Below are 72,089 nucleotides of genomic sequence, written 5' to 3'. Positions count from 1 at the left end.
GAATGCAATGCGGGGTTTACCATCCCAGCAAAAAGACGGAGTGTCACATATCACAAGTCCGTCTTGGAAACTCCGAGATGTGAGTTTACCGCTGCCGAGTCCCTCCGGCGCTTCTGACGTCTCACGTCTCACGCGTCGGAAACGCCGGAGGGACTCGGCAGCTGTAAACTCACATCTCGGAGTTTCCAAGACGGACTCGTGATCTGTGAAACTCTGTCTTTTTGATGCTCGAGGGTACGATTACCACATTCGAGCATAAGGTCCTCATATGAAAGGTGGAGGATTGTGAATAGAGACCCAACTATTTGCCCTGACGAAGTTGCCAATGACAAAGCAATGAAACATGTCGGTCCAGTTGTAAAAACTTATGGTATCAGTTGAACCATTTTTAAATGTCTAGTTTGGCAGCACCACAATAAAATCGACTCAGCCAGCCAAACTACACATTCTTAATTTTTTTGTTTGTTGGGTGTGGGCACTTCTTTTCTCAATAACTTTGTCTGTCCCACTAGGAAGTGTAACTGTACACTCCTTGTCTGTCTCCATCTCTATTCTTTCTGGTGCACATCTCTTTTGCACTTGTTTTATCCTCCTCGACAGGAAAGTAGCCGATGATGAGAAGCGGGTATACCGGTGATTAACAAACCGGGAACCCCCTCGGGTGTTGCGTCCGTGAGGTACTTTCCTGGCGTTCTCACATATTTTTCTATGTGGGTGAGCCTGTACACATTCATGTTCATATTTTAAGGCATGTCCGGACCTGTAACACAGTAATATATATTAAATTTCTTTGGTGAGCCAATATGACGTGTGGCCCGATTAGTTACAGAGTCTGAGAATTATATCAAGCAGGCAAATAGGGCTTCTTGTTTCATATGCGTTGAGTGGGGGGCTGCCCTATATAGCCTTTCTCCCCCTGACATCCCTTTTTGAGTAACAGGGACTTCCCCCCTGGAAGTCAGCAGTTATTTACAACTACTCATGCTATCAGATCAGAATAAAGAAGGCGTACCTGGCCTATGAATTCCGGGCCAAAGCCCAGTTTATCCAGCACAGTAAAGAGATAGAGCCACTCGACTCTGTCGAATGCCATAGTGGCGTCCAACAAAACCAACACTGCTGGTTTATGAATTGTCGGGGTCCTACCCAGGAACCCATGCAGCTGACGTAAATTGAGAGCCATATTCCGATGCGGCATAAAGCCAGACTGATCCGGATGTATCATGGTGGTAATAACTTTGGCCAATCTCATTGCCAGCAGCTTTTCCAGGACCTTAGGCTCCACATTCAGCACCAAGATGAGCCGATAAGACGAGCAGCTCGTCTTGGGCTTTCCCTCCTTTTAGATGACCACTATATTGGCCACTCACTGGTCATATGGGAGTTGCCCCTGTCCTTGCTTTCCTTGAACATAGAGCGGTGAAATGGAGCTAGACTATTGGACCTGAATTTGTAAAGTTCTATGGGAATGCTATTTGGCCCTGAGGACTTCCCGGAGTGCACTCCTCTGATGGCTTGCGCCACCTCGTCATCTGCGAGGGGGGAATCCAGATAGTCCCATTTTTCTCCAGATAGTGTGGGCAATTGAATATCCCTGACCATCTCTCTATTCTCTGCCTCTGTGTACACACCTGCCGAACTATACACCCCACAATAGTAGTCTGCGAGCTTATCAGTAATAGCCTGCGGGTCCACAATAATACTAGAGTTTTCCCCCTGTAATTCTGGCACCAGCCGCGACGCCCATTCCCTCCTTTCGAGCCACGCAATCCACTTACCCGCTTTGTCCCATGTTCGCAGACCCTGCTCTGAATCTCACCAACCTGCGCCCTAGCCCTGTCCCTTGCAAGGCTACCAAACTCATCTTGCCTTAATTTTAGTCGGTGGAGACCTTCAGGTGTCATTGCCTGGGATACCTCCCTCTCAAGTTTCATCACTTCCTCTTCTACTTTTTCCAATTCAGCCTGCTGTTCCTTCTTTTTCTTAGCGATCAGAGATACAGCCTCTCCCCGAGTGACAGTTGTATACGCCTCCCATAGGGTCTGCGCTAAATCCACTGTGCCCTGGTTATCCTGAAAGTACCTGTCCTCGACCTGGACTATAGTTTTGTTCGTGATCGGGTCCATCAGATGCCACAGATTGATAGGGGATATCCTGCCCGCATTTACCTGGTCAGTGTCCATCTGGAGCCAAACCGGAGAATGATCCGAGATAACCCTACCCAGATTTTGCACCTCGCAAAGGGAGTACGCCTGAGTGGCCGGGAGCAGAACATAATCTATATTGGACAGGCTGTGGTGTGCGGAGGATACATATGTATACTGCACGCTGCCTGGGTTCCGCACCCGCCAGCCATCTACAAGCCCCATTGTATCCAAGTAGTCAGGGAGCCACCCATGTACCGGTCTCAGTGTTCGGGCGGGATACCAGTCCAGTTCACCATCTACTACTGCGTTGAAATCACCCCCCCCAACACCAGGAGACCCAAGGGCAATGTTAGGAAAATGGACCCAAGGTTGTGAAATGTATCAGACTGAAGGCCAGATGGGACCTGCACAGAAACAAAAGTAGCTGTTTTCCCCTCCCACAGACCCGATATACCAATATATCTACCCCGCTGATCAGACCATGTGGCCTGAATGGTCAGGGGAAATGTGTTTTTAACCAATATGCTTACCCCCCTCGACTCCGTAGTGAATCCTGCGTGCCCCACCAGCTTGTAACCCCCTTCATGAAGGGCCATGCACCTATTCCCAATGATATGTGTCTCCTGCAAAAGCACAACATCCGGAGAGAGTCTTCTAACAAACTGGTTGACCATCCCCCTCTTTATTTTGTCACCTAGTCCGTTTACATTCCAGCTAAGCACATTTATCCCTGATCCCCATCTACTGTTCGACATTAAACTGGTATAGAAGCGTCACTAGCACAGCACTGTCTCCTGATGTTAGAAAAGAACACAAACTACGAACATTCCCACAAACAATGTGGCCCCGGGAACCAGGAGCCCCACTAACCTCAAATCCCTCCTCCCCTGCCTGCACCCCTGCTCATGGCTTCCGCCCATCCCCAACTGGCAGTGTGCCTGTCGTCCCACAATCTAAATCTACTGGTTAACTAAAAGTAGTAATGAGGAGGAAGGCCGGTGCCCTGTCTCCCCCCCCAGCCCAGTGATTAATAGACTCCTCGAATCCTAAACAGCCCACAAATAGAAGCCAGTCTACAGGTTTAAACAGGTTAATTAGCTGTGGGTCTAACCCCACTACCTGGCAGTACTTAATAGTCCCTTGGATCTTGCGGCCTCCTTCATTCCTGCTCCTGCAGTGCGTCTCCTCCATCGCAATCTCGCCCCTCCGGCAGTCCAGGGGGACGGTTGTCAATCCAATCCGATGCCACCTCCGGATTATCAAAAAACCATACCCTCCCCTAAACTTCAGCTCTCAATTGAGCTGGAAACATCATTGCATACTTCAATCCTTTGTCCCTGAGTTTTTTCTTCACCGCAAGAAAGTTCCGGCGTTGTTTCTGGACAGTTTGCGTGAAGTCAGGGAAGAAAGAGAGGGTGGCATTTTCAAACCGCAGGGGGGGGCCCAAGTTTGCCGCCTGCAGGATCACATCCCTGTCTCTGAAGTTCAGCACCCTTGCAATAATCGTGCGTGGAAGTGCCGCAGGCCTGGATCACCCTCCCGGTACCCTGTGGGCATGCTCAATTGTGATGAAGTTGCAGAGTCCCTTAGGCTTGAGGTGATTTAGGATGATGTCTTCGACAAACCGGCCTGGGCCGGGCCTTTGGATTTTTCAGGCACCCCAAGAATACGTATGTTGTTGCGTCGGGATCTTCCATCATAATCATCCAGCTTTCAGTCGGTCAGGTCACAAGAGGTTTTTTTAGGTCTTGCACTTCTTGTTGGAGCAGTGCCACGTCATCAATTAGGCTGGCAGTCTTTATATTATTATTATTATTATTATATTTCTTATATAGCCCCTGAATCGACCCCCAAAGGGGTATCTCCGCGCTTGCCTTGGGAACCTGTCCTGGCTTTTCCCTGTGAGATAGCCCCTACAGGGCATCCCCAAGGTGAAAGCCAGGCTTCCCGCCGCGGGGGGGGGGTGTTGTGGAGATTAAGCAAGCTTAATGCCCAGAGTTGCAGAGTGTGAACCCATGATTAGGTCAGGCACCAAAGCGAGAATTATCGAGTCCATGGACATTTGAGCTCAAGACCCTGCCGCGTCGGGAATTGAACCCTGGTCCCGGGTCTGACCTCTGCTTCAGGGTCTGCCTGCTCTAACCAGTGAGCCACACTTCTCCACATATATATCCAGCGATTTGACTTTTTCGCTTGCTTTCGTGAGATCTCCCAGGATGAGATTGACCTCTATGGTGACAGTGTCCAATTTGTTGTCTAGAGACTCCATTTTCTGTCCCAGCGATGACTGAACTCCGTCGATAGCTGCCATTACGTCAAGCAGTGTCGGCTCAACCAGTGGGCCCGAAGAGTCTCCCCTGCCGATTGAACCCGCTTCGAGTCAATAGGGGAGTCCTTAGGCACTGTTTAGCGGTCCAGTTTGTGTGTCTGGACCTGTTTTGTCCCTTTAGAGGACCTGGACTGGTGCCTGTCAACGTCTGGTTTGAACGCCATGTGGAAGCACCACCCCTCCAGTGCGCCCGCACCTCAGCCCTTGTGGGGGTATGGAAGGTCTCAATCGGGGCTGACCTCGCCCACCATTTATGCTGATTCCCTTATGCCACAGTATCTCCAGGCTTGTCAGGAGGCACAGTGCGCTTCAAAGCAACATGACGATATGCCAGCTCCAGCCCCCGAGGCGCGATCCAGGCTGTGTCAGAGTTGGGGCCCTATGCAGTCTGCAGTCCGCTCCCTGGTGCAGGCCCTAGTAGGTGGATGGGGAGCAAATCACTATAGGGCACTCCGATCCAGGGCCCCCAACCACCGTCAACGGGCCCCCACTTCACTGCAGGCCATGCTGCCTCTGTCCTCCGTCGGGTGCCCGAAAAGCTTCAAGGGGCTCAGCGGGGCCACTGGCCCCCTCTGCCTCTGATCTCTTCAAAGGCTGAGGTAGCGGTCCACTCTATGGGGCATTGCAGCGCCAGCATGGGACTTAGCCCCTCAGGGCACACAATATGTTTCTCCTTGGCGTAGGTGGGGAAACCAGACAAATTCAGGTCCACCAAGCACCCCTGCGCCCCCGATCCCCCCATCCGCCGCAGCCACAGCCTCACTGCACTCCAAAGTCCTCGCGCCCTCCCAGGCGTCTCCGGTCCTCCAAATCACCGCCGCGGATCAAACTCGCTGCGACGGTGGGCCTTCCCGATGCGCCCGCTATTGTCCACCTCTTCTCTGACTACCTTCTAATGGCCACTAGCCACCTGTGTATTGATTCCGGGGCCGGACTGGTGATTTCCGGTCCGTGGCCCCGGTGTTGTGAGCTTTAAGCCCAGCCGCAGGACACACGCAAGCCCAAGGTTCTGGAAACAGAGCAGGCCGCAAGTGACGGAAGGAGAATCTCGGTCCCTGGTGTCACAGATGGGCCGGAATTGCTGCATGCACCGCCGCTAACATTCAACTACCAGGCGGTAGGCTCCAGACGCAGGATTTAGGTCAGGATGTTAGGGCTGTGGGACGGGTTTGGCGGGGCTGAGCTCCTACGAGGCCATCTTGGACCGGCGCGTGGCTCCTCCAGTTGAAGGCTTTTCGATGCTTCATCCAGAGTTCTATATTGGGTGTGTGGTTAGGAGGTGTGATGAGAAGGAATTCCGTTTGGTAGTGTTGAGCTTGAGGTGGTTGCCAGTTTTGAGTGCTCTGTAGAGTAGAGGTGAGGGAAATTATGACTTCTGGGGAGGAGAATTTCAGATACAATTGAGTGTCATCTGCATAAATGTGATAAAGAATGTTGGCAGAACTCAGGGCATCTGCAAGATGTCCCAGGAATAAATTGAAAAAAATGGGTGAAAGGGTGGAACTTAGTGGTACCCGAGAGTGACCACGGAGGGATGAGTAAGGGATTGATTCACCTTGACTCTTTGGGTTCTGTTGTGGAGGAACAAAGTAAAGCATTGCAGCACAAGCCCTGATAAGCCCATCCTCTGTTCCAGCGGGACAGTAAACTGTGGTGTTTAACAGTGTTGAAAGCAGAGGATAAGTCAAGTAGTATCAGAACACATGATTCATTTTGGTCTAGCAGTTTTAATATGTCATCCACAATGTGAGTGAGTACAACCATAGTTAGATATATAAACCATTTACTGAGAAGAAAATTCAAACCTCTAGCACAATAAGCCAAATGTTTGTTGTTTAAAGATTGCTTTTTGTTCAAGTGGAATGACTTCTGGGAAATCTGAACACAGTTGTGAAATGTGCCCCAAATTATCTCTTTGAATGTAGCAACTGCCAACCACACTACTCCATCTGCAAAATATATACATTTTGTAAATGGGATTACTTGGCAATAGATTTGTTTGCTTTCTATTTAAAGTCTCGCCTTCCTAATGTGCTCAGTTGGAAAGCTATAACCTTGTTCACCACAGGCATTTTAAAGTCACTTTTTCAATGCTCTTTGTTACCCTCACCCTCATCAACATCAAACAGCTCACATAGACATATTCTCACTAATATTATCTAAGTGATTTGGGAGAAATGTAGCACACACAACTAAAACTTTGTTAAGCGTGTGAGGAGGAACCCAATGATGAAGCATGCCATCTTTAGGGTGTGTGAGGGTTTCCAAATCTTAAAATAAAGATTGTTTCCCAATTCTGAGAAACGTCTGGAATGATAACATGACCCACTAGATGGTTGCCATAATTAGACCTCCTTTGTCTTTTGTGTGTTTGTAAATCGATTCTTACCAGTCATCCCTCCTTTTCCTTCCCTTTCCCCCTCTCTTCAATGTCCATCTCTCTCTCAATGTTATTATTCCTTGTTGCCTGCCACTGTGGAGCTGCCCTAATTCATGGGTTATAACCTTCTGTGGTATACTCTGCTTAGAGGAAATACACATCACCAATGCGTAATTGTGATAGACTTGCTCTTTTTTATTTATCCACAAAACTTACTTAAAAATAGAGAATCAATGGACCTCCCATTTTTACATTCAATAAACAGGCATATTGGAACAGAACTTAACAGCCCATATACATGCTACTCTCTTCATTACGTTAGTAAAAAGGGGAGAAAATAAAAACGACTCATTTTTCTTTTTTCTTAAAATATATCTTTAAACAAGGAATAGAAACATATTTTTTATTCATGCATCAGATGACCTGATAAAATAAACAAGCTTATATTGAGGCAAGAAAGGTGGACTTATGGTTTATTGTTTTTGAACACAAAAGAAGAGACAGCTATATTGGAAGGTGTTTCCACTGATGGCACATGCATCAGTAGACATTTTGGGACCAGGCACATATTTGCTTATATGAAAATAGAGCTAGCATGCTAGGGAACCTCTCCGCTTCCATATTAGAGGTTTGAAGATGTGTGCGTCTGGCAACTGCCAATGCAGTTTGATCCTTTACATTCACTGTAATATCAATGGTTAAAGCTACTTTCTCCCTTGTGGTCACCAATACATTGTTCTAGTGGGGCTCTTGTGCCTTTCTGCCAAAACATAAACAAATGAAAATCACTACATCTTGATGGTGCTGATTGCTGCCAAGGAGTCGATATCTGGTTACAGGACGTTGTCCAAAGAGTGCTCTGCCAAATGCAAATAAATACAAAGGGCTTTCATGTTTATGTTACATTGCAAATTCGTTCTCGTAATGCTGTGGGTTTTGTGGCTTATGTAAGTTTTTTTGATGGTTTTTCTTGGATAGTCTTTAAAAAAAGGTGCATTGTATGTCCTGTTTTTGTCTTTCCTTTAGTAATATCAAACGCATGGTTCGGGACACATTCAATTATACGTTCTTTCGGATTTTTCTCACATTAATAAGCATTATCACATTTTAAGCATTCATTTTTTGAAAATGAAACAACAATGCACGACAATGGTTCTACGATAGTGCAGTTTCACCTTTTGTGCTACATTCATGTGCTGTAGCAGTACATCATCTATATCTATACTACTATTATAAAGAGAGAACTGTGTCCTTTGAGCCAGGTAAACTCGAAAAGTACACCACCAATCCAAACATCCAATACATCTTTGAAAACGTCAGGGCAAGCAGAAGGACATAGGCTATATAAAAACAAAATATATATGTTAGAAGGGAAACGTAATTTTTAAGGGAAAGTAGCCCCTTAGAAGTAGAGCCAGCTAACGAGGTGCGTGCTGATGCATGCTGACATCACGGGGAGTGCGGAAGCCGGAAGCAACACCTTGCGAGGAGCAGACAGGAGAAAGGAAGCGACACCCTCCAAGTTCTGGAGCGCGTAGAGGAGCGTCGACATGCCCAGGGGAGCGCAGAGTATGAGCGGACAGGAGAGTCGGCAGAAGCGCCCAGGACCAAGAAAATGAGCACGTAGAAACAGCGGAAGCGACACCCTCCAAGGTCCGGAGCGAGTAGAGGAGCGTCGACATACCCAGGGGAGCGCAGAGTAAGAGCAGACAGGAGAGTCGGCAGAAGCGGCCAGGACCAAGAAAACGAGCGCAGATGGCAAAAGATAGCATAAAGAGATCTATGTGAAGATGTTATACAAAGCTCTTAATCGAAGGACAAAAAATACTAAGCTAGCGAAAAGACAGAAGGATGGATATGGATCGCAAAAACACAACAAATAATAAAATACAGTAAACAGTCATAGAGTTCACGTAAATTTTGCCATGAGGATTGCTTTCACTTCTTTTTTGAACGAGGCAGAGGAAGGGTTCATTCTGGTTTCACTAGGCAAAGCTTTTCAGAGGAGCCATACCAGAGAAGGACCGGTTATAGGTTTTTTTCTTGGCAAATCGTTATGATTGTAGAAGAAGAGCCTTGGCACTCCTGGAGGCTCTGCTGCCCACAGAGAGCCCGAGTTTCTGCACTAGGTAGCGTGGGGTGTTGTGGTAGAGGGCCTTGTGCGTCATACAAGCGATTTTCAGGTGAATTCTGGCATCGGTAGCCAATTGAGGGCTCTCAGGTCTGGGGATATGTGAGAGTTTCTCTTTGAACCTGTGATGAGTCTCGCAGCAGAATTTATCGTGGCTCTTAGTGGGGCTGTCGATGACCTTAGGAGGCCGCATAAGGTTACTGCTCCATATTTCAAGCGGGGGATAAATAGGGCTTGAACCGCTTGTTTAAAATCATAGGTGGGCATAGAGGGTTTCAATTTTCGCAGGGTATTTAGGTGGAAGCTAGCTCATTTTGTTGAGGTGCAGATGTGTTTCTGCATCTTTAGGTTAATCAGCTCCTTTTCCTTGTATTCTACACTCCCTGTTCCCGTCTCAAGAGACTTTGGCTTTGTTGCATATTTAGACAATGCATATTCAGGTCATAATACATCTTCCTCATAATATGTATTAATTAATCAACCATGCACCAACACTACATGTGGGGCAAACACAGCCATGTTGCTATGAGTATGTATTAACTGTTTGTGCTTTGAATATTTGTACTGATGCATGTTTATGCTATGTTATACATTGCCCATTTTTGCATGTTTTGCACACATTATAGAAAAGTTGCTTTAAACTAATAGCTTTTGCTAAGTGATAACTAATACAAGCTACTAGTATGCGTTAAGTAAACATAGTGGGTTTTATTTCATACATTTATATTATTTTGTGTTTGTTTTGTTTTTGGTCCCAAAATAAAATGGATGCCGAAGAATCCAGCATGGCTGAGAATTGTTAGCAGTGTGCTGAATGAGAGACACATGCACAGACAGAAGGTTGTGCCAGCTGCATGAACTGCTAAGTGCTTCAAGTGAGGACATATGAGTCAAGGCCACAGTGAACTGTACACTCCTGTCATCATGCCAATGTACCAGTGTTTGTGGGAGAGTGTCATTCCTGCGTGCGATGTGAAAGTGAGAAGGAAATGGACTGATACATTTTTCAATCTAAATGTTTCAACATTTGTATAATTATTGATGGTGAAACATATTACTGTATTAAGCCTTAACACTTCCTTTGTTAGAACTGGTATGGGTTGGCTATGCAATGAGAACAAGATGGTGAGACCCTCATGTCATCTATGCTAACCAATCACAATGCAAGTTTCTACTGAAACTGCAACATTATTAGTATAGTCAGCCAAGAATTAGAGTATAAAATCTGACCCCATAGGGGGTGTGTCAGCCTTAAGCCTTTGGTCTTAGAAGAGAGAAGGGGAGAGGAGAAGATCTGACCTGACATCATATGAGTTAGGTACGTGAACGTCATGGGGGCAGCCTGGGAGGATATTGCAACCAAGGACAGGCAGAGGGAGGAGGGGGCAGAGAGGCATAGGCCAGCCTTGCATGTCATATTTTTTGCATGGCAGATCACATTCCTCTGTGGACTTGTGAAGGCTGGACTTTTTTTTTAATGAGCAGCCTTTCTGTCAGACAATGGAGAGGGAGAGAGACAGATTGAACCCCGACTAGGGCAGAGAGCGGGCAACTCATGGAACAGGTTTAGATTTTAGATGATTTTACTAATTAGTTTTGAAAAGATGTATTTGTCTTATGCATTTATTTCTCTTTATGGGTGATTTTTGCCAATTATTAATTATTGATTAGCCCTGAAAAACTCATTCTTTAATTGTATTTTCCTGAACTCTTTAACAAATTCTGACTGACATTTCATGCTTCAGGCCCTTCCTTCATGGCGTGCTTTGTGTGCAACCTATATTCTGTTCTGTATTATTTATATTTTTCCTATTTTCAATTCTGTAACCTGATTGATATTTAACTAATGAATAAGGGGTCAGAAAACCTTAACTTTTAACTAGAAAATAAAACCCTTCAAAATACTCAAAATTCTCTTTATTGGCTTAAGTATTAATTACATTTTGATTTTTTATGTTTATGTAAAGTCTCCTGGAAGTGATACACAGTGGCAAAGGTCCATCACCTTTAAAGCGGTAAATTAGAGGTCAATGAGGTTTTGCTTTGAGAAATTACCGTGAAATTACAGCTGGATCAGTTTCTGGTAGCAGAGGTATGGTTAACATCATCAGTTTCTGGTAGTAGAGGTAAGGTTAACACCATCACTAAAAGGAGAAAAGTTTAGTCTAATGCCTAAATAGCGCTAGAAAATAATTGCCCAAGTTAGATAAATGCCTAGAATCTCAAAAGTCCTGATTCCTGATTTCCAATGCTCAGAACCTGAAGAATGGCAAAGCAGTACTGGAAGGTGATGCAAGAAGGCGATTGCTGGAGAGGTGTGAGAATCAAGAAGGTTGTGAAATGTTGTTAATGTGCTAGAATGTATTTTTGGAGTGTTGAAAATACTGAGGGGTTTTGACTGTGACAGTGAAATTTTGCTCATTTTGAATTGATGGTTGTATTGATTATATTGGTAATTTCATATAACAGATTTTTTTGATTACTGATTTTATGTTCTTACCATGAATAGTTAGTGTCTTGTTTTCTGTTGTCTGGAAATCCCAGGTAAGGAATAGTGGGTGGTAAATGGAAGTCACACTGCAGTGAGGTTACTCGTCTGTTGGAATAACACTCAGAAGCTAGGTAGGGCTGGCAGTATTAAATTAGGGACTATTTTCTGTATAAAAATGAGAGTGATTGGTAGCAAAGAGTTCGCTGGTGAAACTTTGGTCTTACATAACCTAAAAAGGATAACGCCAAAAAAGTAGCAGGTTCTTCTGAGCTTGAGCGAAGGGTAAGTGGAAGAGATTTACTCGCAGATTTTGAAGACTAAACTGAAGTTCTTACTTTGTGAAGAGTACGCGGAATGTGTTACTCAGGGTGAAAATAAATCTATCCTTTATTTAGTATAACAGCCAGAGTAGCGAATGTTTTTATGTTGTTACTAACTGAATTTTGATTAAGAAAACTTTTGTTTTGTTTGAGAGGGTACATTGTAGGAAATTGAAACTGACAGCATTGGAGAAAAGAAATGAAATGAAAAATTGCATTTGTATAGCGCATAACCGCCCTGGGGCCTCGCAGCGCTTGAAGATAAAATGGTTTTAGCGCAGGCTCGGGGCAGATCAGAGAGATTTAGCAAACAAATGCGTTTTTAGGGCCTTTCTGAACGAGAGGAGGTTGCTGTTACCCCGGATGGCAAAGGGGAGGGCATTCCAGAGTCTGGTCGCCGAATGGGAAAAAGAGCGGCCACCCCAACGGGCTTTGTTAATTTTAGAGGAGGTGGCCAGCTGCAGGGTACCAGACCGAAGGGGGCGTGTTGGAACATAAGGCGTAACCAGAGGGTGCAGAATCGCTGGGCCTACATGGTGGAAGGATTTGGTCCTTCAGAGCCTTCTTCGCTGACTGCCGACGGGACAGATTGAACAATAGGTGGGCCGCACTGTTTTGTGTGACCTGGAGCCTCTGAAGGACCGAAGCCGGTGCTCCCAGGTAGAGAGCGTTCCCGTAATCCAGGCGAGAGAGAATGAGGGCCTGGACCATGATCCTCCTCGCCTGGAAAGGGAGCAAAGGGAGCACCCGCCGGAGCATCCTCTTTAGTCCGAAGCAAGTGGCAGCAGTCTTAGTAGCCTGGACAGAGAAATCAAGGGCAGTGTCAAGCCAGATCCCGAGGCTCTTTATCTGAGACTTGGGCGCAGGAGGAGCGCCAAGACATGGTGGCCAGACGGTTGCAAGAGCAGATGGGGAGGGATTTCCAAGGAGAATGATGTCTGTCTTCTCCCCGTTAAGCTTGAGACAGGAAGCTTGCATCCAGCTGGCAACAGCCTCTAGACAGGGGCCTAAGGTGTTGGATGATCCATCTGCGTGGTCTTACGAGACCACCAGCTGCGTATCATCCGCGTAGGTGACTACACGCACACCAAAGGGATGGACTATCCTGTCCAGAGGTTCCATGTAGGCGTTGAAATTGAATTGAAATGAGATTTGTAATGCGCAAGACAATAACCCGCAGGTATCAAGGCGCCTAGCAAAATGACCAGAGAATGATCAGGAAAATACAGAAACCTTACATATATGCTTGCCGAAAAAGAAGGGTTTTTAAAGCAGTGCGGAAGTTCAGTAAGGTCGGGAGAGATCTCAGGTCCAGAGGAAGTTCATTCCACCACTTAGGAGCAAGAGTGGAAAAGGCTCTGCCTCCCCATTTGGCTCTTCGTACGCGGGGGGCTGTCAGACGCAATTTCCCAGAGGAACGCAGGTTCCTTCGGGGGACATAGTGGGAGATAACGGACCCTATTCCAGTGTTGCTCTTTTTGGCGATGGCTCTGTAGGTCATACATAGAACTTTGAACCGGATTCTGTATTCTACCGGTAGCCAATGCAGCGTTTTCCTGGCTGCAGTGGCAGAGGAGCGTCTAGGAATATCCAGGACAAATCTGGCTATGGCGTTTTGGACTACCTGTAAGCGCTGCAGCTGGCCTTTGTTAAGTCCAGCATACAGCGCATTACAGTAGTCCAGACGCGAGCCAATGAGAGCGACGGGTATTTGTTTTCTTGCCTGGAAGGAGAGATATTTCCTGATCCTTCGTAAGGTGTGGATCAGGCCCCAACAGGTGGAAACGGTTCTGCTCACCTGGCTGCCTAAGTCAAGGGCAGGGTCTATCAGCACCCCGAGATTCTTAGCAGAAGATGTAGGGGAAGGGCATGTACCCAGGTAGTCGGGCCACCAATTGGCTGACCAGATGTTTTCTTTCCCCCCAAACACCATCACCTCAGTCTTCTCCCCATTCAATTTAAGAGAGTTCTGGATCATCCATTGACCAACCGCCTCCATGCAAGATCTAAACTTGGAGGCGATTAGTACATCTGAATGGGGAAGAGAGACGAGGATTTGAGTGTCGTCTGCGTACAAGACTACCTCCATCCCGAATTATCTTATTAATTTGGCCAGTGGGGTAACATAGATATTGAAAAGGGTCGGGCTGAGTGCTGACCCTTGAGGAACCCCACATAGCACAGGTCGGGATGGAGATAGGAACTCCCCCAGCTTGACTCTTTGTTCCCTCCCCGTGAGGAAAGAAGTCAACAGATCCAGAGCTGCGTTCTTCACCCCCACCTCCCTCAGCCGAGATGTAAGTACTGAGGGGGAGAGGGTATCGAAAGCCGCAGTTAGATCTAGCAGGACTAGGAGAGAGGTCTGGCCCTCATCTACTGTCGTGCGGATCTTATCGAGCACGATGGTGAGGGCTGACTCAGTGCTGAATTCTCTCCTAAATCCATGCTGGGAGGAGTCTAGGCATCCCGAGTTTTCCACAAAGACGGCGAGATGCTTGTTAAGATGTGTCTCAAGCATCTTCGCTGGGGCAGGGAGCAGGGAGATAGGCCGAAGTTTTTTAGGACCCCCGGATCCAAAGAGGCCTTTTTCAACAGGGGTTTTACTACCGCCTTCTTCCATTCTACAGGGAAAATACCATCTCTGATGGCGTTAAAGAGGGTCGGGCTCAGGGAGGAGCCCTGAGGGACCCCAGACCTGAGAGGATGTTTAGGAGAGACTGTCTCACTCTCAAAGACCCGGAAAAAGCGCTCACTCAAAAAGGAGGTGAGCCAGTCCAGAGCTGCGCCCGACACGCCCATGCCCGCCAGTCGGTATACTAGCGTGGCATGGTTCACCGTGTCGAACGCGGCACTAAGGTCTAACAGGATAATGGCCACCTTTCCTCCCCGATCCAAAGTCGTTCTTGCTTCCTCTGTGACCGCCAACACGGCAGTTTCTGTGCCATGTTGAGGGCGAAAACCTGTCTGGGAGGGACGCAACAGACAGTTGGATTCCAGATAGTCTGTTAAGATATTGTTGGTGTGCCTCTCCAGCAGTTTACTCAACCAGGGAAGCAACGAAATAGGGCGGTAGTTAGACAGGTTGTTCTGGTCCAGGGAGGGTTTCTTGAGAAGCGCCCTCACCATGGCACACTTCCAAGCGAGTGGGACCGACCTGGACACAATGGAGGTGTTTAAAGCTTCCAGGATCACAGGACGAATAATGTCCAGTGCCTTGACAAGGATCCGGGGGGTCCTGGGTCATTGGGGGAGCCAGAAGAAACTTTGGAGATTAATCTATCCAGGCTGGTGGCATCAAGAAGCGGAATTGTGTCCAGTTTGCAGGGAACCGAGGAGTCAGCTGGCCTAGGAGGGACGGAGGGGGTATTGACTGTAGGATTACTAAAAGATGAATATATGGTCGAGATTTTCTTGGAAAAAAAGGCAGCTAGCTCATTACAGCGGTCTTGTGCCCCTTCAACAGAAGGACGCTCAGCCGGAGCTGAAATGAGGGACTTAGCTATCCTAAAGATTTCTCTAGGCGCATTTGCTGCAGCACTAATTTTACCTTCATAGAAGGAGGTTTGCGCCATTTTAATCTCTGATTTATAGAGCCTCATTGCGGACCTGTATTCGTCTTTCCTAGACTGAGAATGGTCCTTCCTCCACGCTCTCTCTAGTTTGCGGCAGTTAAGCTTTAATAACCTCAGAGCAGGAGTGCACCAGGGTGCAACTTTAGGTCTTCTGATGAGATTACAAGGGCGTTTGGAAAGAACTTGGTCTAAAGTGCTGGAGATCCAGTGATCAAAGTTACTAGAAGCTGAGGCAGGGTTCAAGGCCTTTCTTGGGGGGTCTTGAGTAAGGGCCGTTGTCCAATCGGTGTGGGGAAGTGAGGACCATTTCCTGCCCATGTACTTTATAGAGGCTTCAGGAGGGGGACAAGAGTTAGAAAGCCAGGTGAACGGTATCAAAAAATGATCGGTCCAAGGCAGAGGAACAGGGGACTCTACATTAAGGTTGATATTACTGTATATGTGATCGAGAAGATGTCCCTTCTTATGGGTCGCCTGATAGCCTCTCTGGTAGAGGTCTAACAATTGCATGTTGGCCCGCAAGTTATTAGCTGCCGTATCCTGGGGGTCATCTGAATGGATATTAAAATCCCGAAGCAGAGTGAGGTTAGATGAGGTCACGGCTGCGTTAGCGGTGAGATCAGTATTCTGAGTGATAAAATTGTTGAGGGAGCCTGGTGGTCGATAGAGAAGAATACCAGAAAAAGTGGTGGTAGGGGAGAGATCAAGTGCAATGCAAAAGGAATTGCATTGAACTATTGCAGAAATGAAAATGATAGAAGGTTTAAAGAAACTGTTGGAAGGTAAAGAGAAAATTCATTTTTAATTGGCGATGTTCCTGTAGGAACACTTGTGCATTTTTTGTCTACCAATTTGGGACAAATTCATGTATGTGGGTTCACCAATGGTGCAAGATCACTGAAAAAGATGAGGTTTCCAAAAGATGATACTTTTGAATTGCAAATTATTGCCAAATTAGGGAAAGTGTTATGTGAAATAAAGACACTATCTAGAGCTGCACAATCTGAGGCTTTAAGCATGTGGGAAAAGACAGCAAGAGACAAAGCAAGTGAGGATAAAAAGGTAAAGCACCAGATATAGGAGAAGAGAATTAATGAAGATAAAAAGCTTCAAATAAATAACGATTCAGGGGATGAAATAATGGATGCATTGGTAACTGAATGTCCGCCACTTTATGTGGTTACCATCAAAAATACTGATAACATTGTACCAGTAAGTACTACAGTGGCTACTACTTCTGTTTAACAGAGAGAATCACAAAATGAGAGAATTATGCAGCCATTCCAGATTGACCCACTATCTGTTGATTCAGCGCTGACAGTGATATTTCCAGTGTTACTGCTTCAAATGTGACTGATTTAGTTCAAATAATACAAACTGCAGATGAACAGGCAATGCCTAGAAAAATTAAAATAATATGGTCCCTACTCAAAAGGTTAAAAGAGCTGCAGAAGGAGTGATTATGACAGGGTTTATTTCAGAATCTCAGAATTCACAGATTATTGAACAGAAACTACCCCAGACAGTCCAAACACTGAAAGGTGGGGAAGAAATGGTCTTTAAAACACCATTAGCCCAGGGTAAAAGGAATATATTTGAAGATGGGATTTTTCAAACCTGCTTTGAAGAAGCAGCAGGGATTAAAACTATAGAGAGCATGGGGGAACCAAGCAACTCAGATCCTGAAAAAGAGAAATAGCTTAGTATTTTAAATTCAGCATTTTAACATGAAGACATTAACAGTTCCTGCTGTTTAAATCATGAAAATGTGAACCAGTGTCAGGAGAAAGAATTAATTTCCCGGGGTAAGGAAACAGCTCCATGTGCAGTAACTACACATTATAGACTGACTGATTTGGCTCAAATTAGGAAAGTGAGTGTTTCAGAAAGTTTTCCATTTCAGAAAAATGTCAGGGTACATATGGATGATGAGACAAATTACACCATGCATTCTTCAGGAATGAAATTGCACATTGCATAAATAATGACAAATATTTTCAACTGCAATGGGTTGAAAAATTAGGAGACTAGTGGGCAAAAACATTTGATAAGAAAAAGAAACCACCAGACCTAGCAAGAAACTTGGATAAGGAAAAGAAACCACAAGACCTTGTTGAGGAAAATAATAACCAGGATGAGGGAGAAGCTTTTGCTTACTTATTGAGCAAAAAGGTGGGAGAAGTGCATGTTCGTGTGCCATGGACCAAAAGTGAACTTGCAGCATTTCTGAACACATTCCCACAATTGAGAGACACACTTATGCTGTGGTACCCACAAATTGATGGATTTGTTGACATTTTAAAAGAGTTGTGTATTAATTTGGAAATGTTCTTTGACATTTCCATGCAAACTGAATTGTGGTTTGAATCTAAAGTTGTTGTGCAAAATCCATATGGTCCGGGATGCCCGCCACCCCTTCCACCACCAATCTCAATGGTAGGAGACGGACACAGTTTGAACTTTTGGAAGGCAGGGGGGACTTGCGACCCCCCCAGCCGTATTAATTAAAATATGAAACAAATTGTAAAACTTTAAATTAAAAACGTTTCATTTATCATGCACAAAATTCAACTTTCATTACACTTGATGAAGACAGGTATTCAGGCTAACCTTAACAAATCTCTAATACAAAGATTTTCCTAACCGAGTCTAACATCATGACATCATGCATTGCATACGAATTTTGTACATCCTATCGTTAGGGGCCAACGGCAAGGTCTTAACCGGTGTCAGATCCCTATCACCAAATTTCCGCCCTCACGTGTTAGTGGCGCGTGCGCAGAGGGCTTTACCCTCGTAGCCAACCGTATCATCCCTTGTCATGGGGGCCCCCTTCCACTCTGCGCCATCTTAAGGTCGTCCGAGTTCCCATACGGGGTAACCATAAGAAGGACAGCGTGGACTCTCCCCCTTTCCCCGCACTCTCTTCCGCCGCAGCGGATATCCGGCCCCCGGGAAATTCGGGGGAGGGGCATATAGCCGTCTCCCCCCTGGGAGGGGCCTATGGCCGTCTCCCCCTGGGCGATCCCATCCGTAATGGGTGCCGCCCCCCATGGGAGGGGCCAATGGCCGCCTCCCCCGCTAGGGACCTTGAAATCACTGCTCACCGATCATGACCTTACCGCCCGACCGAAGACTAACTAAATACGACAGTTAATGACCTACTATTGAGGAAAAATGTTATGCAAAATTTATATCACAGCTAGATCTATCCCTCACTGCTCACCCCGTCCTTGTAGAGCGGAAGTCCCAGAATAGTACCCAACATACTATAAACAGTGCTACAAAGGAGAAAAAGGTCCTATCACAGAGAAACCATTTTATTGCATACAGTTTATTACACTTCTCCAAAAGAAAAAAGGCCTACAGACAAGTATTAAGTTGCATACACAATCTTGGAATCAATCTACAATGGGAGAAAAGGCCTAGACAAAACGTTCATGCATCACAATCAATTGCATATCACAACTTCGTTTCCTCCCAAACTTCTGCAACAGGGGCCGGTGGGTGGGTCAAAAAACTGCTGCTTGTTCCCTTGAGGGCTCACGAGCGACGAGTGGTGCAGCCTTCAGAGTGCGGGAACAAGAGGACCCCTGCCTGGACCCCCGCGCTTTTTAACTTGCTGTGGGGAGGCGGGGCGGCATTCCCCTCCCGCCCAAAAGTGCCCGGACTTCCGGGCAGGTGTTAGGACAACCCTCTTAGGCGGCGGGGCGTGCTCCAACCACGTCACTTTAGGCATTACGGCCGGGGACACGCCCCCTGCCTGCAAAGGTTTCCCGGGCGGACGGGGCACCCAGCCTTACGTTCGGGGTGACCGAGAGGTCTCCCCTTTCCATATGGTCCGGGATGCCCGCCACCCCTTCCACCACCAATCCCAATGGTAGGAGACAGACACAGTTTGAACTTTTGGAAGGCAGGGGGCCTCGCGACCCCCGACCGTATTTATTAAAATATGAAACAAAATTTAAAACTTTAAATTAAAAACGTTTCATTTATCATGTACAAAATTCAACTTTCATTACACTTGATGAAGACAGGAATTCAGGCTAACCTTAACAAATCTCTAATACAAAGATTTTCCTAACCGAGTCTAACATCATGACATCATGCATTGCATACGAATTTTGTACATCCTATCGTTAGGGGCCAACAGCAAGGTCTTAACCGGTGTCAGATCCCTATCACCAAATTTCCGCCCTCACGTGTGAGTGGTGCATGCGCAGAGGGCTTTACCCTTGTAGCCAACCGTAACTTCCCTTGTCATGGGGGCCCCCTTCCACTCAGCGCCATCTTAAGTTCGTCCGAGTTCCCGTGCGGGGTAACCATAAGAAGGACAGCGTGGACTCCCCCCCCTTTCCCCGCACTCTCTTCCGCCGCAGTGGATATCCGCCCCCCACGAAATTCGTGGGAGGGGCATATAGCCGTCTCTCCCCTGGGAGAGGCCTATGGCCATCTCCCCCTGGGCGATCCCATCTGTAATGGGTGCCGCCCCCCCCCGTGGGAGGGGCCAATGGGCGCCTTCCCCTGCAAGGGATCTTGAAATCACTGCTCACCGATCATGACCTTTCCGCCACAGGCCAGGTAGTTGACCGACTATCTGGCCTCCCACACAACTCCTATAGGTCATGTCTCCTCAATCCCGCTAGCCAAACTATCATGTCTCCTATCAAAATGTCATTTCCCACCATGGACTGGTGTACCCCATCGTCTGAATAACAGTGGTACCCCCAGATGCACCAGTGAGGTATACTTTGAAGGTGGTTAGATCGAAACAATTTCTCCATTTTATTGTTGACCCTCTTTACCCAATGGTTCAACGCTGTCGTGGACCACCCACCCCTCCATACCCTCCTCGGAATCATGTGTGACCAAGCTATTGTGCACCCCGGGAGTGTCTTTGCTAGCCAACTAACTGCTGAAAGTATGTGTTCGATTAAAGCCCGTCTGCCCAACCTCACCAAGTCATTGCCCCCAATGTGCACTATGACTACTGATGGCGGTGACCTGTGCCGCCCTAACAATTCCTCGACAAAACTTTGCAGTTGGTCAATACACAAACCGGCCTTCCCATGGAAGGACACCCTGAAACCACATTCCTCAGATCTGTGAATCGCATCACCTGCCTTGAATATGTCCGCGGCCCGTCTCACGTATGAGTGGCCCACGACCCAGACCATTCGTCTTCCATTCCTTACTCCTGAAGTGGTGGTTAGCTGATACTGGGCCGGTCCCAATTTCCACCCTGCGTCACAGGCTCGTAAAACTGTAATCCAAACAAAAGACAACAAGCGTGAGTGCCCTTCTTCAATAACTTACAACATGTGCAACCGCATGTAACATTTGAAACAGTTTGAAGACCATCGCCCCAACTGTTTAACATTGTCTGCCTGCAGACCCCCGGCCGTCGCTTCTGTAGCGGCCCCTATCCTGAATGAATGAGTTCCAAAATCACTCGGGTTCAAGCCCGCTGCTGCAATCGTGATCGCAGCACCCGTTGGAACTGAAACTTTGTTAACGGGGTGCCATCAGCATGCTGCAGCAAGGCCCCCCCCCCCCACGTCGTCACCCTTTGTTTTAGGTAGGCCTCAACGCGCATCACTGGACAACAGGGACTACCCGGAGCGCGCTGCAACACAATGCTAATCCCCTGGGCCTCCTGGTCTGACTTTGACCTGGCAATCATGATCAGCAGGGAATCCCCCCTCACTTGCGTGTGGTCCCTGCACAGACCCCCCTCAGTATCCCTTTTATTGGCAGCCACTAGTTTGCCTACCCTCAGGGCCCCGTAGAATGCCAGTGCAAATGCTGCCCGGAATAGAACAACCTCACTAGGTGAGGAGCATGTCTCCTCTAGTTTAGCCAGTAAGGCGGTCAACCTGTCAAATCCTATCGGATGCCTGGTATCCTTCTTGCGCCCTTCTGGGCGCCGCCAGCCGCGGAGCACCTTTCTGACTACAAAGGAGCCTGTCGGGTACCTGATCCCTTGGAGCTGAGCCATAAATGATATGGCGGCCTTATACCGACTGGCGGTTGCCGCCGACCGGCCCTCCTCATGAAGTGCCACTAAAAATTGGGTAAAGTACCCCTCCTGACCCCATCTATGCTTCCATGCAGGGCCCAAATAGGTGCAGTACGAGCGGAATGCCCCTTCATAAGCTTTCCTCGTCCTGGGCACTAAACTGGCTGCCACAAGGTCTTATAGTCCGGAGCGCCGATTTGCCATAGTGCTTCGGGAAATGGCGCTGCCATTAGCTCCGCTGAGGGTAAACAATCCCTGAATGCCTGCATTTTGAAACGAGAGAGTGCATCAGCTGCATTATTCAGTACTCCCGGCACATGTTTTGCCCTGAACTGTACATTTAACAGCAAGCATTTCAACACAATTTCTTTCAATAATCGCAATATCCACTTGCAGCGTGCTGCCTGTTGGTTAATGCATTCCACCACGGTCATGTTATCAGACCAGAATATCACCGAGTGGTTTCGGAACTCTTCTGGCCAGGCCGACAACGCTACGCAGATCGGGAATAACTCCAGGAAAGCAATGTTGTTCATCAAGCCACTTGCCACCCACCATGCCGGCCACTTCTGGGCCGACCATCGGTTACCAAGTATCGCACCAAACCCCACACTGCCCGCAGAGTCCGTCCATAGACCTAACTCTGCTGACGAGGCCGGGGCTCTGCTCCAGACTACCTGGCCATTGAAATCCGCCAGGAATGCCAGCCAAATGAGCATGTCCTGGCGGACCTCTGCCGACAGTCTCGTGCGATGATTCCCTTCCTTGAGGCCAACCATGGCCTAGGCTATGGATAGTGAGAAAAGGCGAGCCATCGGTATAACCCTCAGCACAAAATTCAGCTGTCCCACTGTCTTCTGTAGTTGATGCAGTGTGACCTTGACCTAAGACACTGCAGCAAGGAGGCCCTGAATTTGGTGATTTTTTCCGCTGGCAGACGGAAGCAACCCTCTACAGAGTCTAGTTCAATACCCAGAAACTCCAGGGATCCGGGAAGGTAGTTGGCCCCACTGTCTCACCTGGCGCCAACGGAACCCCAAAACCCTGCATGAGCACGCAAAATTCCTGCAATGCACGTGCACAGTCCTGAGAGCCCACCAAGCCGAGAAACAGGAAATCATCGACATAATGCATCACATGTTGGTGCCCTGAGGCCCTCGAGAATGCCCACTCCAGAAATTAGCTAAACATTTCAAAGTATGCACAAGCATGCACCTATCCATATAGTACTTTCCCTGGAATGCGAAACCCAGTAAATGCTGATCCTTGGGATGAAACGGCAGTAATCTAAATGCGGATTCAAAATCCGATTTTTCCAACAGTGCCCCGGGGCCTAGGCGATTCAACATGACCATTGCGTCATCGAACGATGCATACCTCACACTGCAAATGCCTGCATCGATTGCCTCATTCACGGAAGTCCCCCTTGGCGCAGACAGATTATGTATGAGTCTGAACTCGCCCGGCTCCTTCTTGGGAACTACCCCTAATGGGAACACACAAAATTGGCAACTGGTATTTCATCAAACGGTCCCGCAACCCGCCCCAAGCGAACCTCTTTTGCAATTTTTGTGGCGACCACAGTCGGGTTGTGCGTAACGGACAGTTGGTTCCTGCATAAGTGGGCCCCCCGAAAATCACCCGCCGGGATCCTGAAGCCATACGAGAAGCCATCCCGCAGGATCCCGGAGGACACATGATCAGGGTATTTGCTCAGCCAGGGGGTCATAGCCAAAATATCCACGGGCGATTGCTTAGTCATCCGAGCCATCGTGTCAATCCTGCTAGGTACCCCCTTTTCCCCCAGTAACATTGCCTCTGGATCGGCAGCTAGTTTCGGGGTGGGAGGTGTTACCACAACCTGCGCAGGCATGCCTGAGCCTGCATGTTCCCTGCGGCCTACTACACGTCCCTTTGTTAAAACCCCAACATACCCCTCGCTCGTTCCCATTCCCACACGATCTCGACTGATTTTCTCCCCCGTGGGCTGGTCGAAAGGGCTGCGGATGTTTCTGCTGAAAAGCCCTGAAACCATTCGCACTCGACCCTGTCTCTGCAGCCGAGCCTGGCATAAACTGCGCATGCCATGATACAGTGTCCAAACAATCCCAAGTCAATGATTCATTAAACTCTTTCGCTTTTCTAAACGACACATCGTACCCTTTCAATGCGTCCCCCCCATATTTCTCATGGAAGCCAGTGATCCTGCTCTGGTAGCAAGCGAGGTCCCCCAACAATTCTAGTGATCGCTCACCCATAATTGCCACAAACACAAAAAAAGCCCTAATCCAATTCATCATGGACTCCTCCACCCTGAATTCTGCCATTTTGTCCCTCCATTCACTTGGGTGCAACCCCTCCTTCTGGGTTTTGGCATACTCTAATTCTCGATTGTCCGTCAACAATGAAAACATATTAATATATTTGTTGGCCCACACCATCTCTTTCGTGGCCATTGGAACATTTTGTGCCAGGCATTCCCGCCTTGAAGGCACAGCGCCCTCCCCCATTATTGGGAGCGACCTCTTACCATTTTCCGTCATGCCTCCGGTCGTGTCCGACGCCGTATTTGGATTCTCAACCGCGGCCGTTTTCGCCACTTGCAGAGGAATAGAAGGCATGTTCCCTGCCCCAGAGCCCTTGCCTGCCTGAGCTGGTCGATAATTTGCCTGGCCTCCTCAGCTGGATCTTCCGCAGATGCGGATCCCCCCGCTCCCTTCTTCAACCAAGGTAATACCGCCGCTAGATGCATTGCCAGTTCGGGGGGTACCTGTTCCTTATCCAGTGGTGTGATAATCACAGGGATTGGCAATCCCCCATCCGGTGCGGGCACCGGGCTGGCCGCTGGGGTTACTGGGACCAGCGGGACTTCCATCGGGACCGGGACCTCGCTAGGACCCCCTTTCTCTTTCTTCTTTTTCCCCTTGTCCCCCCCTGGAGTAACGTTTGGCAAAGCAGGCCCCACAATCCGCTTAGGTCTCCCTGAGGGCCCCGCCTGAGCTTCCACTTTCTTCTGGAGCGCCGCTAAGCTACGACCCAATCGGTCCACTTTACCAAATTTCCTGTCAATCGCCGACACTTGGTTTACCAGTGTGCGAAGCATCGGTTCCATCTCGGAGCTCTTCCCATTCTTCTTTCCAGGCATATCCGACGTTCTGCTTTTCTCTCCGTCTGTTTTCCAGCAGCTCCTTGGATCCCAGCTACGCCTCGACGACTGAAACAGAAAAAACAATGATTACCACGTTCAAAAAACTGCTGCTTGTTCCCTTGAGGGCTCACGAGCGATGAGTGGTGCAGCCTTCAGAGCGCAGGAACAAGAGGACGCCTGCCTGGACCCCTGTGTCTTTTAACTTGCAGCAGGGAGGCGGGGGGCATCCCCCTCCCACCCAAAAGTGCCCGGACTTCCGGGCGGGTGTAAGGACAACCCTCTTAGGCGGCGGGGTTGTGCTCCCGCCACGCCACTTTGGGCATACCGGCCGGGGACACGCCCCCGCCTGCAAAGTTTTCCCGGGTGGACGGGGCACCCAGCCATACATTCGGGGTGACCGAGAGGTCTCCCCTTTCCGGGTGAGGAGACAATGAAAACGGTTTACATGACTGCACCATCATTTTCTGTTGTTATGGAGAAAACCGTAGCAGTGATTACTTTCCTGAAGGGCAGAGTGCAAGCAAAGGATGTTAATTGGGTTCAGATTATAAGAACGCAGGATGAAAGTGAAGGTGTTTTGGTTTGTGCAAAAGCAGGTATGAATGTTGCACCCGCTGGAAAAAGTATTATTTTGCCATCTTTATAACAGATTTATGCAATGGAAGTAGAAATGTGAATTTAAACATGATGCAGCAAGTGGAAATACACACACAGAGAAATGCATGTGCAAAATGTCAGTTAAGAAACAGGTACCAATAGCAGGAGTGTTTCAAGCCCACATTAATTTAAATCAGAAATTCAGAGCAAGTGTGAATTCATTCTAGAAACAAAATCAGAACCTATATTAACAGGTTACTGTATATATAGGCCAAGCAGGAATACAATTGTTTTGCTAATTAAACAGCACAGATTACTGTACACCAGATAATGTTAATTTTCAGATTCCTGATAAGGATGTACATTTTAAAATGGCCCAACAAGAGACAGGAAAGACCGTTGAAAATGTACCTTGTGGTTTGAAAGAAATCATTAAAACCGAAATAAGAGAGGTCACAGAGAAGGATGTCAGATTAATAAAATGTGGAGAACATGTCTTATTCAAATTAGAACCAGATGACATGTTTTCAAGAACACCATCAGTTGCAGAAATGTTTCCCATAATTGGAGATAAACTGAGTAAGGGATAAATGATTGGAATTGATTGGACGTTTGTGTAACTTTCTGATCAGAGGTTCACAGAAACTAAATGAAAAGAACAGATTAGTGCAGGAGATTAACAGCATAACTTTTCCATGTTATCCTGTGGTACCGAATCCAGCCAATATATTTTTTCACATTCCATGAGCTGAAGAATGGCTTACTGGTATTGATTTTTGCGAAATTCATGTCACAGTGCCATTGCATGAGACTAGTCAGGAGAACTGTCAAAAAGAAGATGAATACCGGGGATACAAAAATGAAAAGGGAAGAAGAAAGGTGTCACCAGAGAGAGTGGAAATAATTCACCAGATGAATCAACCTCAAATTCAGAAAGAAGTTAGGAAGTTGGTGGAAATGGTTAGCTGCTGTAGAGAAAGGTTATTAAACCTTTCCCTAGTGGCTAAGCCTTTACTGAGGCTGACACACAAGGATGTGTCTGATCTGCTTCCGTTGGACCACAATTGCACAAAAGCATTCCTAGAGTTGAAAGAGAAAAAATGTTGCGCCCAGCACTAGGAATGAAAGTGTATTCAAATAAAAATACACCAATTTGCAGTGAAAGGGAGGGCTGCACTCTCCCAGTTCCTATTCAGAAAAATGAATGTGTTCAAAGGTCTGTGATGTATTTCCCAATTGGTTTGTGATGAAACTGAATATGAGTGTCTAGATGTCATGAAAATATGCATAAAGCCAAGATCAGACTTCAAGGATGAACATCTAATTCCGCCCAACAATGTCTGTTTTGTAGATGGCCCATATTTGAAAGGTAACAATGACACATTAAGAGCAGCACATGCTGTGCTCCTTATACATTATGTTGTCAAAGCTTCATGGCTTTCAGTAGTTATCTCAGCCCAAAATTCGAAATTGATTGCACTTACCATAACATACTGTATATCTGCTCAAATGGGAGTCACTGTTGTCATGGGAGAGAGAAATGCTAATTCAGTTGAACAAAATGGAGTTCTGTTAACATATACATTCAATGGAATCTTCACAGGTGAATTAAAAGAGGCTCAAGACAATGTTTCAGAAGCAGAACAACAAGGTTGTATCAGAACAAATGCAGAGAAAATGACAACTGCTAGTAGCAAATCTGTTACTGCAAAAAATGAAGCCCAGGTACAGATTGCCAGTTTCTCTGAAATCAGATCATAATGAGGTCTCAAAGATAATGTGGGCAGAACAACAGATTTTACGAAGATAGTATTGTAGCCATCTGCCTGATGTTTCAAGCATAATAAAGCAACAGTACATAGTGTCACTTTGCAAAAGACTGTGTTTCAGCATCACTGAAGTGGCTTGAATCAAATGCACTTTTGAAAAACACAGATGAAAAGACTAGCCATTGCTGTGAAGCTCTGACTGATATGGAGCATGCAGTTTCTCGCCAGATTGCAGTGGCTACACAAGATCTACATAATGGATGGTGCCAAAACTTTGATCTGAGAGATGCTGTGAAATGGAAAGGCCTGTTCCAAATACTCCTGGCAAAGACTGTTGTGAAATGTGGTGGCCTTCCAAATTGAGTGAATGCTTCTCACACATGTATGGTCCTGTGTCCCCCTGATAAAACAGCTCCTCTTCAAGAAGAGATGCAAGCAGTAGTTAAAAGTCCACAGACGACAGTCAGTCAAGCTGTAAGTGAAGCAGCACTAGAGAAAACTTAAGTTGCAATCGGAAAGCAAAAAGTGGAAATTGACTCAGATGAAAGTGGTGTCAAAAGGGTTCATGAGTAAGGTGTAGCCTCTGAAGAAGAAATAGTGCTGTGGACCTACGAGTGGAGGTAGGAAAAAGCTGGCTGAAAGGGTATTCAAAATGTCTGGAGTGATCCCTTAAAAAATCATATGCACCCATAGCTGAAACATCTGAATCTGATCAATATGAAAATAAAAGTGAAAGGCTTGGATTGAAAAAGTGAAAAGAATTGATGCTTTTCTGTCAGACTTTCTCAACACCTGAGTGGTCAAATTGCATGGAAAAAGTACAGCATGCCACACTGTATGAGCCACCCTGTTGGCAAGCTGATACAAAGCAAAGAAATGCTGAAATAATAACTGAGAATTGTCAAGAGCTAAAAAGTAAAGATTCTTTGAATGAAGAGAAGAAGAAAAGAAAATAGAAAAGCGAACTGTCCTGTTGAATTTTACTTTTTTTATTTTAGTTACTTATTTTAGAGAAGACTAATAGTTCCAAGAAGCTACTTACAGAACTCTGCACTAAACATTTGAGCTTGGCTACATATGATCTGATTACAGACAAAACTTGTGTTGCCTTAGAAATAGAGGTACAATTGTTATATGCTAAGCTTTTGCAATAAAATTGTCCTCTGTTAAAATAAATAAGTTCGATGATTTACAAATGATTTGAGGTATCATGATTTGTTATCATCAAATGGTGAGTTGCTAGAGCTAGATTTCATCAAGATTAAGCTTCGCTCTGTTTTGTGCTTCAGACAGACTGCATTTAAAATGGCACGCAGATTTTGGTGCAAGTGAAAACACATGGCACATGAAACATGAAATGAGGCCTAGTCAAATGCTTTTTAAAAGTGGCACTTTTGGTGGTGAGCAGCCTTTACAATGCGGGTATTACCACGCGCTGCCATTACTACGCTGCTTTTACAACGCAAGTCGTTACAACGACTTGCACTGGAGGGCGCTGTTGGATAGGGAATAGTTTAATTTTCAATTCCAACACCTTCCCTACTGTAACGTGGGTTGGAGTTTGAATAGAAAATAAAACCATTCCACTATCCAGAGCTTACAGCGCAAGTCGTTGTAACGACTTGCATTGTAAAAACAGCGTTGTAATGGCACGCGTGGTAATAGCCTGCGTTGTACTGACATACAACCCTTTTGGTGCATGCAAAGTGAACGACATGAAATGAGGCCTGGTCAAAATGCTTTCAGTCTGAAAAGCTTTCATTTAAATTGAAAACAAGTGGGCTCCTATGTAAAGGATAAGACCCTAACAAGGAAATACACTCTTTTGAAACGAAAACTGTACCGGGCACAGTACTGGACACTATTAGACAAGCATATAGACTCTAAAAACACAAAAATATGGTGCAAATAATAAGAACTAACGTGTAAACCTAATTATAAAAACATACTCTTTGTTCATTGATGAGATTTTTTTTTAATAGACAAAATATATAAATATTGATAAATACATATAGATATTTATTGTGCAGATCAGAACCACATATTCAATCACAATGGTATAGCCTGAGACCATAATAACTTCAATTTTATATACAATATGGTCAAAGAAATTCTGTAAACACATGATGATCTATGTACAGAATATTAGGCTGGGAGATATCCAACCCATATTTGTGGAGACACTGGTAATGTTTGTAGAATACCAACGTGTTTCGGCAAAGCCTTCTTCAGGATTTCATACCTATATTATTCAAATATCTATATGCCCCAATTTGAACACAAGTTTGTCTTCAATGAAATACCCCCATTCTATGATTCCGTAACCAAATGGTCGCGTTTCAAAGATGATGTCTTTTTTATCTGAAAACACAGCTACAACAACTTGCAGCAATTCTTGGAATGGATAAACCTAATTGATTGATTGATTGATTGATTGATTGATTTTAGACTTATAGAGCGCATGGCTGCCCTGAAGCGTCCCAGCGCTAGTCCTAATCTGAACCCAATGAACTCAATTCCAATATTAATTTTACTAACAACATAAGTAGGGAAGAGGTTGAGTATTTAGATGTTTTGATAAAGCATGATATAGGTATCCTGGTGATTGACTTATTCATTAAGCCAGCCGTCAGGAATACCTTAGGACAGCTACTATCCGACCTCACAAAAAAGCAGTATACCTTTTGGTGAATTTTTACGCCTAAGCCGCAATTTTACAAATCTCACTGATTTTGATGACAAAGCAGATGCAATGAAAAGGAAGTTTCTGGCTAGGGGCTTTTCGAAAAAGATTTTAAGAGACTCTTACAAAAGAGCTCGTTTTTACGATCGCCAGCATCTGCTTATGAGTGTAAAAAAGAAAAAGGATCCAGCCTTAGTTTTTCTCACTGGGCACTCCATGTTAAATGAGAGAATCAGGCAAGCGGTGTGCTCCAGCTGGTCCATTTTAAATGTGGACACATTGACAGAATTGATCCTTAAACCTATGTTTGCGTACAGACGCAACAGAAATATAAAAGATCATGTTCTACACTCATGCAAATGTCTCAGCAAATGAGCATTATCAGGAGTAATCCAATGGGGAGTACATAAAATTGCACCAATTGCTTGTCATGTGCGACAGCCATAGAAGCCTCCATATTGCATTTTAACAGTGATTTCACCCAACAATCTGAATAATTGTACAACATCTAATGTAATCTATTTGATTATATGCCCCTGCAAATTGGGATATGTGGGATACGTGGGAGATACAGGTAGATCTTTAAATGTAAGGCTAACTGAACATAGGTCCGCCATCAGGACCAACAAAACAACAGCGCCTATGGTTAATCATTATATAGAAAAAAATCAAGGACCCAATGATATGCAATGGTACATAGTAAAAAAAATCTTTCACAAAGAGAGAAAATCTACTGAAGAGATCAGAGAATTAAGGGAAGTATATTGGATCTTTATCCTTGGTACATCTGTAAAGGGTTAAACCTTGAGATACCTTGGAAGCAAGCAATACAATAGACTGGTTGTACATAAATACACTGATGATGTTTCTCTTGAGTTACCACATTGGAAGTAGGTTGAACTCCAACATCTTATTATCTTTATTTTATTTGTAGTCATCAATGATTTTGTTTCACTTGTTGTCTATACCCAGAAAATCAGGTGAGGCCACTTAGCTATTAACATAGAGTTATTGTAGTTTCCATCCTGCAGTACCATTGTTAACGTCTACCTGCATTGTTAGGAAATATATACAAAATGCGAGTTTTTATTTGTGTCCTGATTAATTTATACCCTTTTGCCTCATAAAGATAATACACATGCTGATCATTGGTAGTATTGCCTCTCCATATGTTTCAAACATCTACACGGCTATTTATAGAAAGGAAATAACATAGGGGAATACCTTGATATTTCCTAGCCCAACATGGCGGTTGCAGATTTCAAGTGTTTCTTATCGGAGGTAAGCACACAGAAATGACGTACTTACATTTAGTGACCCGATTTATTACTTTTGTAGAATTGTATGTATAAAGATAACACATGCATTTTTTACATGGTAGCACTTGCGTAAAAACAATTTAAGGCAAGGCTTTTACAGCTGCCCACTCTACATGGTGTATACACCTTTCCAGTGTATCTTTGAGTATGCGAGCGCACAAATATGATGTCATCACCTACAACCACTTAGTGATGCTACGTCGGGACATTTATACCGGCAACTTCCGTTGTTTGCCTCGTTGGAGCAGTAAAGCTTCTGGAGGCTTTGGCGTTTCACACATCAATACGGATAAGGGCAAACGGCCACTACGGTATAATATTTAGCATCAAATGCTTTTTTTATTGTAGATTCTTGCCGTCGTGAGTGTTTTTGCTAGTCTTTTATATCAGATATTCAGGGAGATTGATTGATATAATACCGAATATCTTTATGAGTATTTTTGTGTACAATATACATGTGTGCAACCTACATGCCTCTATAATGGTTTAACCATAAAGCGTTGCCACAGACATTACACATGATCACTATATACAAGAGTAAGTCTATTTTGTAACATCAGTGCTGATTAACATTGTTTCCGGTATCTATACATAATAATATTCCGTCAGTTTAATGGCATGAGGTATTATACGCACATATAGCCACACCGGTCCGGTGATCAATCACGTAATAGAGAGTTTAGCAGTGAACCGGTAGATTATACATTAGCATGTCAGTGAAGTTAATGCTAAAGTGTTTTAAGTGATCCAATACTGAGCTATGTCCAGATCAATTAGGCATCTCTTTATGATGTTTGTATACTTATGCTTCTCCCACATTTGTCATTGGCATATGTATTGACATGAATTCATCTGGCTGGTGCATTTAGCATCATGTGACCATGGATATGTAATAAGTTTAGCCAGTTCATTCCATGCTTTAATTTTGGGTCTCATTAATAGTAATTTTTGGACTGCAATATGGTGTGGGTAGGCATGAGCAAGCATAGTCTACATTGGTAGGGCACAGTCTTGTGCACTTTTTGACTTTATCGACTAGATATGTAGCAGTGATATAGACATAGACTATTGTGTCATCAGAGTGCATTATTTGCATAGTTTTTGGATGGTTTATATTTGGGATTCAGAATGGCTACTTATGTGAACAACCTTTTTCTCTTCTTTTGTAACTGTCAGATGTGTTAATCGAGTTCATTTTGAAATAAGTAGTTTCCCAAAAGGAAGAAGGATATCCATTCGTTCCTGCTGACAGTGTTGCCTTAATTTTTAAGGTTAGTAAAGCATAATTAAGATAGAGTCTGCAATTGATCTTACATCTAAATATATTTTATAAATGAGGTTATTTATGGCATATACCTTAATATTTCAGGTTACTTCTCATTTTTCAAGCCTGCGGAAGATAGTACAAAATAGAATATACAACTAAAAGCTACATAAGGGATACGTCATTGGATACAAGGTAAGTATGGATTAGGTAGGCCTGTTGGACATTATTAAGTGTGGTCCATATAGTTTGATCCCCCATGAATAATAGTGCATGTCACGTGTTGTGTGCATTTTGATAGCAGAATTCCACTTTGGGAACCAATCCAACATCAGATCACGCCTACTACTCAATTCATCGGGCCCGTAAATAAAGGCATATCTATTCTCATCATGTGTTAACACCAGTGTATAGACCTAAAGTGTCCAAAGACAGCTTTATAATACATAGACGTCATTAAGTGCACTTTTTACTCTTTATTTTAGATTAAAACAGTGTAGGCAGTTGGAATACCCTTCCCTTAATGATTAAAGTGTTGGATGCTGGTACAAACGTCAACCAAAGATTTTACTGAGGTAACACATTCAGTGACTATGCAGTTTTCTTTTTTTTTCTTTTTTCCTGCTCATAACTAAGATTAGGTATCTATCTAGAGTCTCTCATTAAGTATTCCTGTAGATACCTATGAGTCATTATATTGAGTTGTCCGTAAAATGATCTGCATGGAGACTACTGATAACCAGTAAGGTACAGTTATGAGTTTCACAGTCTGTTTATATTGTACATAGATGCATGAGTAACAAGCACAGTTATGTAATGATAGGATGTTTTCATTTATAATAACAGTGTCAATGATTTACAGCATTGTTTGGGTTTAGTTTCCTCAAACCTTAATTGTCATGAATTTCTAGACCAATTATTTGTTTAACATATGCACTTGGGCTCTAGATCACAAATATGTTTCTTTTTTCTATTCATAGTTACCACTGGTATGAAATCCTGAAGTAGGCTTTTCCAAAACGTGTTGGTATTCTACAAACATTACTTGTGTTTCCACAAATACAGCTTGAATTTCTCTCAGCCTAATATTCTGTACATAGACCATCATGTGTTTTACAGAATGTTTTTGACCATATTGTATATAAACTTGAAGTTATTATGGTCTCCGACTACACCATTGTGATTGAATATGTGGTTCTAATCTGCACAATAAGTATCTATATGTATGTATGAATATTTATATATTTTGTTGATTTAAAAAAATCTCATCAATAAACAAAGAGTGTATTTTAATAATATGCTTAAATGTTAGTTCTTATTATTTGCACCATATATGTTTGTGTTTCGAGAGTCTATATGCTTGTGTAATAGTATCGAGTACTGTGCCGGGTACAATTTTCTTTTAAAAAGAATGCTTTCATTTCAACCATGCTTAATTCATTTATCATGGATTTTAATGTGTTTAGTTTAGATTTACCTCACTATAAAATGTACATTTAATTAGGAGAATTTTTTAAACTTTTAAAGTAGCACATTATTGTACTGAATTAACATGTGTTTTTGCAGTGTACAAAAACTTGTGATTGCCTTTTCCTTTTTAGCTTTGAAGATACGCATGGAATGTGTTCTCTCCTCCAGGTTCCTTTTACTTATATTCGTTGTGGTTGTAGAAGAAGAGTCTTGGCACTCCTGGAGGCTCTGCTGCCCACAGTGAGCACCAGTTTCTGCGCTAGGTAGTGTGGGGGTGTTGTGGTAGAGAGGCCTTGTGCATCATACAAGCGATTTTCAGGGGATTTCTGGCATCAAACTGTAGCCAATTGAGGGCTCTCAGGTCCGAGGATATGCAAGAGTTTCTCTTTGATCCTGTGATGAGTCTCGCAGCAGAATTGATCGTGGCTCTTAGTTGGGCTGTGGATGACCTTCGGAGGCCACACAAGGTTACTGCCCCATATTTCACGTGGGGGATTAATGGGGCTAGAACCACTTGTGTAAAATCGTAGGTGGGCATAGAGGGTTTCAATTTTTGCAGGGTATTTAGGTGGAAGCTAGCTCATTTTGTTGAGGTGCTGAAGTGTTTCTGTTTCTTTAGGTTACTCAGCTCCTTTCCCTTGTAATCTACACTCCCTGTTCCCGTCTCAAGAGACTTTGGCTTTGTTGCATATTTAGACAATGCATATTCAGGTCATAATACATCTTCCTCATAATATGTATTAATTAATCAACCATGCACCAACACTACATGTGGGGCAAACGCTTTTTGCATGAAAAGCAAACTAAAACATTAGAGCATGTTGCTATGAGTATGTTTTAACTCTTTGTGCTTTGAAAATTTGCACTGGTGCATGTTTATGCTATGTTGTACATTGCAAATCTTTGCATGCTGTGCACAAATGATAGAAAAACTGCTTTAAACTAATAGCTTTTGCTAGGTGATAACTAATACAGGGTACTAGTATGGGGGAGGTAAACATAATGGGTTTTATTTCATAAATTGATATTATTTTGCGTTTGTTTTGTTTTTTGGGCCCAAAATAAAATGGATACCTAAGAATCCAGCATGGCTGAAATTTTTTAGCAGTGTGCTGAATGAGACACGCATACGCAGACAGAAGATTGTGCCAGCTGCATGAACCGCCAAGTGCTTCAAGTGAGGACACACGGGTCAAGGCCACAGTGAACTGTACACTCCAGTCATCATGCCAATGTACCAGTATTTGTGGTAGAGTGTCATTCCTGCGTGCGATGTGAAAGTGAGAAGGAAATGGACTGATACATTTTTTCAATCTAAATGTTTCAACATTTGTATTATTATTGAAAGTGAAACATATTACTGTATTAAGCCTTAACGCTTTCTTTGTTAGAACTGGTATGGGTTGGATTTGCAATGAGAACAGGATAGTGAGATCCTCATGTCATCTATGCTAACCAATCACAGTGCAAGTTTCTACTGAAACTGCAACATTATTAGTATAGTCAGCCAAGAATTAGAGTATAACATTTGACCCCATAGGGGGTGTGTCAGCCTTAGGCCTTTGGTTTTAGAAGAGAGAATGGGAGAGGAGCAGATCTGACCAGACATCATATGGGTTAGGTACGTGAACGTCACGGGTGCAGCCTGGGAGGAGATTGCGTCCGAGGGGGAGACCGAGTGAGGCGGGGCAGAGAGGCATAGGCTAGCCTTGCACGTCATGTTTTTGGCAAGGCAGATCACATTCCTCAGTGGACCTGTGAAGGAGGGACATTTTGTTTTTGTGTTTTAAGGAACAGATTTTCTGTCAGACGTGGGAGAGAGACAGATTGAACAGACTAGGGCAGAGAGAGGTCAGCTGAAGGAACGGGTTTAGATTTAGATGCTAAAACTTTAAGTTTATACTTTGACTAATTAACTAGATTTAAAAAGATGTATTTGTCTTATTCATTTATTTCTCTTTATGGGTGATTTTTGCCAATTATTAATTATTGATTAGCCTTGCAAAACTCACTCTTGAATTATATTTTTCCTGAACTATTAAAGATTTTTGACTGATATTTGATGTCTCATTTTCTTCCTTCATAGAGTGCTTTGTATGCATCCTATAATATGTTCTGTATTCATTCTTGTTTTCCTATTTTCAATCCTGTAACCTGATTGATATTTGACTAATGAATAAAGGGTCAGAGAACCTTAACTTTTACCTAGAAAATAAAACCCTTTAAAAAACTTACATTTTGATTTTTCATGTTTATGTAAAGTCTCCTGCAAGTGATACATGGTGGCAAAGGTCCATCACCTTTAAAGCGATAAATTAGAGGTAAATAAGGTTTTGCATTGATAAATGATACTAAAATTACAGCTAGATCAGTGATGTCATGAGAAAAAACACACCGACGAGATTGTTTAAATGAGACATTCACTTAAGAGAAAAGAATTCCCAACCCAGCCCTGCATCCCTATCAATGCCCACCAATAAGCTTCTGCTGTGGCATCGAGACACTGAGGCTTCATTCACTGGTGGCTCCCATACATGCCTTCCATTTATTCATTTAATTGCATTTTCAAACATGAAAAATACAATACAATACAAACAGCCTCATAGGACATCCCAGCTCAACATGGAGGGAACAATAGCAGCTGAGGGCGAGGAAGGGGGGCCAACAGGAGTTCGCAGGGAAGTTGGAACAATTGCGGCACAAGCGTCAAACTGGTAATGAAACTAGACTAGACTATGAAAGCCAATCAATCCACACTTATTCACCTCTTAGCCGGTGTAGTAGGATCGCTGTTCTTAATGTACATACAAGATAATAAGGGGGGAAAACAGCGGGTGGGGGCTGAAAATGGAATGGGAAGAGATAAGGGAACTTGAGTAGCTGGAACATACATAAAACAACATGAGTGTGACCAAAAACAGGTCTATAAACAGAATGCCGGGGTAGTACCACTAGTCTTGACTCCACTAGGTGGTGGCATTTGTAACTTAGAGTGCATTAGACAGCTGCTACAGTTGTTGTGAACAAAACATTGGCTACTATCAAGAACATCACTAACAAAGAGGTGTCAGCCGCCATGCCGTATATTCGTGTGCACGATAGTCGATTTCCAATGTGCCTGGTGATAGACACCAACCCTGCTCTCCACTCTTGCCCCAGGGAACGAGGCCCGGCTGAGGCAGCTGTGTCATTGATGTCACAATGTGTACTGGGATGGAAGGGCACAGTTGTCAGAGATGGCCCTCTGCTGACAGTGGTAAGAAGGGGAGAGGATGTGGTCTCACACCTAGACTGCCCACTTTGGAGCTGGGGAACCAAGTTTGAGCATCGGGTCGTGTCCACATTCTTGTGATTCTGGGCAAATGACTCTCCCTGTGCCTACCAAACAAGTGAATGTGTCCTTGTGTATCGTAACCGCTGCTCATGTAAAGTGCTCCAATACCTTCGGGTCAAGTTTGTGCTATATAAATCTGCAAAAAAAAGGAAGGCAGCTTCCGGTAGGCGGGAAGGATGGTTGAATATCCACATCAGGGGCATCAGTAGCATCTTGAAGAAGTGTTAGCTGGGTGGAGGGGTGCTCAGCATGTGGGCGCAATCTTTGTAGGTGGACCCACACCACTCTCCAGTGGGTTTGTATATTCTACCAGCTCCAAAGGACATGATGGACGTCACTGTCCTCTTTGGAGCATCATCCTGAGCTGTGGCTATGAGGTAATAGTCTCACCTTACAGAGTTTAATACCACTCTAAAAGTATCATAAAATATTTGAATTTGAGGTGGACTCTGAGATGACCAAGTAATGTATCTTGAACAGGCTCACCTCGTCATCCGGTGTGTAGTCCCTACCGAGAGTTGTCTGCCATGTGATACCAGCGGGGGCAAAAGTAGAGCCATAATGGATTCTCTTTAGGAGAAGGCAGTGGAATCTGGAGGCCAACTCCTAGGTATTGCCCCAGAGCCATAAATATTGTTGAACAGGGGAAACCGGAAGGCCCAGGGTTTGGGGACTAACACTGAAGAGACACACTGTGACAACTGTCAGTGCTTCCTGTAATCAGACTGGGAGAGTGTATATTTCTTCCTAAGTGTCAGGAATGGCTTGAGTGTACCCTCACTGATGAAGGCGCAGCTCCTTTTCCGACCACGAAGCCCAGAAAAACAGGGAACATGCTTTATGGAAGGCAGTGTTGTGCAATACCGGTGGTTGACTGTGAAGTCACGGATGGATGCACAGGCATTTCAGAGCTTCCTCCCACGTCCATGATGTGTCCATGAGAATTGGGGTGCCTTGCAAGTAAGGATCACAGGCAGCATGGCGGTAGAGGTAGGAGGGCCTTTGTGGGGCTACTCAATCTGCACCCATGTCAGAGCTTGCACTGAGGTATGCTAATAAGGAGTCAGCAGGGAGGGCTGGAAGGCCAGGTTGTAAAGGGACAAGTATTGAAAATGTAGACCACCTGCCCTGGTGTCCGCCCATAGTGCAGAGCCTCTCAATCTGTGGCAGTGAATGCCCCAGATGTAAGACCACAGGTCAGCTTCAAACCCCAATCGGAGTGTATGGGGATCTCCAGGGCAGTATGCCAAGGACATATTTATATTGAGGTTCTACCATCATTTTTACAGTAACAGGAGTGAAAAGTAACAGCACCTTTGGCTTTAGAGGTATTTTTAATTATTTCACTCCACTTTTTGTATCATAGCTTTGTATGACATCAGGTTTGAGAGAACCGGTCTAATGTCCGCCTCTATGTCAATTATTATAGGAAGAATAACCCTATCACAGATATCACCATCCACACCCAATTCGATGAGATTGGACAGTTTACCGAAAGTTACCACTGTGCTGGGTAAGATCATGTCTCCCTCTTTTCAGATCCAAAGGTAGGAGGGACAATTACCACCTATAAGTTAGGGTTTGTTAAATATAAAACCAGCATCCCTATTCAACATGGTCCATCAAAGAGCGCAAAGAAGGTGGCTATAATTTGGTAATTCTACGTCTACTGTAGGATACTACTTCGGATTTGAATAGGGACGTCTAGTATTATCCAATAGACTATAAGATCAGGCCCTGTAAAACAGAAACTGAAGGTGAAATAAGTGGATTAGCTCGCTCTTAGACACAAAGGGATGTATGTATTTGAAACCATTGTTTAAGCAGATTAGAAAATGAATTGTGTTTCTTGCCAAAGCACTTTGTATCCATGGTATATGCTATGTTATATGCTATTGCTTTTGATTGGTACTTACAAATACAAATAGAAGTGTATGACCAACCGCAATGTACTAGGAAGGCTCATATTGATGCAATAGGCTTGAGACTAGAATATTGCTAAATGTTCAGAATTACCAAGTATCAACTCTAATTCATTGTGTATCCATTTTTAGGGAGATTGTACTGATCCCCGTACTACGACAGATATCGTTTGTAGTCTTGATAAAGGTGGATAGAATTTTGGGAAGCCACTGAAACGCGTTGACGCATTCTACAGTATAATTCACGACTCGGATATCCCTGTTGATACACTGTACCATAGTGTGCATAACATTGGTGTCAGAAATTGAGTTGGAATATACACTTAGTATTGCACAAGTTCAATGTCTTACTGTTTTCTGTCTTTATGTATCAATCTTGCTGGTCAATATTGAATGTCAGGTATTTTATTGTTATTTCTTTTAAACCTGTGTTAAGTGGTCTTTAAACCGTCCACTTTTTTAATCATTGTGTAACCAATAAATTGTGTTCTTTTTATACCTGCAAATTTTGTAATTGTTTTCGCTTCCAAACTTTATTTGTGTTTACATATTTAGCTTTGTTCAAGGGAATCTCTTTTTTTTCACTCAATTGGGGGATAGCCTTTCCTAATCTGGCCGCCAGAATTTTGCGTAAAACTTTAAGATCTACATTATTCATCACAATCAGGCAGCTGGTAAATTTGAGGTTGTTTTTGTTACCCTCTTTGGAGACAACAGCGATGGAGGCCTTATTGGAGACCATTCCCAGAGAACTGTGGTCTGTGGGCTCCTTAAATACTTGTGTCAAGAGGGGGACACTACATCCTTAACCCTCTTATAACATTCTCTGGAGAACCATCCTCGCCCGGGGATTTACAGATAGATAAGGATGATATAGTCTTCCACACCTCATCTTCTGTAATATCACCTTCCAGAAACATCAATCTGTTGACCATGAAAGAGGGTCGGCAAAGTGGTGCAAGGAAATCATCTATCTCAGCCTCAGAGGCAGTCAATTCTGAGCGGTAGTGTAAGTAGTAAAGCAATGCAAACTGGCTCACTATAGGCAGTGAATCACGAGGGATCCAGATGCAGTTCTAAATGCAGGCACCGCTACCTGTGATCGACATAGATGCAGCTGGTCAGCGAGCAGCGAGCAGGCGTCTGGCCTTTTTTCTGTGATTGTATGTACACCACTGCAGTTAGACTAGTGCTTTTTCAGCAGCCACTGTATAGAGGGTATTTCAGGCTGTGACTTGGCTATCTCTAAGGTTCTGTGGGTGGGTTCTGTTGGAGACACTGTGTGGTGGTGAATGTTTCTTCTGCTCCCTAGAGGTGAACCTGTGCCTTACATTTAGCACTAGCGGCATCCCACATCAGAACCTCTCGGAGGATGGCTTTGCCCATGGCCCAAAGAATCCTGGTTGAGGCCACAGTATTATCTTGTAAGTATTTAGCAATGTACCCACGCAGGGCCTCCTTGTATTTTGGTAGTGCATAGATGAAGGCCCGCATCCGCAAGCGTGCAGGTACAGGATGGTCAGGCCAAGGTCTAGTTCCAAGGGGGCCATACCAAGATCTGTCACAGCCCCCTCCAAAATTGTGCAGTCCTTGATAAAGGGTAGGGTCTATAGCATCTGCAAATAAGCTGGTATTCTCAGTGTTCGCAGCACAGATAGAGTCAAGCACTAGTATCTTATCTGGGTGGCAGATTAGGGGGTAAAACTCAGGCAGTCCCCCTAGATAGTGCCTGATTTGTGATTGAGGTTGTCCGACAGGCACTGGGCGGGTGGGGGAGGCCAGCAAAACACACACGATGATGGACAGAATGTTGCACATTGGCAAAACATTCACCCCCAGTCACAGATCTGGGTTTAACCCATCATCATTTTGCTCACCACGCCACGCCAGTTCAGACATGGCCATATGCAAATCAGTCTTGACCTTCTGCCTCATGGGAACAGTCCAGCCCGAACTGCCAAGCCATGTCTTCCCTGGACCGGAATCAAGCATCCTAGGACCGGCATCTGGCTATCAGGCGTCATCAGCCAGGATAGCTTGACTCCAGTGGCGTAGTGAGCATGGGACCCACGTCTGGGCATACCCTTCCAACATAGGGCGAACAGCAAAACACACAAGATGATGGACCGAATGTTGCACATTGGCAAAATATGCACCCTCAGTCACAGATCTGGATTTAATCCATTGTTATTTTGCTCACCATTCCAACCCAGTTCAGACATGGCCATATACAAATCAGTCTTGACCTTGTGCATCATGAGAACAGTCCAGCCCAAACTGCCAATCCATGTCTTCCGGGGACCGGAATCAAGCTTCCTAGGACTGGTTCCTTGCTATAAGCTGTCATCAGCCAAGAAAGCTTGACTCCAGTGGCGTAGTTGCACCGGACCCACGTCTGGGCATACCCTTCCCACATAGGGGGAACAGCAGAACACACAAGATGATATACGGAATGTTGCACATTGGCAAAACATTCACCCCTAGTCACAGATCTGGGTTTAATCCATTGTTATTTTGCTCACCACGCCACCGCAGTTCAGACATGGCCATATGCAAATCAGTCTTGACCCTGTGCCTCATGGGATTAGTCCAGCCTGAACTGCCAAGCCATGTCTTCCCTGGGACGGAATCAAGCATCCTAGGTCCGGTTTCTGGCTATCAGCCATCATCAGCCAGGATAGCTTGACTCCAGTGGTTTAGTGATCACGGGACCCACGTCTGGGCATACTCTTCCCACATTGGGTGAACAGCAAAATACACAAGATGATGGACGGAATGCTGCACATTGTCAAAACATTCCCCCCTGTCACAAATCTGGGTTTAATCCATCGTTGTTTTACTCACCACACCACCCCAGTTCAGATATGGCCATATGCAAATCAGTCTTGACCCTGTGCCTCATGGAAACAGCAACCAGGATAGCTTGACTCCAGTGGCGTAGTGAGCACGGGACCCACATCTGGGCATACCCTTACCACATAGGGTGAACAGCAAAACACACAAGTTGATGGCGGAATATTGCATATTCACCCCCAGTCACACATCTGGGTTTAATCCATCTTTATTTTGCTCACCACGCCACCCCAGTTCAGACATGGCCATATGGCGGGGGAGGGAGAGAAGGAGAGGTTGATGGATGGGAAGTGTCTCAAGCTAAGAACCACGCCCCACAGTACTGATATCTCCAAGGGCCTGAGATGGTGTCAATAGAAACAGTATTCAAAAGGGAATCCCATAGGACTCTGCAGGGAGGAGAAGTGAATCAGAGCCTATTGCTACTGGAAAGGGTCCGATTCTTGGGACCATCTGCTAACAGCGTCACATAGTAATTATCACCTGGTGACCCAATGGTCATGGAGACTTGTGGGTGGCTGGGTGGTAATGGGGAGGCATCCGCCTGTACCCAAAGGCAGGCTCTATAGCCCATGTAACACCAGCAAAGCACAGGCAGGAAGGAAAAATAGGTAAGTATCTAAACCAATATTGTCACATGGAAAAAGTGGGCACTGTTACTGTTTGGGCAGAGGGTTTCAGGGCACTCATACCATCTGGCCCCAGCCCCATTCCGGAAGAGAGGGCATTGTAGTCCATTAGGGTGCAGATTCTCCTGCAGGCTCTGAAGTGGGGGCATGCTTGAGTGGTGATCTTGACTTGTCCCTTTCTTTATGCAGAACCTCCACCACCTCATTTACGCCCATGCGATCTGATTGTCTGTGCCCCTCTACTAGTAAATGTTGCTGTTATGACTGGGTTTGTTGGGGAGGCCTGGCAGTCTTGACTCTTGGCAACAAAAGTGTCAGTGGGGCAATCCATGGGTGGCCCTTGTGTCCATTACGGAGTCATTATACATCTCTAGGAAAGTTTACAGGTCATTAGGGCCTGTAAACTCCCTAGACCTTCCATCACTGGTAATCCACTTATGGGTCGGGTCCAATAACCAATATTTAATATCCCAACACCAGAGACAGGGCAGAAGAACTGCTCTCATCTGGTGTTAGTGGCTGAAGAGTATTCCCCAAGATGGAGATATGCCGGTGAAAAGTAGCGGGGTCGAGGCATGTTTGGCTGCTTACATAATTGATCTGGCATCTTAATGATGGGGAAAGCAGGCACAAAATGGGTGGGGCAGAAGATCCAGGGACTAGGAGTGAGATTCAATCCTGTGTGCTCTCTGGAATTCCAGAGTTTCTGAAAGGTAGACGTCCAACAGCTTGAGAAGGAGAGTCCTGAATAAAGCCATCACGTACCCCCCATCCGCTCCCTAGGACACATTAAAAAATTGAATGTTGTCCCATCTACACCTGTCTTCTAAGTCTGTGACCTTGTGCATGTGAAAAGCAATTCTTTGCCCTAGTCCACAAGGCTGCATATTAATATGTTGAACTTTGGTCCAACCTCTCAAAGCGGGAGTGGAAGGTAATGACTTCCACGTGTAGGGATTTTACCTCTAAGGTGAGGTTAGTCATTTTGCCATCCATAGTTTTCAATGTGAACCCTATGACTGAACTCTCTTTCAATATGATGCCCATGGCAGTGGAAGTAGCATGAGTCGATTCCAGTGGGGGTGAGGGCATGGCCAGAGGCCTAGAGTGGGTGACTGCCTCCATAAAGAGTAGTTGTCATGCCTGGGCATGGGCTGCAACATGTGACGACCAAGAGAACAAATCAATGAACAGGCTGTCGAGTTGTGGAGCAATAGTGGGCCTGTGAGCTTTGCTACGGACTGTCCAAGAGACAGCTGTGACTCTGCCAATAGGTCCAGGAACTGCATTGGGGCCCACAGGTGAGTCTTGTAAGGGAAGTCTCCACAAATGAGGTACATGTGTGAGGCCATTAGCCATGGGGCATGACCAATCTCATGTCGCTATGTAGAGCACTGCAGTGTCTCCAGGCTCTGTGGAATTGTGGCTCAGGTACGGCTGAAGCGGTCACATCTGCAATGTAGCACACGGGGGCTCTGCATCTCATTGGGCAGCTGATGTGCCCCAGTGGTGCTTATGAAGCAGTCCACACCTCAGGTAAAACGCCCATGGCCCCCAGGGCTGGATATGTGCTTACCCCAGTTGAGGATTGTTAGACTTGGCATCTGTGGTGTGGTGTCCCCTGACATTTTGCCTCTACATCCTGTATTTGTGATACTGCACTGGATTTAGTTTTTGCTGGTTTAGATGCTTTGGGCACTTTGCAACTACTGATCAGTGTCAAAGTGCAAGTGCTCCCTGTGTAAATGTTGTTAACAATTAGTTCTCCCTGATTGGCATATTTGATTTACTGGTAAGACCCTAGTAAAGGGAAATTTGTGTGCCAGGGCCTGTAAATCAAATACTACTAGTGGGCCTGTAGCACTGATCATGCCACCCACATGAGTAGCCCTGAACAAGTATGTCAGACTTGCCACTGCAGTGTCTGTGCACAGTTTGATAACTGCCATGTCGACTTGGCAAGTGCACCCATTTGCCAAGCCCTAACCTGACGTTTTCTTACATGCAAGGCACCCATATGGTAGGTCCAAGGTACCCCCCTGGGCAGGGTGCAGTGTATGTTAAAGGTAGGACATGCACTGGGTGTGTAACATTTTGTTTTTTACCAATGAAAGGCTATCTGTCCCATGGTATAGAATGGGAAATACTTTGTACCATCTTATAAGTTCAAAGTCCTAATGAGACAAGATAGAGAAAGAAAGTTTATGCGCTATGAACTTAATAACATGTATTTTAGTAATGATGGTTTTTAAATTGTGTGCATTTTCTTGTTTAATAATTATGTGTGACTCTGCCTGTTTGTGTATTGACTGTCTGGTTATGGAGTGTCAGGGGATGTGGATGTACAGTCACTGTAGGCAGCCAATGGGGGGCGGGGGTGAAGGTGTACCTGGCCCTTCCTGTATGACTCAGAGCTGAGCTGAATATACCTTGCTTGAATTTAGAGTAGTGGGAGGAGATTTCCTTGCACCTGAATAGGGCATGTATCACTTGCAAAATGCTGTCTCCACCCCTTTGGTTACACTGCACCAGTGGGAACAGAACTGGTTTGGACTGTGCTCAGGGACCCTTGCACAAAGAGAACAAAGACATTTTTGGGGTATAAGTATTACACCTGAAACCTCAGAATTTAGATGACTTCTGGACTAAAGAGGGACCTTTGACTAGAAGAAGAGTTTAAGAGCTGTGAGGAGGAGTACTATCCCTTTGCTCAATGCTCTGTGAGGTTGGCCTGCAGCTGCTGTTTGTGCCAGGGAAAGGACAACAACGGGAACTTTGCTGTGAACCTGCTTGAAGAACATCTCCAAGAGCCTGTGTGTGCTGGCCTCCTGTTCCGAAGTCTCAGAGACACAAATACTTCACCCCCAGCTCCCCTAAACTCTGTAGCTAAAAGTTCTGACCTGTCAGGAGGTGCCTGTTCCAGTTCTGGGCCTCTTGAGATTGTTCTTACTGCTGGGAGCTGGATAAAATTGAAAGAACTGAAGAAATTGAAACATCACTCTTCTTGCAGCTGTTTTTCTGATGCAGCACCGCTGTATGAGAAGAATCTCCATACATCAGCGCTCTGCTGCCAAACCGACACAGCACCTCTCGCTGCTGCAAGAACCGACACATCAAGCGATCTTGGCTGAAGAAATTGATGCAGCGCTGCTCAATGCCACCGCATTGATTGCAGCTGCATCCTGGATTTCCACTCATCTCACCTGTGCGGCAAGTTTTCATGAAGACCAGAATTTTCTTGGAGTCGATACATGACTTCCCCTACAGACCGGATTCAACGCATCCCTTATCCTGCATGCAGAAGAACTGGTGCATCGCCTCCCCAAGGTCTCAGGAACTGAGGCATCTCTTTGTTTTTTGATGCTTCCCATCTCTGGGCTGTTTGGCCCTGTGAACTTGGACGCATCTTGTGAGTAATCACGTATCCATAGTTTTCTATGGACCAAGTTCTTATTACATGTATGTTGAATTTTTGTCGTTTTGTTCTTGTTGAGTTTAGATAAAGATACTTTATTTTTCCTAAACTTGTGTGGTGTCCATTTGTTGTTTTATCACTGTATTGCTGTGTGCTTTGAGTGCAAATACTTTACACATTGCCTATGGGATATGTCTGACTGCTCGTGCCAAGCTAACAAGTGGGTGATCAGGTCTTCTCTAAAGTGTGTATCCCACTCACCCTAACCAGAAGCAAGGTGCCTATTCAGACAAAGGTCTAGTCGGACCTATGCCAACTAGAAACCTCCATTTCTAATAAAGATGGAGGGAAAAGTAAGCGTGTGACCCAGTGTTGTGTACATTAGTCTCCTGATCCCCCAGGAATGGAACAGAGAGAGGGAGAAGTACAGGACTCCCCTCTGCTGCGATGTCAGGTCCCTTCGTGGGTGTTACCTCTCAACCTCAGCACACAGTTTTGGGCCCCTCGAAGGCTCCTCAGTGCCTTGATGCCGACGAAATGGGAGGCGTTTCCAACTTGGTCTTTCATGACCCTTTGCCCCACCTCTCACAGCAGTCCCTGCTTTCACAGGGCTTGCCTTCCGGGCGCCATCACCCTCAGAAGCAATCAATACCCCTTCCCCAGGATTGCCACTTTCATGACCTCAGTTGGCAGGGAAAGGTATCCCTGGGCTGTGGTCTCTCATGGGCAGGAAAACTGGAGGAAGAGTTCCTACTGTGTTGGAGTTGGAGTAGGGGCCAGATACATACCCCAGCAGACTCCGAGAGGGGGCTTAGCACAACTATAACATCCAATGTGCAGCAGTCTGATCTCGGTGCTCTGAATAGGCCTACCGATTATTGTCCTTGGTAATTTCACAAACAAGCTGTGACTTTGAGAGGCTATTGTTTACAAGAAGATACAGATTGCATACTGCTTTATCAAATTCTGCAACACACATTGAAACACGAAAACGCCTCCATGGCTTGTTTTTGTGCAGGAAGGCCCCTTCCTGCACAAACACAATTGTGCCAACAATACAAACACCCTTGCGCCCATGTACCCTTGCACAATGGTGCAAGGATGCCTGTGTTGACGATAGGCCGCAATTTGCGTCCAGGCAGAAGTGACAGGAATGTGCCATATTTCATTAATACGGTGCATTCCTGCCTTTTCCTTTTGATGCAGGGAAGCATAGCTCAGCAAGAAGCCTTGCAGTTCTGTCCTGCACCAATAAGTTGGAAATGAAGCCCTGTGTGTTTTAGAAGTCTGTCTGGCTCATGCCCCTATCTCCTGTCATTTTGACAATGCAGGTATCAACTCCGGGACAGAGTTGGCCCTCACCCTCTTCTTTGGCACCTTGTTTTTCAGAAAACATTTATGTGATGACTTCTGCGCATTTAGCCACTTTGGATGTATGAGATATTGCACTCACCAATTTAACAATTCAGGCAATTTATGAGTTTATACTCTTGTCGAGTTGCTTTTTGGCAACTTCGTGATAATCTCTGAAATAGAGGCAGGTGAAGTTTTATTTTGTGGAGCTTTAGGTGTCTGTAATGTTATGTCATCACATACTGTAACCTCAATAAGAGGCCTGACCCAGTTCAGAAAAGGAGAGTCGGGGTACTCAATAATAATCAACAAATGGACGACCCTCATCTACCCTGGACAGTTTGCATGTATTTACTATTATGACATTCTAACCTTTCATACATGTCATAGTTAATTGCTTTTGAACATTTTTGCTTTGTCTCATATATCCAATCCACAAAATGTTGAATATAAAAAAGAAGAAAAAAGTGATAAGTATTCATACATATAAAACACGGATAAACATTCTATATTCATAGCATACTACTTTCCACGTCTCCTTTTTTTTTTACAAAAGAAAACACAAAAACAACTTAAAGAAACACCTAAAACAACAACTAGGAGCACATGTAACACAAAGTAATCTTTCATGCACTAAACAATGTGTGGATTAGTGTATCCAATGTCTCTCCTTTTCAATGATAGGTCTTTGACCCGTCTTGCTAGGTGAATATCTCCTGGTAGGGTGCCTTCAAGTGTTCACGGAATACCATGGATTTCCATTTTTATTAATACACCTAAGCTCTCCTCCATTTAGCCAACTTGGTTTGAACCCTGTATGGAAAGATATTTAAAGAGATCTTCATTGGGGCTGAAACACACAGCTCTTATGTACACAGAGCTCATCTAAACACCTACAACTGTTGTCATATTTAAAGGTTCCTAAGAAAATGCCGGCGTTTTATGTGGTCCTTAGGTTGTTTTAGTTTCTTCTTTACATGTCTTCTTATGTCATACCATTTCTTTTTGCAGTCTTTTTTTCTTTGTACTGTTGCAACTTCATTCACTCTAACCTGTTTTGACTCCAAAGCTAATTTGTTAATGATATAGCTGTCTGATTTACATTGATGAAATGCTGAGGCTCATGTCGTGTGACAAGATTGTTGTGATTAACGATGACAATCAGGGAAGATGAAGCACATTTATTCAACTGGACCATCTAATGCAGAGCAGCAACAGTGCAGCTCTAGGCTTAATTGCCATTTCCCAACTCCCCAGTGCAGTACACTCGTACACGAATGTTCTGCACTGACAAAGGTTCCATACAAGTGTTCTCGAGCCTAGCTCGTGGAAAGAGAAGCACGAGATACTACATGGGTTTTCCCCAAAAATTTTAAAGAAAAGAAGAAAACACAAGCAAAAGAAAAAAACAAGGAAAGAGGAGGAAAAGAAACAACAATGCACTATAACTAGACTAAATAACATTAGGACACATTGATAATAACTGTATCTAAGTACCAGTAGGAGTAACTTATAGAATTAAAATGAACATTCCAACAATGAGTATAAAATAACAACATGGTGTTGGCCAACTAAATAGAAAACACAAAAAAAGAGAAATAATCATGTACTAAATGTCAATGGAATGTTTTTCGTCCTAGAACTACGTCTTACACCATTTTGTCCAACATCATAATAATCAGAACTTCCATCAGAACTGGATACATTAGAAACAGGAGGAACAACCATAGATTTAACTAGAAAACATTTGTTCCACCATTGACCATTTTCTAGTTTTACAAAATCTCCTTTAACTTCAATCACATTGATGAGCGAAGAAAATTTAGCCCCACCTTTACACACATGAACAGGTTTTTTAACACGCACACAATCACCAACAACCAACTCAAACTTCTTTGTCCTTTTCCTGGTGTCAAAATATGATTTCTGTTTTTCTTGAGAAGAGTACACACACTTCCTAACAGAAGCATCTGTCCACTTATTACCAATGACCCACTTACTCATCCAACATAGAGAAAATATTGTGGTTGCTCTGCGTCCATGCAGCAACTCAAAAGGTGAAACACCAGTAGCGGAGTGTTGGGTAGTGCGATAAAACCAGAGCATGCTCCTAACAGAGTTGACAACAGAACACTTGTTGGTAGAGCCCACTGAATACATTCCCCCATAACTCTGTTCATTCGCTCCACTAAACCATTTATTTGGTTGATGGAAAAGTGAACTTTTAAGGTGTTTAAATCCACTAGTGACCGGAAAATCCTCAACTTCTTTGACAATAAATTGAGGACCATTGTCAGTCACTAAAGATTCAGGGAAACCTTCTTTCAAAAATATGTCTTCAAGAAATTCAATAACTGTCAAAGAAGTCACTTCTCTAACAAACTGGACTTCTGGCCATTTGGTGTAATAATCCATAAAAACAAAGGCAAATTTACATTACGAGTCCAGAGCATGGAAAGGACCAATTATATTGATTCCTAATTTAACCCACTGTAGCATCTACAGTTCATTCTTATCCTCCTTTTTTCCCTTTTAAGTTTATCTTCTCATCTTCCCTGTGTTTCCCTTTTAAAGATGTTGTTCTTTTGTTCTATGCACATGCCTATGTCTGAAGATTCTTTGATGGAATTGTTTTCCTGTAAATGTGTTGTACTGGCATAATTCTGCTGGGACTTGATGATGAGAGTACTGTGCTGTTTATATTAAACCAGTACCAACTATTCCTGGATTATTTGGATTATTTACTTCTATTTACTACAAAATTGGCGACGAGGGTGACCAGTACCTTTCTACTCTACTTACAGCACAGGAGTGGTACATTTTCGGATATTTTTACTTTTTGAAGGACCTTTTGGGAATCTTTAGTGAATGAGAAGAGTCTCTTTGAACAACCGTGGAATATATTTCTTTTATCAAAACAACTACAAGTGATCTCCATCGACTTTTGGATCTTTTGGATCTTGTGAATACAAGATTTTCTTGTTTTTCGAACTTTTCTACTTGCGTAAGGAGATCTAAGTCCTACTTGAGTTTGAACTGCATTGCTTCGTGTATCTACTTCGAAGAGCTATTAGAATCGATGTGAGAATTTTCTATCTACAATTGAAGCAGTTTTACAGATATTAGTAAGTTACCTGCATTTTTCAAAACTCTTGTGTCTGCCCACACGAGCTTTGGTCAGCGCAGAGCTACCCGTTCTTGGAGCTTCACGTGTCTGATGCTGTTGTTCCGTGAGCATGACATCTTCGATTGTTGAATTCTAACTGGGCTGAACTACGCGCCTACGGACTTCCTTCTGGACTACGAGGAAAGGCCAACGTGACTATAGCGGAGTGACGTCACTGCGCAACGTACAGCGTCATTGGGTGCCATCTTGAATTGCCATAGCAACGCGGCAATATTTCACGGAGGAGATTTTCACGGAGGAGATTTTACTGAACAAATGAGATTTACTTTAATGTTTGCAAGATAACTTGGGGGAATTATTTATTTTTAAAACGCTTTTCACCAAACAATTTAATGAAAACTGTTTCAAGGTTTGAAGAATAACTTTGGAGAATCATTTTTTTTTAAAAAAGAAACGCTTTAACATATTTTTTTCTTTTAGCTAGCAAATGTTATTGTTTATTTTCCTAAAACGTGTGTGAATACTCTTATTTATTATATCCTTTAGAGTTTACTGTTTCACATACATTCACAACTATGCAATTCGATCCTCCATCGAAATTTCTTCAAAGTAAAGGTGATCCTCCCATACCTTGGAATAGATGGAAGGAGGAATTTTTAACTTATCTAAAAGCTATAATGGGGAAAGGATGGGCAATGAAAGGAAAAAGAATATTTTTCTTCATTGTCTAGGGTCTGAAGGACAAGCCATTTTTAGGACTCCTCCTCCAGTACCTGATGATTTGGGGAATTTTGATGAAGCCATGTTACGTGTTGAAACGAGATTCAAACCCACTACTAGTATTGCTCTTAATCGTTATAAGTTCTACACTAGGGCGCAAAAGGATTCTGAGACTTTTGATGATTTTTTAACTGCTTTGAGGTCGTTGGTTGTTTCATGTAATTTTGGAGAGATTACAGATGAAATGATAAGGGACCAGAATATAGTGAATGTAAAGTATGAGAAAACACAAAAGCAGTTATGGATTTTGGGAAATCCTACACTGAAAGAAAGCATATCTACAGCTAAGGCTTTTGAACAATCCAATAAATGGATGAAAACTATTGAGGAGAATGCTAAAGGAGGGAAAAATGACAAATCTTCTGATGATGTGTGTGCCATAACCAATGTGAAAAATAATTTCCAGTCTAATAAGAATGTTGGGGGGAATCAAATTGTATGTTACAGATGTGACAGTAATAATCATGTTGCATCTTTTAAGTTCTGTCCCGCAATTGGTAAAGAGTGTAGCAAGTGTGGGAGAATTGGTCATTTCTCTAAAGCATGTAGAGATGATAAAAAAGGAGTAGTGATCGTAATTTCAAGAAAATTGAAGTTTCTTGTGTAAGGTCTAGTCCTTGTATCCAATGTGAACATTCTAAGACTGAAGAAATGATAAGAGAAGGTGGCATGGTGGTTTTGTTGATAAATATTGGGGTGGTTGATGGTAAAATACTTAATTCACCCAAATGTATTGTAAATTTTTTGGGAGTAAACCTTGAATTGATGGCAGATTCTGGTTCTCCTTGGACCATCATTACTAGAAATTATTTCTCAGAGAAATCTGGTTCAAAATTATCTGAAAAAGATCTCTCCTCACCAGATATTAATGCTCTGTGTTTTAATGGTTCGAGTATTGATTTTATTGGTTATTTACAGTCTACTATTCATTTCAAAGGGAGATCTGCAGTCATTAAATTGTATGTAGCCAAAAAAGGTGTTGATGTACTAGGATGGAGGGATCAATGGAAGTTAGGAATTATGTTAAATCCACGGAGTAAAGAACCTGTCACAGTATTTAATGATACACTTCCAGAAAAAGGTTCCATTATCACTATAGAAGACAACACTACATGGAAGAATTTGGCTAATGAATTTCCTAATGTATTTTCCGAAAATCTAGGCAATTTGAAGGGTTTTGCACATGCTATCAAGCTCAAAGAAGGAGATGTTCCTCTTGTGCAAAAACTTAAAGGAGTACCACTTAATGTTAGGGAAGAATTGGGTAACACTCTTAAGGAAATGCTGGATAATGAAGTGATAGAGGAGGTTGAGTCATCTGAATGGGTTTCTCCAGTCGTTCTTGCCCGTAAGCCTGATAAACGTTTGAGGCTTTGCATTGATTTGAGAGCTTTAAATGCAAATATCGTTGTTGATTGCCATCCATTACCCAACATAAATGAGGTTGTGAGCATGCTTGGGGGAGCCACGGTATTTTCAACGCTTGATCCTAGATCAGCATATCATCAAATGCAATTGACAAAAGAGTCTAGACATCTAACAGCATTTATTACCCCTCAAGATTGTACCAGTTTAAACGAATGCCGTTTGGTTTAGCTTCAGCGGCATCCATTTTTCAAAGGTCGATGTATCATTTGTTTAGAGAAATGGGAAATTACTTTAAGTGTTTTCAAGACGACATTCTTATTTTTTCAAAGAATGATGAAGTCCATTGTGAACATTTGAGAAATGTATGTAAGGTTTTGAGTGACGTTGGTTTGACGATTAAGAGTAAAAAGTGCAAATTGTTTCAGAAGACGGTTGAGTATTTAGGGCACACGGTTTCGAAAGATGGTGTATCTCCAAAGAAGTCTTTGGTTGACGCTATTTTAAAGGCACCTGCACCTGATAGCAAGGATAAGTTGCTGTCGTTTTCAGGTCTTTGTGAGTACTACAGCAAGTTTATCAACGATTTTGCTTCTAAGATGGAACCAATCTAGGACAAATGTGGAATGTGTGTGGGGAAGTAGACAGCAAAGTGCATTTGATAGTATAACAGCTGACATGGTTGCTGCTCCTACTCTCAGACCTTTCTGCCTAAATAAATTGTGTTTTTGACAGCAGATGCTAGCCTTTATGGTTTGGGTTGTGTTTTATCACAACGTTCAGGGAAGGAAGAGTGGAATGTGGCATTTACATCTCGTACGCTCACTGTCACTGAGAGAGGATATTCTGTTATTGAGAAGGAGCTTTTGGGATGTGTATGGGCTGTGGAACATTTTTGGAATTACATTTGGGGTGTAAGGGTCATGTTAAGGACTGACCATAAGCCTTTGGCTATTATTTTGTCACCTGGTGGAGGGGCTAGTGCTACTGCTTGTAGCCAGACTTATGTCACGCCTCCAGGAGTATAGTTTTGACATTGAGTACATTCCAGGAAAATTTAATGTAACTGCGGACTGTTTGTCCAGGCTGCCATGTCACGGTGTCGAAAAACATACTGATGATGAAGTTGTGGTTAGCATTACTAAGTCTGTTTCCGAAAATGTTAAGTTGATTTCTGAGGAAGTGTGGAGGAAAAGTATGAATGAGCACGTTTCTTTGTGCCAAGTGAGAGATTATATCAAGAATGGTTGGCCTCCTAAATGTGAGTTGTCTGCAGATCTCATTCCATATTTTAAAATTAATGATGAGTTAGTGTCTGAAGGTAATTTGATTTTTAGAGCAGGAAAATGTGTTCCACCTTTTGGGATTCGTGATTCTATTTTGAAACTTAGTCATGAGTGTCACATGGGTATGTCATCCATGAAGAGGCTGATTAGATCAAACTTCTGGTGGCCAGGTGTGGATAGGTTTGTTGATAAGTTTGTGAGAGAATGTCCGGATTGTATTGAAAGTGACAAGGCTTGTAAATGCAGTCCAGGTCCTTTGATACCTGTAAAGTGACCGAGCATTTCTGCAAAAGTTGGGTATTGACATTACTGGACCTTTCAATTTTTTACCTGTGGAGTGTAGGTTTGCCATTGTGGTAGTTGACTACCATTCCAAATGGCCAGAGGTCAAGCTCATTTCTCATCCTAATTCTCAGAATGTAATTTTGTTTTTAAAAGAGCTTTTTGCTCGAGAAGGTTATCCTGAAGTGATGATCTCTGACAATGGTGTCCAATTCAAGTTGTCAGAAATTTTAGATTTCTTTAAAGATTGTGGTATAAAACGTGTCACCACAGCGTTGTATGAACCACAAGGGAACGGACAAGTTGAGAGATACATTAGGGTTCTAAAACAGGATATACTTTGGGCTCGCGCCTTTGGTAGCTTGTGGAAAGAAAGGTTAAGGGAGAGACTTTGGCTGTATCAGATAACTCCTCATTCGACTACTGAGATTTCTCCTTTTCGGTGGTTTAAAAAGAGCGCTATTCCTCATGATGTTAAAGTTGATGTTACTGATGTAGCTCATAAAGTTGAGAGGAAGCAAGACAAGATCAAAAGTGATTATGATGTTTGGATGAAGGTTAAAGTACCAATGTTTATGTGTGGTGATTGGGTGAGAATTCGCAAACCAGGTTTTATATCTAAAGGTGATATTAAATATGGTAAACCCATTAAAATTGTGAGGGTAAATCGTAACAGTGTTGTGACGCAAGATGGTAAAGTCTGGAATGTCAGACGTGTGTCTAAATGTTTGTCTTTATGCAGTTCTTTTTCTTAAGAAGGGAAATGTTTAGCATCTTCAGTTCATTCTTATCCACCTTGTTTCCCTTTTAAGTTTATCTTCTCATCTTCCCTGTGTTTCCCTTTTAAAGATGCTGTTCTTTTGTTCAATGCACATGGCTATGTCTGAAGATTCTTTGATGGAATTGTTTTCCTGTAAATGTGTTGTACTGGCATTATTCTGCTGGGACTTGATGATGAGAGTACTGTGCTGTTTACATTAAACCAGTACCAACTATTCCTGGATTATTTGGATTATTTACTTCTATTTACTACACCCACGGTGCAGAAGGAAAACAATGGGAGACATAGGAGAAGTAGCCAACTTAGATGATTTGTCATAACTTGATCAAAAACACATGACTTAACAGCATTTTCAACCTCCTTATCCATGTTGGGCCGCCAGAAATAAAGTCTCACTCTTTTCTTTGTCATGGTGACACCCAGGTGTCCCTCATGTGCACTTACAATAATGCTTGACCTCAAACACACCGGATGAACGAGTTTATCACTCCTCATGAGCAGACCATCCTCAATCGACAACTCGTCGGAAACTTGGACATAAATCTTAAATCCAACCTTAAAATTCCTCTCTTTGGGCCAACCTGTCTCCACGTACTTCATTACAGATAGCAAAAATGAATTTTTGGCCAATGCACCTCGCCAATCATGGCACACAATTGTGGAATATCAATAGCAACCACAATGTGTTCTTCCTTGTCATCTTCAGACACACCAAGATGATCGTCCGTAATATTAGAAGAACGGGACAGGTAATCTTCACACTTATTTTCACAGCCAAGGATATACTCAGGCACAAAGTCAAACTGAAGCAATTTCAATGACAAGCAAGCAATGCGAGGAGTGAAACCCCTAACCATTTTTTCCCACTTAAAATAAAAATCAGTGGCTTGTGTTCAGTTTGGAGACAGAATCTTCTTTTCCATTTGAAATTTCTAAATTTCATCACAGCCCACCAGCACGCCAACAACTGACTGAGATAACACCTTGGAAGCAAACCCAATTGTCCTTACATTATCACCCTTGGTCTGGGCTAACACAGCCCCCACACCAACATTACTGGCATCCACAGTCAAGGTACATGGAATATCAGAGTCATAGTATTTCAACACCAAGGGTGACACAAGTTGTTTTTTTACCCAATCAAACACACTTTGACATTCATCTGACCATTCAAAGCTAAAACCTTTCATAAGCATCTGAGAGTGTGGCCTCAATTTAGAATCAACATTTTGTACAAATCATGAATAAAATTCACATAGGCCTAAAAATGACTGGAGAGAAGCCTTGTCAGTAGGAGGTTTAGCTTTCACAATAGACTCTACCAGACTGGCATTCGGAAGCACACCCTGCTTAGTAACAAGGTGTCCTAAATATGCCACTTCCTCAGTCAGAAACACACACTTGTCTCTGCGCAGTACCACACCTTTAGATTGAAATCTAGACAACACCTCTTCCAGGATTACATCATGGGTAGACCTGTCAGGAGCAATAATTAGAACATCATCCTGGAAAACAGACAAATCCTCAATACCCTTTAGCATGTTATTCATCAAATGTTGGAACACTGATGCCACAGACGCTTAGCCAAAAGCACACAGTGCACATGCAAATGCACACAGTGCAGCCACCACATTGTGGCGGGCGGTGCTGTGTGCACCTGTCTGCCACAATGTTGTGGTTGGGGGATGCCACTGCATCCTAATTGCCAGTGCGGGACCGCCGCACCACTGGTAGCCAGTCCCAGCACTGCTAGGGTGGGGGGGCGGATGAAAGTCCACCCGCCATCCTAATAGGCCCTGAGAACGGAGGTTGTGTTACCTTGCTCTTACTTGCACATTCAATTAACTCTTTGATAAGGCACTTATTTTTCCATATATGAATGAAACTTGTGTGACAGTTCCACCTAGCACTATGCACTTTATACTCCCCTAAACTAGGCCAGCATTTAGTCTGCTCCTTTTGCACACTGAATACATTTCCTTATTTTTGCACACAGAATACTAATTCCAGATGAAACGTTTATTTTATTCCATCTTACAAATGCCATCTGTGTTTTCTAGCTCTGGCTAGCCTCCCATATTTTGCGTTCTTAATTAATGTATCCTGCATGGACTATTTCCACACATAGAATTAATGCTTGACGATATCTTAATTATGTGTCTTTTAATAATGAAACCTGCTATATCCTTTCCATTTTTTTCTAAAATCGTTATCGTTTCAATTAACAAAACAATAAAATAATTACATGTACACACCTCCCCTGTGTAGCAGTAAGGAACCAACACATTGCCTTCCCTGGGAGAAAGGAACCAAGGCATCACCATTCCTGCATGTAAGGAGCCAACAAAGCGCTTTGCTTTCCAGTACCTCACCTCCCCTGCATCTGTTTTTGTCTCATGATTTTGACGCATCCCAGGTACATTTTTGCTAAAATTGATGCATCCATAATTCTATATGGACTGAACTGTTTTAAACCTTTTTGAAGTGATACATTGAACTGTGTATGTTGGAATGCTGTCAGTGTGTGTGGTATGGTGTTCATTTGTAGTGTTTTCACTGTGTTACTATGTGTTTATGTGCAGATACTTTACACATTGTTTCTGAGTTATGCCTGGCCGCTCTTGCCAAACAACCAAAGAGGTGAGCTGGGGTTGTCTTGGATGTGTAACTCCCTTACCCTGACTAGAAGGAAGGGTCCCTACTTGGACGGGGTGAAAGCCACTGCCAACTAGAGACCCTTCTACAAGAAATGCTTAAGCTTTATTTTCATACAATAAAATACTTATGCTTTTTTGCAAATGTTTACATATGTTATTTAGATACGTTAAGCTATGCATTTGCTATGCTAACATAAGCAAACATATGCATACACACATGACATACCCATAACATATGGAGAGTATGTTTTACATCAGTTCTGCCAACACTTCTGTTATAGATGGGAGCCCCCTGATTTTTTTTACACAACAATTGTCTTATTTAAGCACTTTTATACATTGAAAAGCATCCTCTTCATTGGAAGTTAAGAGGAAATTATATTAGTCAGATGTCTTCTGAACTCTCTATTTTTTATTGGAATGTTGGCATGCATGAAAACAGCATATACCATTTCAAATATGAATGAAAGGAACTCCATTGTCCTTCACCATCCATTAACCCAACGTGAGCACTACCAACGGAGTCATGCATGCAAACATGTAACATCATTACAGTTATTTGAAGGAACGACATTTCAAACCTTTGTTGACACTTCTGTAAACGAGTTATTTCAGAAAAATGCAACAAATAATTCAGTTGGAACGTAAACAATGGATTAAATTCCCAATTCTTCAGCAACGCAATTGCTCACTTAGCAATTAACCACGCTAATATCGTGGTAATTGGAGATTTTAATTACTGGCCAGCCGATGCCCATGAAAATCATTCGTCGGTGGAATTCACAGACCTGCTCACAGGCATGAATCTTACCCAACACATTCACACCCCCGCCCATCTGAAAGGCCATACTCTTGACCAAGTTTGGACCTCTAACCTCGATATATCATCTCCTTCGGTTTTCCCTTGCTCCTGGTCTGATCACTATTTCATTTCCTTCCACCTACACTTGCACACCCTCTGTCCCCCTCCCCGTCCCTCCAACATCATGGCTCGTAACTGGAAAAGGGCCAACTTGCCTGACTTTCTTGACTCACTGATCTCTACCGCACCCCTGTCGTCGACCTCATTAGAGCATCAAGCAGATAATCTTGATGAATGGCTGCAACAGGCTAGCGATGAAGTTGCCCCTCTAAAGAAAATTAAAACTAAGCGTCCCCACGACGCTCAACGTTGGTTCACGGACCAACTTAAAGCAGAAAAACTTGCACTGCGACAATCTGAACGCCGTTGGCGTCGCCATTACGACCCTCTGCTTAAACTAGCCTACATCGAGGCCCTGAAATCCTACAAACGATTAATCTTGGAGGCCAAGACGGCATACTTTTCTCAAAAAATGTTGAACTCCAACAATAAAACTAAGGATATTTTTTCAATCGTAAATGAGCTCTCCATGCCAGATAGAGTCACCCTCCAATCGCACCTGACTCAAACCCTCTGTGACTCACTTAATTCTTATTTTATAGATAAAATAATCACAATAAAAAATAATATTCCATCTCCGGCCTTCCCCACTTCTCCTCTTCTCCCCCCTACAAATACTAATATCCTTACAGAGTTCCCTCCTATATCCTTAGAAGAGTTCACTAATCTTCTTCATAAAGTCAGCTCGGGCTCTCCCAACGACTGCTGCCCCCCGCAGGTCTTAAAAGAAGCTTTCCTTGCTTGCCCAGGTCCCCCTTTGGCACTACTTAACAACTCCCTTGCCATCGGGAAGGTCCCATCTTCGTTTAAGCAAGCTGCAGTTTTACCGATACTAAAGAAATCTACCTCAGACCCTTCAACCCTTAGCAATTACAGACCCATCTCTCTCCTACCTTACTTAGGAAAGATCCTGGAGACCTTTGTCACTCGCTGTTTGAGCTCTTTTATAGAGCAATCTTCCTTCTTAGACCCCCAACAAGCAGGATTAAGACCCCTCCACTCCACCGAGGCGGCCATCGTAGCTGTTATGGACACCCTTAGGAAAGGTGCGGATAAAAACACCCCTCAAGCCCTTGTCCTATTAGACCTCTCGGCAGCTTTCGACACGGTCGATCACACTCTTTTGATCGACCGTGTCCACAACGCTGGCATTCAGGGCGTGGCCCTTGATTGGCTCAAATCTTTTCTCCATCAACGCTCTCAGTCTGTCCACTTATCCTCCTTCTCCGCTTCTTACACTTCCCTTCCTTGCGGAGTCCCTCAGGGCTCAGCACTTTCTCCTCTCCTTTTTAATTTGTACCTCCAACCTTTATTAGCTTCCCTCCGTAACTCCCCGGTCAAAATATTTAATTACGCCGATGATCTTCCGTTAATTTTTCCCATAGACTCCCTCCCTTCTTCCCGCACTAATTTTCAGACCACCATGATGACCATCGCGGAGTGGATGCACCACAGCCACTTAAAGCTGAACCCCACAAAAACTGAGCTCGTCCTGGTAGGAGGCCCCAATTATCCCTGGAACCCCACGTTCTGGCCAACTTCCTTGGGGCTAGCACCCTCTCCCGTGAGCTCTGTTAAAAGCCTGGGGGTGATTATTTCTGAGGACCTGTCAATGCGACCCCAGATCAACGCGGTCACTTCTGCCTGTTTCTTCCACCTCAGGCGGATCCGCAAGATCAGCAGGTATTTCAGTAAAGAAGCCCTGATCCAAGTGGTCATTGCGCTTATCACCTCCAGGCTCGATTACGCTAATATTCTCTATGCAGGGATTCCAGCTTGCCACCTTCAACGGCTGCAGCTGGTGCAGAATCAGGCCACCCGCCTGATCTTCCACCAGCCTAAGCACCAACATGTCACTCCCCTCCTTCGTAGCCTACACTGGCTCCCGGTATCCAAACGCTGCACCTTTAAACTGGCATGTACCACCTTTAAAGCCCTATCTGATGCAGCGCCCGTTTTCATTTCTTCGGCTTTGACCCGTCACATCCCTACGAGAGCCCTTCGCTCAGCCTCATCAAACCTCCTTGTGGTGCCTAGATTTAAAAGGAAAAAGCACGGTGGTCTGAGCTTCTCCGTCCTGGCCCCCTCCACTTGGAACTCCCTTCCCCTTTCCCTTCGCCTCTGTCCAAAGCTTGACTGTTTTCGCAGACTTTTAAAAACTCTGCTCTTCCAAGCTGCATTTGACTAAACCTCCTGCTTTCGGTCCACCCCATTTGTCTATCAGCGCCAAGAAACCAATGGTGATAGAGCGCGTTACAAATGTTTTTAATAATAATAATAATAATAATAATAATAATAATAATAATTAAAAGTGGTAATTCACCAAAAACTATGGCTCACGTAAAAGGCCTCTTCAATATCATGACAACTAAAGCTAGTAGCCTAGCCAGTGTATCCTGGCCCTAGTCCAATTAGGGGAATGTGCACACTAGATGCTGTGTGAATTATGAAATACATCAATAATCAGTGTTTAGTGGGCCTCTCTCCCCAGTGCCATTGCACCTGCCTCACTAATGGAAGCTTGCCCCTGATCAAAACTAAATCTGCCAACCTTGTGCTACAAACCTTTGCCAAACGATAAAATAGTATAAAACCCAACCATTCAACTACATCTAAACTGGGGTCTCATTAGTGATGGGGCAAAATGTTCATCTTCAATAGTTGTCTCAGGACCATATTGTTTAATAATATTTCTTTTTAGCTCACTGCTTGCCATTCTCAATAAAGCTTGCTCCATTTAGAGTAGATCGATATGTTATGAAACCGCTGGTGAACGTGCGCTATATAAATAATTTTAAATTCAAATTCAATTCAAATTCTGCCTGGTGCCAGTGCAGTCACAGAACCAAAGATAGAGATTTATTTTTAAGAACTCAAATAACAAATGACCCCCACAACCAGGGATATTTTCTCGTCCTGCAACAGAGAAAAAAGTGTCCACCATTTCATCAATGGAGACTTATGATATTCAGTGTTGCTATCTCCAGCACCCATCTCAGCCAGGCCTATCTTCTCCAACTTGTTTCTCCAGTAGTACATACCTTTCAATGGTTGTGCATGGCTAGGCAAGATGTCTTTCAAATGTTCCCTTTAGTTTGGGAATCCTCACCATTTTGTCTTGCTTATGGCCTAATTGCCACTGTCATCCTTTATCAGAGCATATTAGTTGTGTTTGCCATATTAGATGTGCATTATAGTCACTGCACTGCACATAATGGAGGACAGAACATACACCAAGAATATCCTGTTCATCAAACCCTAAAGCCCTTAGTAGTTTTGGAAGTGATCTTTAGGGAACTTAGGACAGTCTGCTCCAGCATGTTTGCTTTAGTTTCAAAGGTAAATATGTGTGCTCAGTCTGAGGAATATAGTCCAAATCCCACTGGGAACCGCAGGCACCCCCTAATGTACAACCACACAGTTTTCAGTAGCAAGAGCGCCGCTTGATTACCATGGATGCATCTGTACACCTAAATTGTTCTTGGTCTTATTCCCTTCATATCTGTAAGACTTGGGGTTGTTAGTTAAGAGCTGACTATCCACCTTAAGAAACAAACACACTCCTTGCCAGGGAGAAAGGCACTAAATTAACCGAGCTTAACCCACTGGTAGCTACGGCACAGAATAGACAGGCTTAAATTAGAGGCCATGTGTAAAGAATGTATGCAGTGTCAAAACAGTAATAAAGTCACAACACAACACATGAAACATCTTTAACCAATTAGGAGACCATTAATTAAACATTGATAAAGAAAATAACATCAAATCAACAAATTCCAATAAGGAGAACCAAGATATGAGTTTTTAAAGTCTTAAAAAAATTGTGCCAAAAAGCATTAAGCAACAACTTTGGACAAATGGTCGGGGAAGAACGAGACCTACACATGATTTGAGGCTGCAATGGAGCGGTGTCAGAAACATGAACCTAGTTTGGCCCAGTCAGAGAATTTACCTTGGTTCGATGAAGTCGGAGAGCAGCCAAAGTCTTGGTAAACCCACTGGTTTGGCCAGTTCGACGCAGAGCAGGAGAAATTTGAATTGCATGCCCGGGAAAGGTCCCTTGTTGGTCAAATACTTTTGGTGCCAAAGTCAGGCCGCGATTTCTTCACTTGCACTTAGTCACTTTTATGAGCTCTAATTCCTCCGAATGCAGGCTGTAGCTAAAGAGGCCTCCAGAAGGCCAGATACAGTCTCTGTGAGGTTCTTCTGAATCTGATTTGTTGCTGAAGAAAAGCTGAGAGCAGGGAAAACCTGAATCATCAAATCGACAATGCAACATGGTCGGTTTGCCTTAACAGTTTTTTCCCAGTCCTCCGTAGCTCTTTGGACATTTCTAGGTAGCAAGTTTGTAGGGGTGGGAAGAAAAGTCCAGTAAAACCCAGCCAGCTGTTCCATGCCCTTTAGAAACAGCACTTGGGGGCATCAAGACTCACTCCAGCAGAGGCCATCATTAGGGTCTAAGGCAGGAGGAGTTAAAACTGACAAGATGGACATCTTCAGGAAAAGCCTCTTGTAGCTTGAAAAGGAGGTCAGTTTTATGAGCCCTAGAGTACACATCTTTGTTCTAGGCACAAGAGAGAGCAGGACTAGTCATTCAGTTTTCTCTTCATGTCTCAGGCAACTGAATCAGTCCTCTCTGGATGTTCCTCAAGTCCATTTGTGTTCTCAGGAGTGCACTTGGAAGCCATATTTTTGCCCACCACTAGGTGAGAGTGACTCTTGACTTCTCTCTCTCCAATGGGGTGAAGGTTTTCGTTGGTTACTACCCAACTTTGCAATATTTCCATTCTCCCTACTGAGAACAATTTCAGGGGCCCTCTCTGCCTCTATTGAAGATGGCAAAAACCATCCCACCCCTGTGCTGAGTCTCTGTTAGCCTATGACAAGGTGTGGCCTCCTCTGTGGTCACTTCTAACCAATTTTTGTGGCATTTCCATGTCCACTGGGATAGGTTCCTGCCTTACTGGTAGAACAAAAGAAAGGGCCTGCCCAGGTATCATCTGACATCTGTCTGTGACAGGAAGACCTATCTGACATAAAAAAAGACTCCTGGGCACTGCTTAAATAGTCGTCCTGCCAGAGAATCAGATAACACCTCCCTTCACTCAAGCTTTTTTCTCATCTCAAGGAGCTGTTTTCACACCTCATTTATGGCATAATGTGAGCAGAGCTGCAGCTTGGGGCTAAATAAGTTAGCTTGCAGGGACTTAATGTAGTGAAAAGATATATTTCTAAAATTATGTTTTCCTGAATATTTATTGAAACATTTACTTTAGACCAGTCAAAAGACTTGATAGTGATAGGTTGTATTGCAGTATTTAAGGCACTCCAGTCAGGCGGCAATAGTGGGCTTAAACCAAGGATTTCACTGCCAATGTAGAGGATGGTACAATAGTTGTTGCAGTCTACTTGCGGCATTTACCGTACGTACCCTGGGTACACCTTCTACCATATACTAGGGAACTTTGGGTATGATAAATATGACAATTAGGTTGTTGCCAAGTAACCATGTTAAAAGGGGCGAGCACAGGTAGTTTACTGCTGGTTAGCAGGGGGAATGTACACAGAGTTCTACAGACCAAAAAGACAGGCTTCAGGTAAAAGAAGAAAACTCCAGGGTAACCGTGCAAGAACGACAAATTGACTAAAATACTCACCCCACTTCAATCTTTAAATGCTAATTTCTCTGAGAAAGCTGAGCAATTTCACACCGATTCTCTAAAGCAAGCTTTCGGAGTAAACCTTTCTACTGAATGTGGTCTAATTCTATAAGTCATAGTTTTCTGTATCAGACAGCATGAGGTGGGTGAAAGTTTTCTGCACTTTCATAAAATTGGTGCTAACATTATAAGAAAAACATAAATTGCTCTTCCTCTGGAAACTCTAACCTTTTATGAATTTCTACTAAGAATCAGACCTACCAAAACGAGGTAACAGAGAGCAAAGAAAGTGAAAAAAGTTCTCTTTTTGGGAACTAATCACAAGAGGAGACTGAAGTGGGAATGAGCATAGGAGAATGAAGGACAGAAACAAGATATTTGGAGGCAGAGTAGTGGCTGCATGCAGAAAGTAGACAAATATAGATGCACATAGGTTTAGAGGATAAGAGAAATTAAAACATTTAAAGGAAAATATATTCTTAAACATTTAAACTATGATACATTAGTAAGTCAGTATTAGCATGCAAGGAAAAAACTGTTAATATGTTTAACCAAATTGGGAGTGGTATATTTTAGAATTGTAAATCTTTTGAAGTAAACTCCATTGTGATAATATTGTGGGCTTGCAAACATACATGTTTTTTTCCTTCATTTTCCATTGAATAGAGGGTCAGGTTTAATGAGTAATAGTTGGCATAGTATATTAGCTTTAGAATGACCATTTCTTATTCCAGGAAATTTCCAAATTTGTAAGTTTAACATTTAGCTTTGGACAACATGAGGCTTAGTTAATTTTGAATCAACAGATCACCTTTTCAATTAATGCTGAGGAATGCTTTACAATGCATTTTAGTCATGCTATTTCTATATATATTTTTTTACTGAAAATGGACATTTTAATGCCGACACTCAAAAGAGGCATCTCACATGCACTGTCTCCCAAGCTAAAAATGTAAGGAGCAACAGCCACCCCCGGAGTAGTTCTCAATGTTTTAGGCAGAAAGAATGTGGAAAAATCCTCTGCACTAGTAGGGTCCTTTCCAGCCTCACAACCAACTATAGTGTCTACCCCCATGGGGAGGTGGACCACAGAAACAGTTTTAGGCCTACCTTCAAGTTCTTCTATGACAGCATAGTACAAGCTACTAGCCTGGTCCAAGTGGAACCCTTTTCATCTGCAGAGCCATCCAGAGATAACGTTAACCCTAGCCTACACACAAAGGCCTTCCTGGAAGTCAGGAGTACACCATACCTAGTAAAGTGCTGTGGCTCATCCAGTCTCTTAAATCAGGCCTCTGTCCCAAAGTGAGGGGGTGCTCTGGTCAAAAGTCAAGCTAATCAGAGAGGACACTGTCAGCTGATATTGTCCGGAAGCATGTTATTAATCATTTACTCACACGTGGATGCTTCAATCTGGTTCCTAGAGTTGGCATCACCTCTAGCCATTGGGCTAGCAAGGGGTTAACCACTTGCTTCTGAGGTCCCCTTTGTTTCTTAGGATTTCCAGAGTGAGGAACTACAACTTCAGGTTGCAAATATCCTCCTTCTATTCCAAGTTCTGGCATCTCATGGTCTGTACCTTGAGATTGACCATGTCCCTACCAGTTTAGGACTTCTAAGGTGGACAAAAAGTCTGCCTCATGGGAAACACAGTCTGTGTCTTGTAGAAGTTTGTCTGGCTCATGCCTACCGTCTCCTGTCACTTTGAAAGTGTAAGTATCACCTTCAGGCCAGATGTGGCTTTACCAGTGCTAGTCTTGGAGTCCTCCCCTGTCAGAGCTGGTAACCGCTGCCCCTCAGGTCTTCCCACTGTTTATAGCATTCACCTCCTACCCCTTCCTCTTCTCCAGAGCGTCAGTACTCTACGCTTAGGGACCTTCCTTAACTGGTGCCAACCTGGTCAGCTGCCCTTCCGAGCTTTCTGGCATCAGTCATCTTGGAGTCCACTAGATGCATGTGTCACTTTATAGAACAATAACTCAAGACTTGGTCAAAATATGAAGTCCATCATAAGTATACACCGTAATGCTCTTATCCCTGACCATTCATGCTTTCAAAGAGATGTATACAAAATACACCCAATATTGCTGTGCCTCTTTGGAGTGTCCCATAACTTCTGTTATTCCTCAGGTGTTAAGACAAACTTCTGTACTAGGGCCTCTTTCATGTATGCGTAGATGTATCGGGTTTTGCTTTTTCTAGAGTAAGGAATGAATACTTTCCCAGAGTAGACACTAACTGCCGCAATAATAAATAATAATAATCCTGTATTTGTAAAGTGCACACCTACCTATAGGTTTCCCGGCGCTGGGGGCCTTCAGGATGATTAAGCAAGCTATTTCCCAGAGTCACATGGTGCTGGGCAGACCCCTGCCGCCGGTGCAAGGATCGAACCATGATCCCCAGCATACGGCATCAGTTGCCCTGGCTGCTGCGCCAGGTGCTGCTTGTCTATTCTGTACAATTCTCTTTTACAGGATGCAACCCATTTGTCCAATGTCATCCCCCACCACAACGCTAGTCACCACCATTTTAGGCAAGTGGGAGGTGTGTGCCCCTCCCCTGTAGAAGCCTCACCCTTGCTGCCCCCATCTTAATTGTAATGCATTAAACCCAATCTGACCTTCTTCCCCTCAAAGGTCAGCTTCTTCCCCTCCAGTGCTACCTTGTTTTTCACCGGGCTAATGGCTGCCAACTTGGCCGGCAGTTTCCTTGTTGACTGCCCGTCACTGTATTCCATATGGCAGATGGCCAGCAAAAAAGGCCATGAGCTGCCAGGCTCATTCTTGGATACCTTGCTCAACTTCAGCCCCTTCCGTTTGCACATGCTTCTCATGATGAGGCTTTCATTGGTAGGCAAATCCAACTCAATATTCCCAAGATGGACCTAAGGTGCAACAACTGGACTCCAACATAATTTAGAGAAATCAAATATGACTCTATCTGTGCCACTCATTTTTTCCCTCATTTTTGTGCCCCTTTTGCCTTCTGTTCCGCTCATTTATTTGCGCTCTTCTTCCCTCTGTTCCACTCCTTTTTTTTGCGCTTCTGCCCTCTGTGCCACTCGTTTTCCCCTCGTTTTTGTGCCCCTTTTGCCTTCTGTTCCACAAATTTTTTGTGACCTTCTGCCTTCTGTGCCACTCGTTTTTCCATTGTTTTGTGCCCCTTTTGCCTTCTGTTCCAGTCGTTTTTTGTACCCTTCTGCCCCTGTTCCACTCGTTTTTTGTGCTCTTCTGCCCTCTGTGCCACTTTTTTCCCCTTGTTTTTGTGCCCCTTGCGCCTTCTGTTCCACTCGTTTTTGTGCCCTTATGCCCTCTATTCCACTAGTTTTTTTGTGCCCTCCTGCCCTCTGTGACACTCGTTTTTCCCTCATTTCTGTGCACCTTTTGCCTTCTGTTCCACTAATTTTTTTTGCCCTTTTGCTTTCTGTGCCACTTGTTTTTCCTCGATTTTGTGCCCTTTTTTTAACCACACACCACCGCACCCAACAGATCCCCCGCCGCTGCTGGAGAAAAATCACTGAAGACTAACTACATGCAAACCTTGCTGTCAGCCCACCCACCGAACCCTCCAACACTGACAACACTGCCCACAGCCTCAGACGCTGGATCGAGGACTCCACCAACACCCTCGCCCGCTGAAGAAACCCCCCCACAGAGACACCAGCTAGATGGCCAGCTGGTTCACCCCAGAACTCCTAGCCTCCAAGCAAGCCTGCCGGAAACTAGAGAAGAAATGGTACAGTGAACAAACTCCGGACAGCCAGGCAGCACACAAGGACGTCATCCACAACGACCACAACCTCATCAGGGCGGCCAAGAGGACCTCCTTCAAAGACCGCCTCTACAACAACACACACAATAGCAAGGAGCTCTTCAACATCAGGAAGGAACTCTCCAACCCCAGCTCCAACACCTACGACATCCCACCGTCACAAGCCCTGTGCGACACCCTCGCCAACTTCTTCCACCGCAAGATAGCAGACATCCACGACAGCTTCAACACCCAGACAGCCCCAACAGACAGCAACACAACAGACCCTCCGCACACTATCAACCATGACCCCCTGCTAACCAGGGCCAGCATAAGCATCGATGACACCATCAAGATCATGCGCACAATCCACTCCGGCTCTCCGTCAAACCCATTCCCGCACCACATTCTCAAGCTGCTCCATCGCACTCCACCTGTGCAACGTCATCAATCTCTCCCTCAAGACCATGACCTTCCAAGAGATCTGGAAACACGCTGAGATAAACACCCTACTCAAAAAACCAAAGGCAGACCCAAAAGACCTCAAGAACTTCTGGCCCATCTCTCTGCTCCCCTTCCCAGCCAAGGTCATCGAGAAAACAGTCAACAAACAGCTAACCGTATACCACGAAGAAAACAGAATCCTGGACCCTTTCCAGTCAGGGTTATGCAGCAACCACAGCACCGAGACTGCCCTCATCGCCGCCACTGATGACATCAGGACCCTGCTGGACAACGGCGAGACCGCAGCACTGATCCTCCTAGACCTCTTTGCCGCCTTCGACACCGTCTGCCACCGCACACTACTTGCACACCTCCATGCCGCAGGGATCCGAGAAAAGGGTCTGGATTTGACCACCTCCTTCCTCTCCGGCAGAACCCAGAGCGTCCGCCTCCCCCCATTCCGTTCCAAAGACTCCGAGATCATCTGCGGCTTAACCTATGGATCCTCCCTCAGCCCAACGATGTTCAACATTTACATGGCCCTTGTAGACTGACAGCACAACCTCAACATAATCTCCTACACCGACGAAACTCAGCTGATCCTCTTCCTCACTAAGTACCCCATCATCACTAAAGCCAACCTCCATGAAGGAATTAAGGCTGTCGCCGACTGGATGAAGACCAGCCGTCTGAAACTCAAATAAGACAAGAGGGAGGTCTTCATCCTTGGCTCCAACCCTTCAGCCTGGGACTACTCCTGGTGGCCGACAGCACTGGGGACAGCCCCAACACCCACCGACCATGCACGCAACCTGGGAATCATCCTCGACTCAACACTCGTAATGACCAAGCAAGTCAACCCCGTCTCCTCCTCCTGCTTCAATACCCTCTGCAAGATGTACAAATGGATCCTGACAGATACCAGAAAGACAGTCACCCAGGTCCTCGTCAACAGCTGACTTGACTATGGAACTGCCGCTACGTGGGAGCCCCGACCAAGCTCATCAAACGACTACCACGCATCCAAAACGCCTCAGCACAACTGATCCTCGCTGTACCATGCCAAGGCCACATCACCCCCCACCTGAGAAACCTGCAATGGCTCCTCGTCAACAAGAGGATATCCTTCAAGCTCCTCACCCACGCACACAAGGCACTCCACAAGACCGGCCTGGCCTACCTCAACAGACTACTCTCCTTCTACATCCCCAACCGCCAGCTATGCTCCGCCGACCCTCTCTCTAACCACCGTCCCGCGCATCCGAAGAACAACCACTGGTGGGAGATCCTTATCCCACCTCCCCGCCAAGACGGGGAACACCCTCCCACTGAGCCTACGACAGACCCAAGACCTGCTGACCTTCAGGAGAAAAGCAAGTACCAGAATTTTCGAACATCGCAGCAACATACGATGCCACTAAGACGGCAGCCCATTTCAATGAGAAACAACATACTCCTGATGACTTACGATGAGTAATGTTGGAGCACATAAAACAATGTGATAACCTTGAACAAGCACTACTAGAAAAAGAACAAAGATGGGTTTTCAGATTACAGACAGACAGCATAGGAGAAGTGTGGCTCACTGGTTAGAGAGGCAGACTCTGAAGTAGAGATCAGGCCCGGGACCAGGGTTCAAGTCCCGACGCGGCAGGTTCTTGGGCTCAATGTCCGCGGACTCGATAATTCTCGCCTCGGTGCCTACTCTAATCATGGGTCCCACGCTGCAACTCTGGGCAATAGCTTGCTTAATCTCCACAACGGCCCCTACAAGCCTGGCTTCATCTTGGGGGTGCCCAGGAGGGGCATCTCACAGGGAGAGCCAGGAAGGGTTCCACAGCGTTATACAGCGCCAGGACGCCCCGTTGGGGCAGCTGTGCGCTTGACAAAATACACTACATTACATTACATAGGACTAAATGAGAATATACCGTGGGGACAGTTCATGAGATAACAAATCTAATCCCCCCGCTGAACTCTTCGAAATGAGACCTGTGGAATTCTGATAGTAATAATAACGTTTTTCTTCAGTATTTAGGGATTAAAACACTGTGGCCCGTAATACATTTTTTATTATTATTACTATTATTATTTTTATGTACTATTTCTGTGCTTCTTGTGCATTTTATTTTTCAGACATTATTTTTTTGACCCAATTCAGTAACAAAAACTTGTGTTCCTATTAGTATTTTTGCCCAATCCAAAATGGAACCCGCAATACAACTAATGGCAGGGTTCGATTCCCGTCCTATTCTGTGCACATACCGAAATATAAGATAAAGCCCTCAGGAAATATACATGTCTTTAGTATTTTGCTCCCAACCGAACAAATCAGAGAATTTATCACAGATAACCTACGATTCACAAAATCATCACAATGGCGATCACTTCGCGCCATTTGAAAAAGAATACACACGCACTAGTTGTTGTTATTTTCCCCACGTGACCACCTGGGGGACAAACCCGGAAATACTCTTAAGCGGCCTGCAACAGGATGACAGTAAGATATGGCCGCCCGAGGTATGAATAGGTTGAAAATGAGGGAGGGATGCTGAGCTAAAGTAAGTGCAGACAATTCCTTTTCAACCGGGACAAATAAGCACGGAATGCAGTGGCGAGCCACACATCTGAAGCGCCCGCATCATGAAATGCCTGAACGATATTATTTCGGATTCGGCCATAACAAATAATTTTTTGCACATGACAAGTCCGGGGCTGATTGAGCCTGAAGGGTTTCTAACAAGGTTACGCTACTTTTTAACGTTTTTTATAACAAAGAAATACTTTCTATATAGAGTGGAAACACCTCTGAAATAACGTAACGCTTACTATATTCAGTGGGAACATCTCTCATATTAGATATAACCTTTCGACAAAAACCATTAGCCTGAAAGAATTATAAGCATGACCTTATCTCGTAGTAGTACATGGCAAACTACTGTTTTCTACTCCCACAGGATATACAGGCCCCTCCACCCAGGCGGGCCATGGGGCATATTACTGCTAAAAACTAATTACATCTACCAACTGTCACAATACCCACATTGGGACAAAATTATATGTTACATGTCATGTTCTGTTTTTATGTAAGTGTGCTTCCAGAATGAGTGTGCTCAAAGTGTACATATAAGTGTAAATATATATATATATTCACTGAAAAAACCATAGGTTTCACACCAGTTATAGTTAGGAATTAGCATTTAAAAAACCTAATAAATTCACTGTCATGAGTGATGTAATATGTGACGTCATCAGCAGTGCATTGCAGGCGCGCAAGTTATAGTGAGTCCAACTAACTATAACGTGGGAATTTCAATGGTTTTATGTCAGTAAAATTTCCAGCTAACTATATCTGGTGTGAAAACTATGGTTTTTTCAGTGAATTTAATAGGTTTTTTTAAATGCTAATTCCTAACTATAACTGGTGTGAAACCTATGGTTTTTTCAGTGAATTTCATAGGTTTTTTAAATGCTAATTCCTAACTATATATAAGGCCCCAAACCTATGTTTTTTTCAGTGAATTTCAAAATTTTGTTAATAGCAAATGTCGATAGCTATGAAATGATATATCTTTGAAAATGAATGAATCCTATATTATATTTGTATTTAAAACAATTTTTTAAATGTATATATTTTATTTTTTTCCCCTGGAGCGCTCCCGGGGCGCGCCCCGGTGAGCGCACCGGAAAGCGTAGTCTTTTGAAGCGCCCCAGGGCGCGCTCCGGAGAGCGTCCCGTTAGCGCTATTGCCGCGAACAAAAACATCATTGTGACGTATCGCGTAGCCGTGTCCACGTGATACGCACAGCGTAGGCGCACCCGGAGGCACTCGAGCGAATACGATCGCGCAACGTAAGCGCGTCGGGTCATGTGACCTGAAAATAACA

Source organism: Lissotriton vulgaris, chromosome 4_1 (genome assembly GCF_964263255.1).
Source record: "Lissotriton vulgaris chromosome 4_1, aLisVul1.2, whole genome shotgun sequence".
NCBI lineage: Eukaryota > Metazoa > Chordata > Amphibia > Caudata > Salamandridae > Lissotriton > Lissotriton vulgaris.
Note: the sequence above shows the minus strand (reverse complement) of the source record.